The 72,089-nt window shown below is 36.5% G+C and overlaps 1 protein-coding gene across 2 annotated transcripts; it reads left to right on the top strand.

Annotated features, from left to right (window-relative positions):
- Positions 1–8,156: 8,156 nt before the first annotated feature.
- LOC140161246 (phosphatidylinositol 4,5-bisphosphate 3-kinase catalytic subunit beta isoform-like) lies at positions 8,157–33,835 on the top strand. 2 transcript variants are annotated; one of them, XM_072184704.1, is made up of 20 exons: positions 8,157–8,365; positions 11,206–11,357; positions 11,477–11,705; positions 11,972–12,201; positions 13,683–13,853; positions 14,787–15,032; positions 15,284–15,409; positions 16,525–16,593; positions 17,644–17,931; positions 18,300–18,479; positions 20,443–20,564; positions 21,177–21,320; positions 22,252–22,351; positions 23,238–23,419; positions 24,634–24,743; positions 25,269–25,347; positions 25,978–26,166; positions 27,728–27,845; positions 28,930–29,087; positions 30,427–33,835. In XM_072184704.1, the coding sequence occupies exons 2-20, from the start codon at positions 11,214–11,216 to the stop codon at positions 30,683–30,685; spliced, it is 3,144 nt and encodes a 1,047-aa protein (XP_072040805.1). In that variant the 5' UTR covers positions 8,157–8,365; positions 11,206–11,213; the 3' UTR covers positions 30,686–33,835. The 2 variants fall into 2 exon arrangements, with proteins under 2 accessions (XP_072040805.1, XP_072040804.1); XM_072184703.1 differs by having other exon boundaries at positions 8,158–8,365; positions 18,297–18,479.
- The last annotated feature ends 38,254 nt before the right edge of the window (positions 33,836–72,089 follow it).

The following is a 72,089-nucleotide window of genomic DNA, read 5'->3' on the forward strand; positions in this document are numbered from 1 at the left end:
ATACTAAATTAGTAGGTGTATGACTCACTCTGATGATGATTTATTGTAATATTGTTAAAGCTTTTATTAATATTGTCCTCCACAGCCTTATTAAGATTAGGTTAATTGAATATTGAGCCAATCAGATCAGAGTTAGATCATCTACTCCCACGCATACTATTAGTTATCCCCTGTTTGTTCATGCAATACGAAAAATATCACTGGTTTTGAGGTCGTATCACACGAGGCCGCGTATTAAATAATACAATCATAAAAATAATAATGATCAAGTTATAGGCCTACTCCAAACTCTTCCATTTTCTGTCATGCAACTACCGCCAGGCCATGTAATACAGCGCGCCATCACCAACGCGCGGCGCACATTTAGCACGCGACGCGAGATAGCGACTAATTGCCGTCTCTACCGCATACGCAATCAACACAGTGTGCAATACAACGCGAGTATGCAGGCCCGTTAATTGCCGGTACTGATTAAGAGCTGAATAATACGGCCATATATTGTACGGTAATTTATGAACGCTGAACAATACGAAATTATATTATTTGGCTATTAACCAATGAAATGTCGTTATTCATGTCTACTGAATGATAAGGTATTGTACAGAGTGTATCAAAATTATTGTACCCATCAGTTTCCCGTGATTATGGACAAGCTGTACAGTTGGCTAAAATTCACAAAAAACATGGGTCAGGCACTCTGTGCCATGGACACGCACCCACCACACCCATGATACGTTTGACTGCGCCAACTAGGTACTTGAAAAGGTCACGTGGGTGGTAAGGCTTTTAGTGTTGTTACGAGCCGTAATAATTTAAGGCCAAAGTCACCTTTTCCCAGTTCTCACACGAATGCACAACAATAACATACTGTTTGATTAAGTTAACAAAATATGAATGTTTAATAAAAAGTATAACATATTTTAACAATGATTTTGCATTATGAACATCCCAGCAAATACAAAAACGTTTTAAAAACGTTATAAATAAGTTATATTTTGGCTTTTGGTTTAGGTAAAACTAACATTAAAATGTCGGGTTATAGAAAGGTCATGAAAACGTTTTATATGAAAACACACTACAATTATATTTTTAAAATGTTATTAAAAATGTTATTGTAAACTATTTTCGCAAACGTTTTTTGCCAAATATTTTGTCAACACTTCAATAACATTATGTTAAAATATTTGCACTCAGCAAACACAGATATGTTCTTTAAATGTTTTATTCAAAACGTTTTAATAACATTTATATATCGGATTATATAAAGGTCATGATATTGCAAATATTTTGGGCAAACATTTTTTGCAAAATATTTTTTCAACCCCAAAATAACATTCTGTTTAGGATGTTTTGTATCAAGTTTTCAAAAATGTTTTTAGAATGTTATTAAATCGTTTTTATACCCTTTATATAACCCGAAATTTAAGCGTTTTCTGTAAAACATTTTGTGTTTGTTGGGCAGTAGATTATCAAAAAATGTTTTTAAATGTTATGAAAACCTTTTATACTCTTAATATACCCTTTATATAACCCGACATTTAAACATTTTCTAACAAACTTTTATAACCTTTTGCGAATGATGTCGAAAACGTTTTGTGTTTGCTGGGATAATACATCAAATCATTTAGAATTAATAAAATTCACTGTTTAGGTCTGTTCATTATCAAACAGCCCCCTTGTTGTTGATGTTTTTGAATACAACATAAAACACTCAATATTCTGGACGACTGATGTATACCCTGATTCACTTGTCCTGCAAAAAATCACTGTTCAGCGAAGTCCATCGTTTACTTAAATGTATGTATCCTTTGCGTATAAAATCCTTGCACACTGAGATTACCAAAATGGTGTTGCTTTCACCAATCACTCTTTCTCCATTAAACAGGCTTTTTCTTGCACTGATCCACTTTATTGACAGATGTTTTGTTTTATAAACTCCCGTATAAACTAGACCCCAAGTTGACAGAAAAATATTAATCCCTTGGGCATGTTTGTACTCAAACTCTCCTTCGTTATTGCTATATGAATAGCACATTATTGGCTATGCAAATAGACTGGCTCACATGTACCTTTTCCTTGAAGGCAAATAAACTCCCAACATATAAGATCTGTCGTTCGAAAACTATTGTTTTCACCTTTTATACCAAAGTAGTAAAACTGGAAATTCCCCAGCTATAATTAATTCATGCTGCAACCTTGTGCCATATGGGAATTTCCAAGATCCAGTAATAGATATGATTGCATTTGTTTTCTAACCAAAACGGAATTTCCCACGAACGCTTGCATTATTACTTGAAAGGGTGTTTCCATTTCTCATCTCTCTCATGAAATAACTTCAAATTGTAAACTAAGTTAAATCTACCAAAAATCGTTTCAAAACGTAAAAAGCGGCCAAAGTTTAAAAAATCTTTCCTGTGTGGCTTTTCACCCTTTTTTAAACTTGGTCCCATTTAGTAAAGTAGTATTAACATGAAGAATGAGTCCTAATTTTTACATGCAACAATGTACTCTTATAGGTTTAAGACTGTTCGAAAGCGGTGCAATATGACGTAGGCTACCGTATGTATTATCAAAAACATTTCAAGGTTTATGTTTTATTATATTGCGTGATCATAAAGAGTAGTAGAGTATTATATATACTTAGCAAATTGACTGTGTGTCAACCTGCTACATATAGGCCCTACATCTATACATAAGGCGCAGAATCGCACATGGCGATGAAGAATTGAACAAAGTGAGTATTTGCTACAAAATACATTATAACGTCTATACGGAAAAAAACTTCAATTACGCACGAACATTAATTCATTTGCTCTACAAAATAAACATTGACAACTAAGAAAACCAACAAGTAGCCTATAGATGACTTCGTATGGGTCTGTCAAAACTTTCATAAATGGGACCAAGTTTAAAAAAGGGTGAAAAGCCACAAAGGAAAGATTTTTTAAACTTTGGCCGCTTTTTACGTTTTGAAACGATTTTTGGTAGATATTAATTCTTTTTTTGAGGTAAAAAATATTGCGCGCTAAGTGGTTCTTTGTAGCCATGCGAGTTGAACTAGTTGGATATCCATATTTCGCGGTTAATGGTGCTTTGTAGCCCTGCGGGGCAAACTAGTTGGATATCCATATTTCGGGGTGAGTGGTTTCTTGAAGCTCCGAGGGGCAAACTAGTTGGATATCCATATTTTGCGGTTAGCGGTTCTTTGTAGCCCTGCGGGGCAAACTAGTTGGATATCCATATTTCGCGGTTAGCGGTTCTTTGTAGCCCTGCGGGGCAAACTAGTTGGATATCCATATTCCGCGGTTTGTGGTTCTAGTGGTTTTAACGACCCGTAACCACCTCAGTCAGCTGCATACCGCATCCAGCTATTTTAATTATCAAAATACTAGTTTTTTAATGCTATGGGGTAACAGAATTATTAAAAAATTAATAGCTGAACCCAATAGTTCAGCCAAGGACTGGAAACGACATATTGATGACTTTATATAGAGTGTATTCAATAAACCCAAGGCGGAACGAGAGTTGCTAAGTAACCGCTATCCGCCGAACCATAAACACACATGCATGATCAGACAACGAGTATTCAATTTCCTCATAGCGTCCCACGTTGTACACACGTCAGTCGAATTTGGCGGTGTTGGTTTGTTAGCCCTCCAAGTTATAACAGGGATATAAAGGGATAGGCATCGTAGCTATTACGTAACACACCGAATGATGTAGTTTAACTCTAGACAATAGGCGCCATATTGCAGGAGGGTTAGAGTTCATAGAGGAAACGTTAAAGGTTAGTAGATTAGGTCACCCAGGCACATCACTAATGTGTTTCACGAGTTGTAATACCGACAGGTAAAAACATTGATTTTGTAAAATTCTCCCGATTTTTTAAAATTACTAAATAAGGTTAGTACTTCAAACCATTCTTTAATGAATCTATGCAATATGACGGTAATTTTTGAAACATCTAAGAATCAATCTTAAACATCTTCATGATATTCATTTTTTTTGCGCATGGTCAAAGCATGCTCTTGCGCTATCCACAGACTATCCGGTGGAAACTTCAAAGCAACGATCATGCGTTAATATTTACAAAATGGCGAATGATGTAGTTTAACTCGAACAATAGCGTGACCGGCGTGACGTAGTTTTTGGCATTGTTCCTATATGCACTTTCACCCTCCTGGTTATAACATCGTTCACTTTGTGTTGAACATTGTAGAGGTCAATGGGATAGCTTCTTTATGGGGCACTTCTCCATCGGTTTCAGGGCGCAGTTCATTGAACTCAGCGGGATTCTATTGCAAGTGCTTTTATATTATTACAAAACGGATCGTGGTTATTGCCTTGACAAATCTAATACATAATTCATACCAGGGATTAATAAATCCAGGGGTGCGGACATTTCATTGGTCGCAAACCACCGGGATTCGATACAAGTTTGCGTTGTAAATGAATGCGTGAATAAGAGTGTCATCCCCTTGGCGCGATATTTGATTTCTGAAAATACTCAAGTTGCCGTTCAAAATGCCTAAAAATCATCAAGATATTGCAATACTGTCTAAAGTGATGTAAAATTGTGGCAAATTTGTATGATTTATCGCACATAATTTCTGCGTAGCGTGGAGAATCATTTACATAGGATTTTGGAGAAAAAATGTGATAATTTTAGGGAAATATAGAATGGCGGAAGAAACAAATAAAACATTTTCCTGGAATGTGTAGACCATACTCTTTCTGTTCCTATTGATTTGGATACTGAAATAATTCTTAAAATGAAGCTGTTGGGTGATTTATGTTGGCGTTTCTAGAGTGTGTCATTATTGGCAAACATCTAGGGATATTGTTGAGAGGGCACTCGATTCACGAGATTTCTTTTGCAAGAACGCCAAAATAGCACGAATGTTGTTGGTTTGCGACTGAAGAGTGTCCGCACTATAGATTTCTGCCATGCAAATTAGCTAGTGTCAGTGGGTAAGAAAGTGGCATCTTTTGAATCGTTAAGACAAGCCACATAATCTTATGTAAAACTCTGCTGGGTGTTTCGATCATGTATTATGCGTGTTTGGTCAAGTGAGGGTAATTTGTAAAGCATCAACTTGTGAACAAGTCATAGAGGGTTTGATCATGCTGATGATGTTGCCATTTTGGACGACTTCTGAGTGTTTAAAGCCCAAAATGAATGAATAAAATCGTGTATGAGATATTTGCGGGGATATTTGGGTGCATTGGGCACTTATGGGTTGGGTATAATAGATTTCTATGTATACAATTAAGTCTGATATATTTTCGATGGAATATATATTTTCACTTGAAAAGTTAGTAGTTTTCCGAATTGCAATTTCTGAATATTATATAAAAGGTGAGAATAAGACTATAAATGTAAGAGTATGGGATAATTTTGATTGTTAATAAATGCGAAACGCCGGCGGTAGACATCAGCAATATCAGGGATTGTCGCGATTCTTGCAGTAGCTTTTATGAATAGAATACAATAGTGGATACAATAGCGGATACAATAGCGGAACAATAGAGCTCTCTTACGGGCAAATAAACCTCGTCGCGTTTTGCTAAATTTCACTTCTTCTTTTCATGAACTAACCGTTATTTTTTAAACTTGTGGCAAAACTTCGACCGAAGTTTTTAATAATCAATTAATTTACATCACAGTGTACCAGTCAAAATATGGGCTATGGGTCCTTTGTAGTTTCATAGCAAGCCAACATTTGGGGTCATGGGCCCGTACTAGATGACCTACACAATATGGGTCTATATTAATTTTGTGAATGTATAATGCTCTAGGATCGGGGTTTTTTTTTCAATCACCTTTTTAGAAGAAACCTTTAATTTGGACAGTATCAAGGACATTTTATATATGTTATTCACTCATTAAATGCATATTTGATTAAAAACAAGAAGTATTTCCATTTAAATCCAGTCCAAAAACACACAAGTATTTTTTACCATAAAAATGATCAATCATTAATACTAGCCTGTTCAAAATTGAGGAAAAATCGAGGAAGAGCCATTGAAAAAAAAGGATCGACCTGCGGACCATCCAAATGTTTGTCTTTTTTGTTTGGCCTTAGAGAAAATATTTCCTTAGTATACACTCAGAACGCTACTCATCCTCTATTCTATTGTTATGCATAGTCGTGCTAAAAGTCGATCGATACATGTTGAAATCAGCACAATTCAGAGATACACCCTTTTGATTTGAAATTATTTTTCTCGGTCAAATAAAAAACAATAATTTTTTTCAGTATTGTTGGATAAAAGCATGGTGCTTGGATGTACCTTTAAAAAAATCCTGGTGTTAAAATTGAGTCATGAAATTATGTCTGCTAGTGTAAGATTTTTGATTTTTATAGGCCTCAACTTCGCCCGTGAGCTTTATTTAATTTACTTTTTAGCGTTTCAAACTAATATAGTTCGCTAAAGAAAGAATTTCCCCACCTCTGTAAGGCACATCGTGTGGGTCTGTATATTATAGTTTTGTCAGAATATCCGTTTTGATTTCACCTTTTTTCACTTGCGACTGCCAAAATGTACAACTCAGTAATTCATTTCAGCAGAAATACTCGATATTTTTTGTGGCTTGCAAAAACATCCATCCATGAGTACATTCGCGTGTTGATTTTTGACAAAATTGGTAGTCGGAATTGAAAAATGGTGCAATCAAAACCGACATTCTGACAAAACTGTAACATGTAGCCCATATGATGTGCTTTAGAAAGTTGTGAAATATCTTTCATTAGCGAATTATGTTACTTTGAAAAGCAAAAACGTTGACCCCAAAAAAAGCTCAGGGGCAGGTTGAAGCCTTTGAAAATCGAAAATTTTACACTAGAAGCCTAAATTTCACACCTACGTTTAACACCAGGGTTTGAAAAAAATGTACAGTACCAAGCATTATCGTGTTTTTTTCTGACATTTACTGAAGAATTTACTTTTCATTTGACCGAGAAAAATAATTATGAAGTGAAAAGATTTAACTAAAACTTTTGCTTGTTTCAACACCGAATCCGATAGTTTCCGGTGCCTAATTAAGTGACTGAGTGGGTATTGGATACTAATAGCCATCTGCTGACTACCGTTATGAGTGTATTGGTATTCAGTATTGAAACCTATTCTATTATTAGGCCTATTGAAAACTTATTCTATATCAGGGCATTGCCAAAATCATATCTACCAAACACAGCATAAATATAGCAACATTTTGACCTCTTATTAGCTCTGCTACGGCTGTTGATTTCGAAACCAAAAAACTACAAAAGACTTCACACTTCATTTGCTTTGGTTTCTGCCCTTGAATTTCACGATGAATATCAGTCAGTTACTGTCTGATGTCTACCAAAGATTAAGTCCCGACATGCTGTGCAAAAATATCACCAATTACTATATTCGTTTAATGGCTAATTCTAAATGGATAAATAAAAATCCCTTTAAAAGGGATGTGCAGTGACGGAGATTAACATTGATGACCCACCTGTTAGTGTTGTTGTTAATTTCTTCATTTGTTTTGTTTGCATGGTTTTTATTATTATTTAATTACAAATCCATGTGCAGGGGTCTTTAATCCAACAGCATGAACAGTGTCTACAAATAGCAACTTAAAGTTAGCAACTATTTTAAACTGTTGCTTTGGTAGTTTACAGCATCTTGCGAATTGTATTGCGCTTTGGAAAAATTGTATTTATCATTGAATAGCGAGTGTGTAGAATTCAAATGTCACCAGTAGGCCTATACTTTTGTAGGTCCTATGATTCTTAAGTTATGTTGTAAAGAGGGCTGAAACAACAACACTTTTGTAAAACGTACATAACTCATTAACAACAATAAATTAAACAAGTTTTCAAAGTATATGATTTGTAGACTGAACTGCAAAATATCAAAGTGTTATTTTTCAATAATAAATATATTGATTTAGATAATGAAAATCGACTTTGTTTTTGGCTGCTTTGACCAACAATACCTAGTCTACCCTTAACGGTCAAACAATTTATAAGCAACTTGAAAAGTTCGAGTACTCTAATGTGAAAGCGACCTGCTTGTAATATATTGTATGGGTGATATCGGAGTGGATACTGGGATATCTTTTATTTTTCCGCAAGGTGCATAATTTGCTCGCTGTAATTATATATACCTGTTGCCGTGGACCCGTTCAATTTGCTATGTATTTGTGTGTGTACAACAGGACGCAGTCAGGCAGCATATACCATCAAATATCTTTTGGCAGGCAACGTTGGTACCAGGAACAGAATCGAGTCAAATTTGTTTCCCGTTGGAATCATATTATTCCTTATGTATCTAAGGGACCAAAGCTGGTATTATTTGGTGTCAGAACGTTCTTCTTGAAGAGTAAAAGGTAGGTCCTGCTATTGTAGATATAATATGTAGTAAATATTGACAATGTACATTTCCGGATAGTATATACTTCTGTTATATTTTATAGTATTGACATAGGATCTAATCTAAAGTTAAATATAGAGGGCCAGCAAGACCTAAGCTAAAAGTTCAAGTTAATAATGTCACTATGTGATGTGTGCCAAATGCTAAACTATATATATTCCGATCCGGGATTTGAGGCTAAATATTGTTTCTATATGATTTCGTATTACTTCCTTCCTATAATATTAAAGCAAACCACGAGTCAACGTGCATGACATTTAACACATAGTTGAATCATTTACTAAATAATGGTGTAAAAGTCTGACGCATGTAAAATATAACATGGAATACATGTAGGCCTATGTAGGCCTATATTATAAAGTTATACTCTGTAAAATGTTGCGGTTCTCAATCTGTCTTTGAACTTGGTACTAGAAAAAACTTTTTTAAAGGGACTTCAAAGTCCTCTAGGACAAAATTATCTTGACAAATTGGCGAAACTCCCTTTTTTTTAACCATTTTCATTTCAGCTATAAAGCCAATGCAAAATAAACTTGGTTGGTCTTTGAGATTGTACATACTAGTATCAAATTTGTATGGAGATCATTAAAAAGGGGCATATATGTGATTCCTTTGATATCCTCATCCCCCACTTTTTTTTGGTTGAAATTTTTATACCACCGGAAACCTCTGGCTATATAAATTTTTGTGTGAAATATATTTCTTGCAGTTAATTTCATTCGCTTTAGTAGAAATATCGTCAATTATGTTTTTATGTTCTATTAACAAACGAAATTACATGTCACAGTGGCCTATGGAGGAATGTAATTATACTTAGTCATGCATAATTTTACACGCAAATGCAAAATCGGAATCAACTGAAATTTTGGAAATAAACTTTTTTGTGTATATCTACTCAAAAAACAATGCTAAAATCACAAATACCCCTTTAATAGCATAAAGATAAATACTCGGTGTCTAGCTTCTTGTAGTATAGCGGATATTTATTATAAAGTGCAAGACGTGTGTGAAATAGCATAGAGTTGGTCTCAATTGTAGGCCATTTCATTGTAGTAACGGGTCAAGACCTACATAGTGGGTTATAGGCTCAACTGGCTTTACCCGGAATTAAACAACCATGACAACGGGACCAAAATTAGGCCCAAAAATCAAGGGGGTTTCCCTATCAGTTTCTTTTTTCTTCATCACGTAAACCACGATAGACATAGGGCATTCGTGGGGAAATAATTCTAGGATATACATTCTATGTCATTTATAAAATTATAGTTCCTTGTTTGGCTTCTGTTTGTAAATGCCTTCTTGCATGTACAAAGGTTAATCGTGTATGTTTAGGCCTAATGTTAGTATTTGCTTTGGTAGATTACTCAATAGTGTTTTCATTATTAAAACATTAATTAAGGTTCTCTTTATTTCTTGTATAGTCTGTATTTTGCTCCAATGATATATACTCTGCATTATTTAACAAATGCTTTTAAAACGTTTTTGGTTTTGGTCTAAACATTTTTAAAGGTTGGGGTATGAAAGTTTGGACAGTATTTTTGTGGGACATGGATTGCATTCTGAATACGAAGAATGTCCATTTGGTATCAAATAATTTTGAATTTTTTTAAATTAGCGATATAATACACATTTTATGGCGAATGATTAGAAATTTATATTTCTGATATTTAACAGTCCTCGAAGTAAACTGTCTAAATGTAATGACATGTACTTAAAGTGTATGTAGCTGTATGAAAAGCCGACGATCAATTGAAAATTTTTACCTTTCGTATTGAAGTTATGGATTTTGCCCCCAAAGATCTAATTTGTGTGTGTGTGTGTATTTTGGGGAAAAATCCACATCTTCAATACGAAAGGTTAAAATTTTCAATTGATCGTCGGCTTTTCATCCCAACTGCATACACTTTAAGTACATTTCATTAGATTTAGAAAGTTTACTTCGAGGACTGTTATGAAATATCAAACATTTTAAAAATATCAAGCTTTAATAATTTGTCATAAAATTTGTATTATATCGCGAATTTAAAAAAAAAATCAAATTATTTGATATCAGAAGGACATTCCTCGTATGAAAAACTCAGTTCGATATGTCTGATGTGCTTTCACGTCCCACAAAAACTACTGTCGAAACGTTCATACCAGAGCCCTTAAACTCGGTCATAAAAACGTTTTAAAACCAATTTAAGGCAAAAATTGCTTCAACAACATTTAAAAATGGCTTTCAATGAGGTTCTTTGTAGAACCAAAAAAAGTTCTGTAGCCAAGAAAAAAGGTTGTTTGTAGAACCTTAAGCTTGAAAAACCTTTAAGGAACCATTAAGAAAAAGCCCTTAAAGGGTTCTAAGTAGAACATAAAAAGGTTCTTTATCCAAGAAAATGATTTTTTTAGTACCAAAAAGGGTTATCACTACTTTTTATTTTTCTTAATCTTTGTGATGAGACCCTGAATTAATTAGTTAGAACGTCACTAGGCCAATTTAAATCTTTAGGGTTCTTTATAGAACTTTTTAAGGTACTTTATAGACCCTTATCACTGCTAAGGGGTTCTGCATACAGGGCAAAAGACAAAAAAAAAGGTTCTAAGTTGCACCTTTTTTCTAAGAGAGTAAATAAATTCGCTTAGAAGCATGAAGTGGACTTCGTTCCCTAAAAACTTTACAATATGAACTTTCTTGTGTATATTTTTACATCTTATACCTGAAAAGAACCTTTTTGACTATTTGGGGATCGTCGTACCCCATACCCCGCACCCCCTGGCTACGGCTCTGACGACGATGATTTTGTTATTTCCACTCAGGCATCGTCATGCCACCTGGAGGACATTTGTATAACATCTGGGAGCAGGAAGGTGTCGTTGATGATAAGATAGATGTCAGTTGTCTCCTACCGACTGGTATTCTCATCCTGCTGCGGTGTTCCAGGCAACAGACAATTACCAGCATTAAAACGGTAACACTTGTATTTACATCTGCGTATCAGGTTTATATGTGTTATAAATTGTGTTGAAATCCTTAGACTTGTAACATAACTTCAGCGAACCCATGATGTTTGTTTAATTTTATATTTAGGAAGTCTGGAAACAAGCCAAAACTTTCCCATTCTTCAACCAACTTCTAGACATCAATTATTACGTGTTCCAATGTATAAATCAGAATGCTGAGCAAGAGGAACTCCTGGATGAGAAGCGTCGTCTTTGTGATGTCCAACCATTTTCTCCTGATCTGAAAGTGGTCCTCAAGGCAGACGATGTGGAAGACAAGGTCCTTAATGGCAACATCAGTCATCTTATAGATAAAGGTTCATTTGATTTTTTTTAAATTGTGCTTACTTGCAAGCTCACATACGTTACATATCACACAGTTACATATGAGTCATTTGGAGCATAGTCATTTGCTATAGTTAATTAATTTATCTAGTCAACAATTTGTAAAAGACCCACTCCAAACAATATCCTGGATTTTTTCTTTCACATCACAAAAAAAAAAAAAAAACATGTTTAAATACGTATGCAATTATGTAATGTTTAGAAAAGTGTATAAAGTCAGCTGTTTATATTGATACAGGTTTGCATGAATTTGATATGATGCATAATGAAGAAGTGAATGATTACCGTATGAAGATGCAGCACGAGAGCGATTCTATCCACAGAAAACGATCCAAATGGGATTGGGAGAAAAAGGCGTGTTTCTTGTTCCCGCCTCATATTGAATCAAGCCTCGCTACTGGAACTCTGAAGAGACAACTTCATGCCAAGAAATCCATTCCTGTCAGTGTGAAATTCATGGATAATCCGGTATTTATTTATTTATTTATTTATTTATTTATTTATTTATTTTTATTTTTATTTTTTTTTTATTTAGTGATTCCTAACTATTTATTGATGTCATATTATTTAGTTCTTTATTATTTGTATAATTTTACCAAAAAAACAACGAAAAATGTTGAGAACAAAATAGAGAAAATGCACGGGAAAAAGAAGAATGTGTATATTTTGCTAAGCTGCATAAATCAATCAAAATTGATGACATTATATTATCCAGATTTCCAAAGGTACACTTTAATTCGAGACCGAATTAAAAAAGACTAGTTAGTCTGTAGTTTGCGTATGACGTCCTGTCAACCAGACCGAAATTGCGTACTGCGCAGGTCAGCAACCAATCACGACGCGCCTTTAACCTGACGTTAGACGCAAACTAGTCTTTTTAATTGTGTCACTGCAATATTATTGTTTGAAATAAAAAAAAATCTGAAAGATCTTCCCTAGAGGGAGTTTGTTTACAAATGGTATTGTCTCGGGTTAGTCATTTTGAATATGGATTTAATTACCTATAAACATTGGGTTACTTAGATTTGCAATACTCACGCCAGTTGTGAAAGGTAGAAGTTACTCAATTGTCTATTCTATTTGAAACCCATACTCCATCTATGGAAGATTTTAGTTAACTCTTCCAGAAGGGGTGTGGATTTTAAATGAAATAGCCCAATCTATATAATAATAGGCATCGTCTGTCTGTGTATCTGTGTGTCTGTGTGTCTGTCCGCCTATTTTCTCAGAGACTTGTGGTCGCATGTTCCTTAAACTTGGTGAGTGGGTGCATCTTGACCCCATACAGATCAAGTTTGTATTGGTTAGTGGGTCAAGGTCACCCAGGGTCATCCAGGGGTCAAATTGGTAAAAACTGTTTTTCTCAGAGACTGGGGGTCGCACGTTCCTCAAACTTGACGGGTGGGTGCGTCTTGACCCGGGACAGAACAAGTTCGTATTGGTTAGTGGGTCAAGGTCACCAGAGGTCATCTAGGGGTCAACTTAGTAAAAACTGTCATATGGGCATGCAACTTGGTGGGTAGGTGCATTAGCTTGACCTAAAACGGAACAAGTTTGTATTGGTTAGTGGGTCAACGTCACCCAGGGGTCATCTGAGGTCAAATTAGTAAAAACTGTCGTATGGGCATGAAACTTGGTGGGTACAGTCAACTTTTAGAGTCAAATTTTTGGACGATCATTTTGGGGTCATCCGGGGTCACCCAGTGGTCATCTGAGGTCAAAATAGTAAAAAATGTCGTATGGGCATCAAACTTGGTGGGTACAGACAACTTTTAGAGTCAAATTTTTGGACGGTCATTTTGGGGTCATCCAAGGTCAAATTACTAAAAACTGTTGTATGGGCATGAAACGTGGTGGGTACAGTTACCATCAACCAGGTAATCGCGACAGCCGAGAACCGCCAAATACGGGTAACCGCCTTGTATCCTATTTATTGTTGTCAATTTTAGCTGAGGAAAACTGTTGTTATAGCCAATCTGCAAGAACTTCCATCAGAACTCATCAAAAAAGCCTTCACAGCCGTTCGCCTGTTAAAAGAAAAGAATGAAAAGGATTATGTGCTTAAACTTCGTGGAAGGCAAGATTTTCTAATTGGCAACCGGCCACTACACGAATACAAGGTATGATAATATCGCACATCCATGTTGACAAAATTAAAATACACTTAGTATTCCCAATCCACCGTAAAGGACCCAAAAATATATTTTGGTGGATACACATTCATGTCTAGCTATCTTCCAGCACCTTCCATCTAAAGATTATCCATTGTATTTCTTTTGTTTAAAGTTCGATGTCCCAAATTTTATTTTGGTTATTAAATTTGATCACTGACCACATCTAAAGGTCTGGGCAACGCCGTAAGTAACACGCATGCATCTACAAAAACTTAGTGGAAACGGCAGGAGAAGGGTTTTACATCAAGAACTTACCATTATTATCCCGTATTATCAAGCGACGACAAGCAACTTGTATGTGTGTGCCTGTCGCAAAAAGTTAGCGCCTCGTCATCGGCGTATGAGATTAAGTGCCGGTATTATTTTGTGCGGTTGCATTAAAGCCATATTATAACATTTGCTAGGAGAACGCCCTCATTTTTTTTTAAATTCTGGTTTTACACGATTGTAATGTTCTTTAGTCAATAAAGATACTTTGCAAAAATCAAGATTTTAGGTGATTTTGAATAAAACGACGGAACCGGCGTTTTATTATTACGATGGAAATATAAGTCGAACACGTATGCACAGTACGTACACGGCGTGCGGGATACACATACACACATACCCCGAGGATCGTACCGTATTACAACCGCGGGAGTAACATACATGGGCGCTAGTAGTAAATTCCAAGTTTCTATGCTTTACCTCACTTGTTCGGCTCAAAATTAAAGGGGGACATATATGACAGTAAAAGCTAACATTTTATGGAAAATAAATACTAATCTATTTTGACAGAAATGTTACAATATGGCTTTAATAGTACATCTTCTTGCACTCTGTTTGGGTGAAGCGTTTCTTTATTTTTTTAATGTTGTCAACTTCTGCTCGTTGTTATAGTACATCAGAGACATGATTACACAGGGAGGCAACGAAAAGATTGCAGAGGTGGTGATTGTTCACAAGGAAACCCTTCAAGTAAATGAGCTCATCATGGACCCTTTGTTAAAGAGAAGAAAAGACATCAGACCTCCGCCTACACCAGTAAAGAGGGCCGCCGATGCATTTCTCAGCTGTGATGTTCACGACCAAGTCCGGATTACTATACACAAAGCATGGAATGTCAACGTCGATAGTAGTGCCAATGTAAGTAATTTTGGGAATCTCTTAACATAATTCGAAACCAAAATCAAGACATACGAACACGTATTCCTATTCCATCACGTGCTTATGAAAATCGACACGAAATTGGTTTGCTCCGTATCATAAAGCAGATAACCAGAGACTGTGCCATTTCAGCCAGAAACAAAAACCTCAGAATGCTAGTAGCCCTAAAATTTGAATTGTCCACTCAAAAACGGTAATTACTTTTACTCTTTGCCATGTAATAATTGTAGACAGTAGTAAGAGTCCGCGCTGCTATCTTTCATGGTGGGGAGCAGCTAGGTGACAGCTTTATTACTACAACCGAAACGTCAGGGACTAACCCATCATGGAATGAATGGTTTGATGCAAAGCTTACCGTGAGTATAACCAACTAAATAATGAGATAGACACTAGTACTAAACCCTAAACCAAATGCTTGGACATTTCAAGAACACTGCATGATGCTCTTGTCACGGTGGGATTTACGACTATATTTATTATTTACTACTAAATGGCCGCACAGTGACGACTTTTGATTTTCTAGCTTTTGCTAGAATTAAAATCAGAACGGCGTCACAAATTTGGACTCTCGTGCTGTCACATATTTGTACCTCAGGACCCCAGCTTGAATGTGGCTCAATCGCGAACATAGAGAAAGTAGAAGACTGGGTAGGAGATTAGGTCGACGGTACAAGAGCACAATGGTCTAAATTTGTGGCGCTGTCTTAATGTTGTTTCTTCAAATGGCGATCGGAGTATCTCGAGCCTGGTATAACATTTATACAACACTCTCACACATTTTTGGAAAGTTAGGGCAAAATAGTGGTAATCTACTGGTGACATAACGAGCCTATAACCTTGTCATTAAGTCGGCTTGTAAAGAAAGAATGCCTCACCGGCACCACCCCACACCGTACTCGTATCACCCACACATATATGTATAAAAGCAATATCAAGTAAAACGAGACATCAATTGTGTGCGAGCAGGGTCAGTCTCGACGGGATGATACGTTGAAATCACATCAAAATTGAATCTCTGAACCTCTCAACATTAGTTTGGGAAGCAGTGTGAGGTGACAGAAAAGGACAGAAGCTATGCATGACGAACTCGCAATAAAGTACTTCATCAAAAATAAAGTAAAAATTACATATAGGCTTATAGGCCTGTTGCATTAGTTTCAGATTGACAAGCGAATGATCTCAAATTTATTTACACATGTAGTTAATTAAGGGGGAGTTAGTGAAGCGATTCTGTTCTTCCAGTTCACACTCGCATGTTTACTTAGGGTTCTCCGGTTTCCTCCTGCATTTAAACATGGACTTTTCCGGAGTATTGATGTGCCTTGTGTCCCATGTTGAATATGATAAATATAATTATGTGTTGAGAAAACTGTCTGAGGAACCTATAAGCGGCAATAAATCCAAGCACCAACCTGTCCCAACTCAACCCGTAGTTAATTTCTTCTGTTCAAATTGATTGACTTCTTTCTAGGTGAGTAATCTGCCACGTATGGCACGACTATGTATGCTGATTGGAACAACACGGAAGAATACTACCAAAGTAGGTTGACTTATTTCATTTCAGCATTCCATAAATATTGCTTGATCTGTGTTGAGATATACTGCTCCAAGAGAGTATCCTTACACTTGGAAAAATAATCACAATTTCAAAACTGAACTATATTGGGGTAACTTTGTTTTTTAATAGATGTACTATCTAATCCGGCACATTTTGACACCCCATTGAATCCAATGTGACTTCAAGAAGCAAAGTTACAAGCATTTGATTAGACGAAGGTCTGGTTTTAAAAGTGACACACTGGCCTATTCAAAACTCCACGGACTAGACATCTGGTTTGAGAGTGGTACATGGCTAATTTGTGTGTGCATTCAATTTAAAACAAAAGGAACAAAAGAAAACTGAAACAAAAGAGCTGACAAATAACATGCAAGTTATGAAAAGTACAGAGAAGTAAAAACTGAAATAAATACTGCTTTAAATAAGGATTCATTGAAGAAACTGTGCAGTCTCTTTGTTGCGCTTGTTGGAATCTTTTTGAGCCTTGTATAGGCCAATTTGTCACTTTTAAAACTGGACCTTCGCCGATTCAATTGTTTGTAACTTTACTTCTTGAGGTCATGTTGGATTCAATGTGGTGTCATAATGTGCAGGATTAGATAGTGCATCTATTAAAAACAAATTTACCCTAATATGGTTTAGTTTTGAAATTGTGATTATTTTTCCAAGTGTAAGGATACTTTCTTGGCGCAGTATATATTGCTTCTGTAACCAGTTTTAATTTAACACATAATTATTAATCTGCCATATCAAGAAAAAAAAGTAAAATTAAGATATTTATTTCCTTAACTTACGCCACACAATACCCATTATCACTGTTCATGATATGAACTTTAGATTGCAAGAATAAGGCATTGAATATTATACTAATACTGGAAAGTCCTCTGGTTCTGGGCCGTAATAATCACTTTGAAACATCCTGTAGAACCCTTTATTGAAGTACCAGAATAACTTGATATCACTTGTGGCCTAAGTAAAGTGACAGAACGATAACTTTTCATGTATCTGTATATCTCTCTTCGAATCCTGCAGAACTTCTTACCTCTTGCATGGGTAAACACAACTTTCTTCAACTTCAAAAACCAGCTCCAAACTGGCAGCAGGATTCTTCACATGTGGCCTGATCTTGAGGGTGACGACTTCAAAGCTTTGGGCACAGTGGAATCGAACCCGGGGCATCGTGCAGAGTACAACTCCACAGCTATTGAAATATCATTTGACAACAACTCTCAGAATCATACTGTTGTATATCCACCTTTGGATACAATTCTGAAGAGAGCAAAGGAAATTGAAGAATCTGAACACGCAGTCTACTTAGATGTATGTAAACGTAGTTAGAAAACTAGAGTAATATTGCTGTATCTCTTTATAGTTTATGAGCCCGACCCCCTCAAATGGGACGTTTGGTACCAGTTGTGGGAGGAGGGAGCTGCACTAGAGATAGACATCATTGGACATACAAATATGCATGATAGCAATTGAACTAGAGTAGCTTTTGACCGATATTCGTAATTATGCCTAAAACAGTTCTGTTTCTTTTTCAAATATTAAAAGGTCATCTTCAAAATTGTTTTCGTGCGTTTAATACTTGAGTCGCTATCGATGAGGCATTAGCCAATGGTGTTAATCATTCCTCAATGACCAGGTAATACAATCATCCTTATTTGCTAATATTATCCCCACAGCAGCAAGGAGACCTGACAGATAATTTAAGGAAGATTGTGGAGAAAGACCCGCTTGAAAGACTGAATATGCAAGAAATGGAGAAACTGTGGAAGGCTAGAGAAGAATGCCTGGAGCATATACCTCATTCATTGCCAAGACTGCTACAATGTGTGCAATGGGACAATAGCTCATCCGTAGCACAGGTATGACATGCTACTATTGCTGTGTTTAAAGCTTTTTCTGACTACCAGTGTATCTGCGTGTCTGTCTGTTTGGCTGGCTGGTGGCTAAGACTCGCAAATGGGCTATTCCAGTCGAAACCCATACACCGTATGAAACTTAATCTAAACACAATTTGTTTTTTGTTTTTTCATTTTGTTTACATTTGTTTAGATTTCAAATAGAGTCACCCATTTAGCTAGGTAACCCCATTTAAAATACACGCTCCTTGTGTGGAAGATTAAGGTCGTGTCTTCCATAAGGGGTGATTGGAATAGCCCAATGTCCAACGTATATACATGATATAGAGGCTATACATCCGGTCGTTTCAAATATTGAGTTTCAGTTTTGGTCAAGTGGTTTTCTATTATCCTGCCTAAGCTCTTGACTGACGTCATAATCAATATCTTTGTTTGTACCCTTTGTTAGAAACTTAAAATTTGTAGCAAGTAGTTTTGGTTTTCATTTTAGCTTGTTACATAAGCGTGTGGTTTGAAGCTACCCAGCTAACAATTTTACGTTGTTAAAACGTCGTCTAAAAGTTATATAAAGTGGAATAAACGTAACATATGGACGTTGTAAGTACGTAAATCTGTGAACTCGTATTCGTGTAATAACAACGTTATTCACGGACGTTAATGTAACGTCATTTTGACGTTGTTTCGACGTCAATTTGTGAACGTCGAAACAACGTCACTACGACGTTACAACTACGTCCGATAATAACGTTATCACAACGCGAATACGAGTTCACAAATTAACGTAATGTTGACGTCCGTAGATTACGTTGTATCGGGGTCAGACCGTGACATTTATACGGCATTGTAATTACGTGCTTTATACGTCGAAACAACGTCATAAATTTGCGTACTAACGACGTCCGTAGATGACGTTGTATCTGGGTCAGTTCATGACTTTTTAACCACGTTTTAACCACGTGCTTTATACGTCGAGACAACTTGATTATGATATTATATTAACATCCGGCAACAATGATGCTCAATCCCAAAAAGGGAGAGCTTATGAAAATTCAAGTTAAGAACTTCAGGAATAGAAGTCTTTACTCTGAGTTTCACGCCTAAAGGCAAATCGTCAGACGACACGATAGAAAAAATTTTGGCTGGACAACCATCCCCTTGTAATGGAAGAATTTACATTCCATGGTGTCAACATCCAAACTATTCCATGTCGTTTCAGATACGTATTTTGTAACGTTTTCTGAACGTATTATTCAAACGTTGTCACCAGGTCTGGTCAAACACATTGCATCAACGTCGAAACAACGTCATTACAACGTAATAATGACGTTATATTAACGTTCAAAAGTCAACGTCGAAAATAACGTAGTCACAACACGAATACGAGTTCACAGATTTACGTCTTTACAACGTTGATGAAAACCTAAGTGTTACGTCCGCGAATGTCGTGAATACGTAGTGTGTTAGCTGGGTACCTGATCTAAGCATACAAAAGAAATGTTTAAATTTCGCAGTGCAGTATTCACGAGGAAAGAAATCGAACATGTCAATCTACATTTAAAAGCGTGGTTTAGAAAATCCAATAAGTCTAGACTAATTTATCTGTGAAAATGTATTGACCATCGAAATATTTACTCTCGAGATTACAAAAGAATAGACACTCAAGTGATATAAACAACATCTATTCATGTGCTTATCGAATGTAGGCGGATCGATAGAAAGCTATATTACTTACAATATAGGCTATTTGACTTTTATTCAAGTTATGTTATTACTCGAAAGAAATAAGAAGAGAGAGGGGGGAGTAGAGCAGCCTGTCATTACATTAGAGGTCAACTTCGCTAATCAGGTGCCACACGCCTGTGATATCATATTGGTATTAACGAAACTTTATCTGAAACATTTACATGTTGTTGTTTTTTTTCTTTCTTTCGCGATTGTTTAATAAATATTTTTACGGATTTTGCAGATGCAAGGCTTACTTCAAAATTGGCCAGAGTTAAAGCCAGAAGAGGCCATGGAACTCTTGGACTACAGATATGCTGATAAAAACGTCAGAAAATTTGCTGTTATGTGTCTGGAAAAACTCACGTAAGGATATTATCTCTTAAATGACCGCTGAAATGAGATATGTTTGGGCGAGTCTACGGTTTTAGCCCGGGGGTTTTAGTAACACAATAAAAAGCAAGTGTTACCAGCCTTATTATTACAAGGTGTGACGTGGATGCGCTATATGCCTATGTCATGCGCAGAGAGCTGTTGTCATACTGCAGTTGTCGCTCTACGCATGACTACTGCATAAGACATAATACATAGTGCATCCAACGAGCAACTTACGAGTTAAACTGGTCTAATGATGTGAAGCATCTAGTGAAGAGGGTGAAGCGATGGATGAGAACGATGGAACGAACGATGATGAGATAATGACGATGCTATAATGACGATATATGACAAAAAAAGTTGATGACAACAACGTTGATGACGAAGACGACATCGATCATGATGAAGCTGATTGTACAGATACTGATATGAATGGAGGAAGGGGTGGATGTGAGAATAACGATGAATATTAAAATGGCAATATTAAACGATACCAATTATGTTGGTGACAACACCGATATCAATGTTGATGTTAACATTGACGAAAACTACAGTTCTAATTTTCCCTACACTAAAATGATAACGATTTATTACATTTTACAGAGACGAGGAATTGTCACAATATCTGCTGCAGCTGGTGCAAGCTTTAAAGTACGAGACGCATCTTGATTGTGATTTGGGGAATTTTCTTCTTACACGCGCAGTTCAGAATCAAAGAATAGGCCATTTTTTCTTCTGGCACTTGAGGTAACATTTATTATGAAAATTATGGTTAACAACAGAATATTGACCAATGAGTGACTTAGGATTTACTGTAAAGTTTCAGTCCATTGGTCAATATAGTCGAGAGGCCACATAACACAGAAGTTACATCTTGTTACATCAAGGATCAATAAATGACACAAGAGGATGCCTTGAATATGAAAAATTGGAAAGAAAAAGAGCAAAATACACTAACTTGATGTTGGGAATGAAGTAAAATACAGACTAGACGGTACGCAGAGGGGAACAAAAACAATTGTAGGCATTCGAAGTAGGCAAAGTTCGATAGCCCAAAATGACCAGTTCCAAGGCCCACAGAAGTGCTAAACATGTAGACACAACCTGAATCATTGGTAATACAAAAAGGTGCAATAGAACTTTACCTGTTTTTGTGCCTACATTGGTTGTTTGATTTATCGTATCTGTTTATGTACGCAGTGATTTTCATCACTTGTTCTAGTACACTTTTGTATTCCCGTTGATTCATGTTGTTTCTACAGGTTTAGCACTTCTGTGGGCCTTGGAACTGGTTGTTTGATTTATGGTATCTGTTTATGTGCACAGTGACTTTCATCACTTAACTTTTGTATTCCCATACATTTGCCGTTTTTGTCCCCCTCTGCGTACCGTCTAGTCTATATTTTAATTGTTTCCCCACGTCAAGTTGGTGTACCTTGCTCTTTTTCTTTCTAATGGAAAAGTGGAAAAGATTATAGGTTTTACAAATTACTGAGTGTATGTCAAAGTACAATTAATCAAAAACATTCACTACTCTACTTGAAAATTCAAATTGCATTCAAATCAATATTTATTTTAATTTAAATAGTATATTTAATTTCAAAGAGTTTCATCAAAACTATGAATATAACGAATTTGGTATTTGTTTGTTATTTATATTTGCACAATTTTAACTTAGGGCTGAGATGCACGTTCTGTCAGCATCCACTCGATTTGGTCTGTTGTTGGAAGCGTACTGCAGATGCAACATCGCACATATGAGGACGCTTAAGAAACAGGTACAAATAGTCCATTCGTTTGATGCATCATATATCAATTTAATATTTTGGGCATGATATTAGTTCATCATATTTTCACCGATTGATACAGGTTTGATAAATTTTAAATAAGTTTAGAATCAGTTAAGATATATTATGGTAAGTATTGGATTCTAAAATGTAAAATTTGTAAGCTAGTGAAGGGGTGGGGTATGAACGTTTGGACAGTATTTATTGTGGGACATTAGAGCACATCAGACGAATTGCATTCTGAATACGAAGAATGTCCTTCTGATATCAAATAATTTCGATTGTTTGAAATTCACGATATAATACAAATTTTATGGCAAATGATTGAAAATTGATATTTTTGAAATTTAACAGTCGCCAAATAAATTGTATAAATCTAATGATATGTACTTAAAGTGTATATAGCTGGGATTAAAAGCCGTCCATCATATTGCAAACTTTGACCTTTCGTATTGAAGATATAGATTTTTTACCCAAAAACACCAAAAAAGGAGGTCTTTTTGTGAAAAAATGTATATCTTCAATATGAAAGGTCACATTTTGATGGCTGGCTTTTCATCCCAGCTACACACACTTTAAGTATATATCATTAGATTTATAAAGTTTACTTCGGGGACTATTAAATTAATATTAAAAATTAGCAAATTAATAATTTGCCATAAAATATGTATTATATCGCGAATTAAAAAAAAAGATATTTGAAGGACATTCCTCGCATTCACAAATACATTTGCATTAACTAAGAATAAAAACTTTTTAATAATGTTTAAAGTTATATTTTAAAGGTACTGAATTGCTACTATTTAAATCCATACTTCATCTATACACCCCTTCACGAGCAAGTTTTCATGTCACTCTCGTCCTTTATCTGATTCAGGTGGAAAATCTCAACAAAATGGCGTCTGTGAATGAGGTGGTAAAGCGATTGATAGGTCAAGATAAGTCAATCCAGGATCAGATTGCCACACTGAGGGAGATGTTACATCAGTATATGTTTGCGGGATCATTCAAGCAGTTCCTCTCTCCTCTTTCACCATCATATTATCTCCGCGAGCCAAGGTATGCAATAATCAATCGTGGCGGTGTTTGTTTTTTTGTTTGTTGTTGCTTTTTTTTTTTGGTTGCTGTTAGCGGTGGTGATGTTGATGCTATAGATATTGTTGTTGTTACTAGTGCTTCTTCTTCTTCTTCTCTTCTTCTTCTTAACGAGGCACTCATATTGGCCTGTAATGCGTAACAACCGAGCTCATGTAGCCTCACTTATTTTTAATTTTCTAAGAGAATTTGAAGATAATTCCTAACAAATAGGGTATCATATAAAAGCTAAGATTCTCAGCAATATCCCTGAGGCAAAGATTAAGTTGTGTAAGGATCTATTGTTTGTGAATGAAGTTTTTGATATTGAGTAATGTTATGTAATGGTTTCCTTAGAAAGTGGATGAAAGTTTGTTAAACTCACCCCTGGATGTGAAAAGTGTACAAAATTCGGCCAAAACTCTATCGTATGAAATGAACAAATGATATAGTTCAAAATAATCATCTTTAGGATGACAAAAAAATGCACAAGGAACTCAGAGGAGATGATTTCCATGATCATTCCACTTTTTAAGATTGACTTTAACAGTGATTACAAGCTTGGGTTCTGCTTAAATTAACCCCTGTAGTAGCAGTATTTTTCTAATGTTGTTCTTTAAACTTTTACATACTAATGAACATGTGATTGGCAGTAAGTACTGAAAAAACAAAGTAGATAGCTCTTTCCAATAATTTTTGACACCATTTTTACAAAGATCAGTCCATTTTTAAAGATGCTTGTTCAGAGATATTTAACAATGGACCAATTGACAAAGCAAGTAATGCCCTTTGATTTCTATAGTCAACCTGTAGTATTGTAGGCCTACATTATATTTCTTAGGTTAAATGCTGTCATTATGATTTTTGTAAATGACATTTAAGCTTCAATATCAATTCTAGGGTTTCATGTTAGCAAAAGCATAGATTTCTTCATATAGATATAGGTGGAAAAGCTAAAATTGCAGTGTGCATCTTAGTGTATCTGCATACAAGGTCACGCTTGCACAATCACAATAGGCATATACAAAAGAATTTGACCATTTCTTTTGTGCTTACCTACACACAAGCAGTGTGTGCTATTTCTTCTTACTTCTGGTTGTTACACATTTGGTAGGTCTGATCTTGCTTATGACCAGTAGTAACATTATTATTAACTATTATTAAAGTATTTTATCTATTTATCTTGCATGTTGTAACAGAGTTGAATCATGCAGAGTCATGGGATCCAAGATGGCTCCATTGTTTCTTGTATTCAAGAATGAAGATGCACTTGGGCAGGATGTTATGATATTATACAAAAACGGTGATGGTAAGTATGCGCAGGATTAATCATGATGAAAGTCACTGTGCACATAAAACAGATACGATTAATCCTACTACGCTGTGATCAAACATCCGAGTGATAATCTTTAATCTTAATCACGGTGGCCCAAATCATTTTATAAACCATTCTAGAGATAAGCAGTTCGAGATCAGCAATCCCTCATCAACCTACATAAACCATCGCAGCCAGGAACAACTTCACGTGTTTCATACGGGAAAGCCCGTTACTGTAAGCGCAAGTATCTTATCCAGGAGAATTTCAAGCTTGCTGAATAATTTTCCACGAGAACAGAAATTGACATCGCAGGGGTTAGAACTCGAACCGTCAAGCACCAGAGTCGAGCACCTTAGAATAACTATAATAAAACAACCCACACCCATCCACAACCCAAGAACTTCCCCCCCCCCCCCAACACACACCCACACACATCATACTAAGACATCCTAAAACAAAAAGACAATAAGCATTTATATGTTAATTTATGTGAATTATTACTTCTCAAACTTACAGATTTACGACAAGATATGCTTACATTACAAGTTCTACAAATCATGGACAACATCTGGAAGAAAGAAGGTCTTGATTTGAGGTAAGACATACGTGACTTGACACAAAGAATCGTCGAGTTGGCGTCCGCTAGTGGATAAGGATATCTAATGAAACACATAATTGTTTACCACTTTCATTTATTTTTCGGAATCTTTTGCTAATTTACAATCTATATCATTTGCGCATCTAAAATTTTATTTACACAAGTCTCAATGATGCAATTAATACATATTGGTCCTGTATAGTCAGTGGTGTATACTTCTAATCATAAGAAACGTGAACCTAACCACGGTTCATTTTGGGTGAGTTGATTTTGGAAATAGTGAACGTTTTGGTGCGAGTATAATAACAGCCCGGAATAACAGTGGATTTGTTTCGCGTCACACACCACGAAAAAGTTCATTTTAATGTCCAAATTGAGATATTTTTAAACCGATGGCGGCCTGTCTGTTTAACAAAAATAATGTACCTTTGCCTTTGATAACGATCGTAAGCTCAGGCCCCTAAAACTTTGAAATTTTACTTAACAGGTTATTTTTTGTGGATAAGCAGTTTACAGCAGCTCACTTTTTAACTTTAAAAATAATGTGAGTGAGACATTAAAGTCTATAGCTAATGTATGACCTTGCGTATGTGTGTGCCCTGAAATAATTGAAGAAATTGTCTATAGGTTGATTCCATACAGAGCCCTCGCTACTGGCGACTGTTCCGGCTTCATTCAAATAGTAACTCAAGCAGAAACCATTTCTAAGATTCAGGTCAACCGAGCAAAAGCAAGGGGCCGCGGAAAACTCGGAGCGGCCTTCCATTCTTCATCATTATTTGAATGGCTCAAAGAGAAGAATGTGACGGGAACAGAGTAAGTTTAAAACATTCGAAGCCATTTCCTTATTAAGGAAGGACATTTTCGATTGTCGTACTGAGGAGGGATTTTGCCTGTTGTATTAAAACGTTCGAATAAGACTAGGGATATAAGACTTGAATGATCACTTTACCTCGAGGGTGTTGGTGGTTGGTGATGCTGATGCCGAAGGACTATTTTTGCTCTAAAAAATATCCTAGGTGATTTCGAGTTGAAATTTAGAATTTTATGAGGGTGCACTTATGTTGTTATTTTGGTATCCCTGGCAGAGGAGACCATAGCTATATTAGGTTCCAAATAGAACAGGATAGGGGGTTGGTAAGAAATTGTAACCCCCCCCCCCCCCATGTTCATATTGTGTTGCATGTCAATGGATAGCTACTTTATTCCCTTTACAATGACACCACATTTGAAACAATCACCTTTTTCACGGCTGAGTACACGTCTTGTGAATGCAGTGGGTTCTCAAACATAGTGTGCCAAATTGGTCATTATTCTGTGCTCAAACAACACATTAACCTCAATAGCGGGTGGGAAAACCAATCGCAACCACATCAGCCAGGCACCACCTCCTCATGACATTTCATTCTGTCCATTCGTCAACCAGGATTCGTCGTATGTCATTTCTATGTGGTTGCAATGGCTACTCTTGCACGTACAACACAACCAAGGTGGTCCCACAAGTGTTCAATCGGTTTGAGGTCTGGGCTGAATGCAGGCCATCAATGCACTACGCGTACTTTTCTAACCGCATTTTTGATTGGCTGCTTTGATATAGGATTATTGAATGTATCTCAACCTTACCATATAAAGGTTAATCTCTTTTGCAACAAAATCTTGATAAAGATTGAGTATTTAAATTCAGTATAAATGCATGCTTGTTGCAAGGGTGACGGGCTGGAATACAAAATCCCAAACCATACTTATACTTGTCATGCTTGGTTCTCTTTATTGACGTTGATTGATGGTAAAATATTGTTGGGGAGGGCTAAATGGGATAAATGAAAGCTGTGATTGCCAGGAATATTAATTTTCAATTGTTCAAAAAAAACCATAATTTTCTTTATTTTTATATCATTGAAAAATAAAGTGTTTGATGTTTTTTTTATTTTTTGGGTCGGTCGTGTCTGGGCAAACAAACACTTTTTTTTTTTGGCCTAAAGAGCTAACTATTGATATGCAACACGATATGAACATGTCACAAATAATCTTAGATATAGATGCTTGAAACACTATAACACGATTAACACTATAACACGTTTATTGAAGGATTTATTGATGGATTAGTAACACTTTAATATTTTATATCGGTGATATAAACGTGTTGGAGTGTTTATATTTTTATCACAAATACCTCTATAAACATGATAAACGTGTTATGGTGTAAAATCGTATGCAACGCCTCCTATAATTTTACATGTAAAAGTCTTACAGTCTTTACATGTACAAGTCTTCTTGGAATGAAATTTGTACTCTTTGAGTGCACTAGAAAACAATTCTACTCTTTTCAGAGCAGAGTTTGTTTATTTTTTTATTTATTATTATTTTGTTATTATAGGTTAGACCACGCCATTGAAGACTTCACATATTCCTGTGCTGGATACTGTGTTGCTACCTATGTCCTGGGTATAGGAGATAGACACAATGACAACATCATGGTCAAAGAAACTGGACAGGTACGTGCTCTGCTGTTTAAAGAGCTATATTGTTTTAAAAAAATGTATTGTTTGTGTCACGTGTAGGGTTGCGTGTGTGCATAAAGGATGGGAGTTGATGCGTGTTTCAACAACTCTTCATACAGGAGCCAAGCGTTGTTAATCGGTGATGAATCCACAGTCCAGTAGTCCGAACGCAAGGTTACGCGTTACGCGTGAGCGCGTTACATTTGTCATGCCTGGAACTTACGCGTAAACACTCTCTTATGCGTTGGAGGTAGCAGCTAAACATTACCGCTTTATTCTTTAGTTTTATTGCTGATATCAACAGAGAAATCACCGGCCTTCTTGTAAGGTTGAGTAGCAATGCCAAACGGATATTTCGAATGAAAGAATCATGTGAATTAGACGTTTTCGTTGTTGAAAGGGATTCAATCATGTTTGACCATTGTTCATCACCGATTAACAGCTCGCGTCCGGCGCGTCTGCGTGGTTTACTTCGCTCGAATTGATATTAAGATTGATTTTGTATGATTTTGTATTGTTATTTGATTGACAGCCATACTGCACTAATTAATAAATAATAATTGATTTTGGCCTTGGTCATTTTAGTGACCATAACAATTGAGTACATAAAAAGATTCCTTACAAAATGTGGGGGTGCGTGGGGTGGAGTATGTAGGTTGAGGGATGTCTGTGGGGGATATTGTGATTTGCATGCGTACATTCAACCAGTAGCATTGCAACTAGTAACATTGCGATGAAAACTAACCTTTAGCCTTTTGATTTAAAGGTGATCTTCCCATAAGCAGCAACACTATACTAAAATGCAGTAAACCTTTGACGAGCGCGTATTGTAAAGATACATCGCGTATTTACTGCGTTGCACGCACTTGTCTCTGATTGGCTGCTAAGGCGATATGTTGTTGCTGAGTGGAAATGTATGAATGAACTGTGCGCCGTACGCGTTGTTAGCGCCGAATTTGCAACATCACGGTAGTCGCGCTCGTCAAAGGTTTGCTGCATTTGACTATATACTTCTCTAATTTAATTGATGATGAGCTATTTTAATTCAATAATAATAGTTTTTGTTTTCGTAAAACAGCTGTTTCACATCGACTTTGGACATTTCCTTGGCAAGTTTAAGAGCAAGTTTGGTGTAAAGAGAGAAAGAGTCCCCTTCGTCTTGACCCATGACTTCGTACACGTCATCACAAGAGGCGACAAGAAGGGTACCAAGAGCTCTAAACAGGCATTTCAAAAGTAAGTCATTTCTTCAACCAGTTAAGTAAATAGACAAATGGAAATTGTGAAATATCAACAATATTAAATTTGCGCTATTTGAAAAAAGTTTGTTGTAGATCATCAACCGGAGATCCTCATCATCAACAGCATCTGTCAATCCACTGCTGGACGAAAGCCTCAGCATGCCTCCGCTAGTTAGCTCTGTCTCTATCCTTGCTGAACCAATTTACTGTTCCCCAGTAGTGGTATATCTCATCTCTCCATCTATTTCATGTCTTCCCTGCATTGCCTGGTTCCTAATACCCACCATAGGTCTGTTCTGTTGTCTATTCTTCTACTGTGTCCTACCCAGTTCTACTGTGTCCTATGTACTTACCTGTTTTCAAGATGTCTTTGCTTGTTCTCTAACCCTTTTGTTTGTTTTCCGGGCTCTCTGTTTGTTATGATGATTTATAGCATCCGCATATCTGAGATGGTTGAACTTCTCGTCATTGATATTGACAGCCTTTTCGTCCCACCGAAATGATTGGAATATGTTTTCCAGGCATGCTGTAAATAACTTTGACGAGATTGTATCTGTTTCAGACTCCTTTTCTTGATGCTGATCTTTGAACTTTCTTTGTAAAGAGTTACTGCAGTTATGCAGTTTGTATATATATATATCTAAATAGATTTGTGTATTTGTTTTCTTGATGCTGATCTTTGCATGTTCTTTGTAAAGAGTTACTGCAGTTGTGTATTTGTTTTCTACTCCTTGTTGATGTAATGCATCCAACACAGACTGTGTTTCAACGGAATCAAACGCTTTTTTTTTTTCACGGTCTAAAAGGCCATGCAGAGAGGTTGATTATACTCATGACATTTTTCCTTCAATTGGTTGATGGTATGTATATGGTCCATGGTGGAAATACCACTTCAGAGGCCTGTTTGCTCTTTGGGTTGGTTACTATCCAGAGTGATTTCAGTTCTGTTCAGTCAGTACAGGGTTTGTTTTCATTCTTTATTCTGTTGGTTAAGGTTCTTGTAAAAAGTTTGTACACATTTGAGATGATGTAGCATCGTGTCTTGCCTCTGAATATTATTTCTAAGACTGACATTTTACCTTTACATGGCAGTTTGTGCACAATCACAACAAAGTATTGAAATGTTGATTACTTTGTAGCTGCACACATTTGCTTGTGTATGATAAAGTGACATCGAAGCAATTGGAGGAATTCTCTGGTGATGTACGTGAGAAGAAAGTAAAACTTAATGTAAATCACAAACTGGGTGAAAGTCATGTTGTTGTCAACAGCTGAAATATTACTTATTACATTTAATTATTATCATGCATCTTATCTGATATTTTTTCTCGTAGCTTTCAGAATCTCTGCGAACAGGCTTTTCTAATCCTGCGCCGTTATGGCAACTTGCTTATCACACTCTTTGCCATGATGTTGTCAAGCGGTATTCCAGAATTGTCCGACTCTACGATCGGTTACCTGCGAGGGTCACTCGTACTGGATATGAGTGAGGATGACGCTGTTAAACACTTCCGGGCCAAGTTCAAAGCAGCATTGCAGGACAGTTGGAAGACGAGTGTCAACTGGAGTTTTCACAACATAGCCAGGGGATAGACTGTCGCCCTCAATCGTCAACAATCTGGGTCATGCAAGTATTCCATACAACAAGCGCAGTTGTAGACGACGAAGGATTTAGTCTAGCCATGAGCTAATTATCAGCACGGAAAAAAAGAACAAATAATACACAGATGTTGTCGAGATTGTTGGATGGAATTTTCATAATTCCTATGAGGAGTGATATAAGTGCACTTTCAAGGATATATCTCTCTATCAAAGCCGATAAGCTTGGTAACAATAATCTACATGGCATCACCCTATTTCGTGCACCAGGAATATGTTTTTGGACTTAATGGGCTTTGTTTTATATGAACAGGCCTTTACAAAAAGCACGGACACAAAGCCTATTGAATTTAAAAGAAAGGCTTTTAAAATAATGTAAAGTTGTGTCACTTGCGTTCTGAAATCAAGATCAATTGGAAATTTGGTAAGGGCAGGGCTATTTGGTGACCTTACTTTACATCACCCACGGATTACTTTTCACCAACCGATAAAGTCCCTGAAACATATAGGTCGGCAACTTTTGTTTTTGTGCTATATATTTGGCGTCCAATTGGGCGTTTTTAATTTTATTATGAGTCATGTGGATGAGATATACATCAAATTGAATCTTACAATAAAAGGCTACCTTCCATTTGGTGGCTATCATGTTTGTAATATGTAAAGGGGTCGTGGACAAATGTATTTGCTCAAAGGCATAATCCTTCCAATTTGACAGATTAATTGTACAATTCAGCTGGTCCCCGCTTACAGATCAATCAGTACCTGTTACTGAAGAAGCCACCCTAAAGAAATATTAAATAAATTGGGCTTCAAATCCAAAACCTGATGGAGGCCTTTGTTATAAGCATTCAGTTTAAAAACATTTCATCCTCATCATTGCTCATAGCACCTAAAATATAGATTTTAAAGTAGGATAATCTAAAGTTGGGTCATCACCTAGAGTAGGGCTACCAATAGCCATACCCAAAAAATAAGATTTCTATCACTGGGATATTACATTGCTTAGAAACTTGTTTTTAGTTTATACTTTTCCTTCAATTAGTAACCTTTATTATATTACTTTCCAAATAACCCTCACAGTTGTGTATTCAAAACTAATACTAACTGAGCTTCCAATCTTTAATAGAAATTGGTCATTTGTTGATTTAGAACTGTGAATGATGTAATACAGGTATATAGAATGCTGTTTCGCCAACCTTGTGTGTGGAAAATTGGTGTCAATTGAATACTGTATTATAATGTGTTTTGCAATAGTTTCAGTTCGCGCCAGGAGTGCATGTGCGACTCACTGTTTATTATTGAGACTCATCCACAACACAAAACTCACTCCCTGCACTATTATATTGGACTATTTCAGTTGAAACCCATACACCCCCTATGGAAAACATGACCTTATCGCCCACACAGGTAGTGTGAATTTCAAATGGGGTTACCTGAATGGGTGACTCCATTGAAAGTAAGGTCAGGTCTTCTATATGGGGTGTATGGATTTAAACCAACCTGGTCTCCCAACTAAACGGCCGTATATAGTCAGTTTACAAATGATCTTATGATCTTTGTTGTAAATTGAGGGCATTTATGTTACGTTTTGAAGATATTTTGACACTATAGAATACAAAAACTAGTAATTTACTAAGTAAAATGCCTCAATGAGGTATGGGGCAGGTTGTGGAAGTGTCGGCAGTAAAAACAATAGGGCTGAAAGACAATATTGTTTATTAGCGCTCAAAAACAATATCAACAAGCTTAAACTATAAATTAGCCCCCAATAGAGGGCAGGGCCTGAAAAATGAGGGATATTAAGGGGTACAAAAATGACGGGCTTAAAGGCCGCTATAAATATCTGGAAAACACATTAAGTTGGGAGCTGTACATTTGTTTGGTTTTGTTTTGGTTTGGTGGTATAGAGGTGAACATTGACTTGATTATATTTTAAGCCTACTTAATTGGATTGTCCTTGAAAGTTTGCCTGGTCAACTGGGTCCCCCTTTAAGGTTACGCATTGCTTTCATGCCCTGCGGCCAATTATATATTGGAACTCCATTAGTAAAGAACTCAACTACGGGAGTCTCCGGCCTCGGGCCTGCCTACCACGAGGCCTTGATGTGCTTGTTGATGCAGGACCGGCAGGTCAGAAACTCCCATCATTTGGGATCTTTACTAATAGAATTCCAATATATATATCTATGCACAGTTTCAACCTCGGTACTCCTGAGCACACGATTTCGTCCAAGAGCTTCCAAGCAAGCAGTGAACTGTCTTTACACAGTCTTTGTTTACACTACACCGTTGAGTGCATAGCATCATAAGAGCTGTGTTCCTTTCATCCAATTTTTTATATCGACCGAGAGCTAACAATTCCCTAAAAGCATTTTTTTTCATTACGTCCCAGATAACGCAAGTCAATGTTTATAGCAAGGCGAATGTGATAAATCTCTTGAAAACGACCTATTCAAGCACAAATGTTAACCAAAATGTACGTTTTAAAAGTCAAAACCTCAAGTGATCCTTACAATATTTTTCAGATTTTTTATGTCATTAAATGAAAGAGCACACTTATATTATCCATATACTAGCTTCATTTCAATGAGGAATGACCAATTCTCTTTAAATTGCAAATCTTGTGCGAAAATGTACTAGTTTCGCCTGTTTTGTCATACGGTTGTAAATTCAATGAGCAATGACTTTGCTTAAAGAGCGCTTACAAAATGATATGCTTAAACTGTCCTGTCAGTTTAAGATCATTTGTACACTGACTATATACGGCAGTTAAGTTTGGAAATCGGGTTGCTTTAAACTAGTATAGCCTAATATATATTATTTCAGAAGCACCTACTCCAAATGGCATGCTACACTCGGCCTCTGCCATGCCATTCAATAGAGTTTGGAGTATGCGCATCATTGATGCATATAGGTTTGAGCCCCAAGAGTTCCCGTGTATTTTGTAATTAAAATATATATTTCGAAATTTACTGTTAACTAATTTAAAAGTACAATAAAAAACAATTTGCACTTGTTCTATGCTTGTCTAAAATGTTGAATTATGTGACTTACTTGGTTTCCGTTTTGCCCGTATTAGAGTCACGTGGTAGTCGTGACCAGCAAGATATTTTTGTAAATAAACGACTGATAAAGACCACTAAACAGATGCTCCCTCGAGACTTTATTTACACTTAAGAAATAAAGGGTAATGCATGATCCTTTGCACGAAAATAATGTGTCCGAGGCAGTAAAACGTAAATAATGGGTGAGGCGCAGCCGAACCCATTATTTAAACGTTTTACTGCTGAGGACACATTATTTGCGTGTAAAGGATAATGCTGCACCCTTTATTTCTATTCTATTACCACAAAATAGTGTGATTTAAAGAGAAAATATCAAATTTTTTGCCCAAATATTTCAAGTTGTTTACCTCAAGGTGGAGCGCATACGCGTAGCCAAAGCATATGCACATTCCAATAACACAACCTAACATTCCATTCTCCCCTATAAGCAGGTATGCACATACAATAACACACCCCTGACATTCCATTCTCCCCTACATAAGCAGGTGTGCTGTGCGCTCTGCTGTGCGCTGTGATGATAGAAGAACATAAAGTTCGTTGCCCTTGACACTTTATCGCTAATTAATGGTCTGTCACGTGACGCGTTTCAACAAATCACAGTGCGCAATTTTGAATAATGGGTCGTGGGGGTAATAGAATTAACATTAAGGGCTGTGCAATAATTATGAGCCCCCGGGGTAAAATTTCAAACGGCTCGCCAAAATCGCTCCCCCGGCTTGCTCGAACTCACAACCTATGTATTATGAGTCGGGCGCCTTATCCACTCGGCCACACGTGCTCCCAATAGAATCTATTCAAATTTGAATAGGTAAACATGTACGCCGGGCACTTAAGAGAATCTATTCAAAATGAATAGAAAATTCTATTCAAATAAATGATCCCAAATTCTATTCAAAAATGAAGAGGTCACTTGTCAGAAAATGAATAGTTTACTAGTTACAGTTGATTAGAATCTATTTAATTTATTTATCTATTTAACTCTACTCAAAAGGGAACGAATTTGGGGAAATATGCCTGGAGATGCATCATCTCTTGTCCGCTTCGCGCTAAGAGAGAAACACTACGACTCATCACCGTAGTGTTGAATAGCCATCAAGTGTGTTTGATAACATAAAATTACTGTCTTGAAAGGGGATAGCAGAAAAGGTATTTGCTTGAAAATATAAAATCTATGGTGTTAAATAGCGTTTGCCCTGTTTTCTTCATCCGTGGTTTTGTTCCCTATTATTTCAACTGAGTATAATATATAGGATTTAGAGAAAATCCTCCGAACACTTTCTTACCAGTGCCTATGTCCCCACCGTACTGTACAAATGTGTAATGGCGGCCGACCAAGAAGCAAAAGACCCCGGATACAGCAGCGTGCGTACTTTTGACCAATGAAATCCCTCATTATCGTTGACGTCATTTTGACGAGTGTGTCGATTCAAAGTTTTCTGCGATGTTGATACTAAATCGCATCAAACGGTATGATTCGATTTAAAAATGATAAGGGATCTATTCAAATTGACGAGTTTCTATTTTTTTTTAAATTAATAGACTTTCTATTCAAAAAAATGAATAGGCCGTCATTAGAGTGTGAAACCACGCGACTATGTTGTTCACACGATTGTGTAAGAAACTGAAATCAGTGAAGAGCTTACCCAGCAAACACAAAAACATTTTAAAACGTTTTAAATAAGTTATATTTTGGCTTTTGGTTTTGGTAAAACGTTTTAATAACATTAAAATGTCGGGTTATATAAAGGTCATGATAACGTTTTAAAACGTTTTGTATGAAAACACACTACAACAATAGTTTTAAATGTTTTCAAAAAATGTTATTGTAAACTATTTTTGCTAACATTTTTGCCAAATATTGTGTCAATACTTAAATAACATTATGTTAAAATATTTAAACCCAGCAAACACAGAAATGTTCTTAAAATATTTTTTTCAAAACCATTTAATAACATTTAAATGTCGGGTTATATAAAGGTCATGAAAATGTTTTTAAAACGTTATTGAAAATATTTTGGGCAAACATTTTTCGCAAAATATTTTTTCAACCCCGAAATAACATTTTGTTTAGAATGTTTTGTATCAAGTTTTCAAGAATGTTTTTGGAATGTTATTAAAACGCTTTTATACCCTTTATATAACCCGACATTTAAACGTTTTCTGTAAAACATTTTTGTTTGCTGAGCAGTAGATTATCAAAAATGTTTTTAAAGGTTATGAAAACGTTTTATACTCTTAATATACCCTTTATATAACCCGACATTTAAACGTTTTCTGACAACCTTTTATAACCTTTTGCGAATGATGTCGAAAACGTTTTGTGTTTGCTTGGTTAGGCAGGATACTAGGAAACCACGTGACCAAAACTAAAACTCAAAATTTTAAACGACGGACTCTATAGACGAATCCAATTTCACGCATTCCTACACCTCAATGCCAGCCATAGCTGGGTCCCCGCTGGGTCTATCCCACCTAAAATGTGAAATGATGCGGCCTTGGCGGGAATTATAAACTACATTCCATCACCGTGTTACAAAAGAATGATGAAAGTTTGCAACACACTATAATATATCATCGATTTTTAAGCGGCTTTAATCCACCCAATTGGGCAGTCACAACACCAGTTTGGTGCGCCGGGGACCTAGTCATGGCCGAATAAATTCTGACCGTATCTTGGCTCGGTGGATTTGTCTATAGGTGTGAAAAAATGTTCTACTAGTATGGAAAGCCAACAGGGAAAAAATTTATACAAAAAGAGACAAACAATGGAAGGCCATACATAAAGACAAATTAGCAAAGCGGCGAGAGGAAGGAAATTAAAAATAACCAAAGGCCTGTTGAAAGGAGGGACTGTCACCACCACAAACACTACACACGGAACAACCATATGTCGAGGATGTGTTCCACATTTGCAAGAAACAATTCACATAAAGGTTCGTTTATTTTGTTTTGGGGATCTCAATTATCATGTGCAGGTTATATTAACTTACGCCCAATAAGCTCCAACATCAATAAACATTTTGTCTTATATTACTGAACATAAAGGGTTCAAAAAGTACCCCGCCTAAAATTACAAAACATTCTTTCGCATAACTTGACACACTTCTTGGTTTCCCCAAAATACTACGAATACTGTATACCACATACTCTGCAAGAAATGAGATACAATATAATTAGATGTGGTGCAGGTGATGTTGCTCCTGATCCTGTTGAAGGAATTGTTGCAATTACTCATGCCAGAATTCCCTGCTTGGATATGGTTCTTGCCAACAACACACCTGTTGGAATCACAAGTGAAAGTCCCCTGCTAAATGGAAGGAATAGTATCAGAAAGAGGGTGAATTCTGCTCTCACAAGAGGATCTCAAAATTTGCGGGGACGTCTGTAGGATAGGATGAAGCTATCGGGAACTACTCGTTGTAGCCGATCTGAGGTTTGGAGTATATGGTGATTTTTGTTAGTGATGCTGCGGAGAGTAGGAAGGTTAGGATGAAAAGTGACCACAAGAGGGACTATGGACCTAGAAAGAGATTTGACCTTGTTGATGGCCTGCTGCACTTTGTTTGCGATGTGTTCCTCTTGGGGTCCCTAGCACGCTGTGAAAAGTCAGAATCATTAGTACAAATGCGACGGAGGCGGAGAACTTGACTCTATGCTATGCCACCTTTACAATGTTGGGGATGGCAACTGGAAGCGTGTAGATACTGATGACTGTCTGTGGTTTTGGTGTAGATATGTGTGACAAGAGAGTCATTCATTGCACCTTTCTGTGAATATGATAGTTCTGTGGAAAGAATTGGCGTGGTCCAGGAAGGTGTGAAGGCTGTCTTCTTCTCTGGTCCAGATAAAATCACATCGTCTATGTACCTCCACCAAATCCATGGACGACATGGGCAGCATCCAACATCTGTTTTTCAAGCCTAGACATGAACAAGCAGGCGAACGACGGAGCCATGCGGGTTCCCATAGATGTCCCAAATACCTGTAAGAAGTGGTCTACCATAAAGGTGAAATTGTTCTTAGTTAGTACATGATTCATGAGAGTCTTCAAATCATCAATGCGACTGACTGGTGTGGCCACTTTCTTGACACGGTTGTTTGATGTGATCATTTATTAATTTTTCTAACAAACCATTTCATAATGTTCAATTATAGACTTGATAATACCAACAGCTATCGCACTAATAAACTGTATACACATATATTTTGTAGCAATTTTTAACATATATTTTCCTTTCTATATCAAATTATTCATCTTTTTCTGCTTTTTTGTGATAATTTTTATTCTATAAACTGTAAATTTGTGTGCAAATTGAGGGCGCTCTTTACATATATTTTAAATTGAAATAAGCCAAATAATATGAGTTATACCTTACATTTCATGATAAAAACTTTTTTTGAAAATTCCTTTGTCATATTTTGTTAGTCTTTTTACTGCTGTTCTAATGCCATTATACAAGTGTCTACCCCTTGTAAAGATGCAAACATGATTTAAGATAAATAGCGCCATCATCGTTCAACTTTTCTTAAAAATGACTCCGTTTTACATGCCATCAAACAACCGTGTTGACAGCGCTTCACATGTAGCTGAAATTCCTTCATTGAATGGGATGTTAGTATAAAGGGATGATACATCACAAGTGCCAATGATGGCAACGCTGGAGATCTGATCCTTGATGGCTTCAAGCTTCCTGAGAAAGTCTGGGGTGTAGTGTATGTATGACGGAGTCTGAGGAACAAGGGGTTTAATGAAGAGATCAACATAAGGAGATATATTCTAAGTGGGGGACCATTACCGGATACAATGGGTCGACCAGGCTTATGGATCTTGGGGAGGAGATAAAATCCAGCAGTTTTAGAATCTGTGAGAGAAAGAAATGCATGGGCTTTATCTGTCAGTTCATCACGAGCATGCATGTCATCTAGGGTGGTCTGTATCTATTGAGAGAAAGAGTCAGTGGGATCAGAACCAACAGCTCACTTTTTAGCTTTAAGTTGATAATATGATATGATCAGCACCTTTTACAAAATAATAGGATCAAGTTTGAAAAGGTGGGCCGAGGTGGGGGCTTTTAAACTTGCTGCTTTCTTTACCTTGTCAACGGGTTGTTTGTTTTTTTGTTTTTGTTTTTGCAGATTGTTACATATTGCTGGCATTAAAAGTCAATGGCCATGGACAATAGCTGGGATATAAATAGACGTTATGGCTGCTGTATGTATGCTTGCTAACAATTTCTAACTGAATATTTTACCGTGCACATGGTATATGGCACGTATTCCAGTCTATCAGTGTATCAGTGAATGAACTTACGCTTTCTTTCATTTATACCTTAGGCAATCGTTTATGCATGTCGCAGCTAATGGCAAACTTCCAAGTTTATTTTCAACTATAATATTATGTGGGTGTCATAGCCATGGCATGGGATTTCCCAATTCTTTTAATATAGATATTGATAATGGGTTACCTCATTTAGGTAATTCCAATTTTATAGGCTAGAGATCTATCTTTAGGGAGTGTCAATCATTTTCGAATAACCTATGATTGTAGCTTTTGACGGTCGACGGTCGGATCGAGCTAATCACACAGGTGCGAATTGTATTACATCGTTGGTATTTTATTAATACATTATGCAACTGATGACTTCATTTTGAAAGGTTAGTTGTGATTTTTAGCATTGAATTTCTTAGTACGCTTAGATTATTAATTATTGTGGGGTACGGTGGCCTAGCGTTTCGTTCGGGCTCTGACCCATAATCGGAGGGTTGCGAGTTCGGAACCAGACGACGGTGCTATTGTTTTGTACCCTTAGACAAGGCTCGTGAACTCTCTCCGCCTCTCTCCACTCATGCATATATATATATATATATATATATGGGGCTACGGGCCTATGGTGGAAAAGTCAACAGACCGCGAGAGGAATGGCTCCCCTCCCACAGAACACAAAACAAAACATTATTCACTGAGGAGTCTGTCACCCCACCCCACCGGTCGCTTCAAAAGGGCACTCCGGTCTGTAATATACAGGTATGAACCGTTACCTCATTAGGCCCGGTTTATATTTGGCTACTTCAAGTTCAACACTAATAGGAAACATGTTCGCATCAGTCTGTGCTTTACTTTGCTATGAATTTAATTTATTGTATATTTCCGCCATAGTAATTTCTATTCTAATTTTGACCTTGACTTTAACGTATTACCACTAAATTTCTATAATTATGTGTAGCAGATCTTTTTAGAATTTATTGAATTACTTCCTCACTTAATGCGCCCCGTATTGCTTTTCATTTAAAAATGAAAAAATGCTGTCACGAATTTCACAATAAATAAACTCTCAACTCATCCCCCTTTATTAACTCATCAATTTGCCTAGTACAACATTGCTGGAATTTTTACAACCATAGCATACTTTTAGTACTTTAGTACCATTAGACTTCAAGGGGGTTAGGAAGTTGGGGTCGGGGCAATTTTGTTTTTCGCCGCCGAAGGCAATTTATTTATTTATTTAATTTTCATGCATTTATACACTGTGAGTTAGGTGGAAAAATGTGTGTTTTTTTAGTGTTGGTGGGGAAAGGTTTTATTTTTTACATGTAGTGGGTGAAGTTTTATTTACCCCACCCTTGAAGTCTGATGGTGCGTCGCTATGAAAGAAGCCGGACATTTGCCCAGGCATTGCTCCCCCAATCCCAAACTTCTGTTCTCATTCATGCCATTGAATGATCTTCCAAATGAGCTTTGAGTACTTGTATAATTATATAGATGCCTAATTTTTACACCACTCGCTTAGCTAAATTTAGAAAACTTATATTATTATATTTTATTCTAAATACTTCTGCATTTGATTTCAGACAATTAAAATTGTTCATTGTCCGCAAAACTGCTCAGCTCTCAAAACAGTGGGGATTATTAGTCAAGAAGTAAGGGAAATCCCATGAGGTTTTTGTGATTAAGGCCCAGAATCAATATCATAAACTAAAATGGAGTATTCAGATCTCCCAGGAAGCATATAAAAATAGTACCACAAAAGAATTTTGAGGGCAACTTTGATTTTTAGGAACTTCTTTCAATACTGATTTGGCACAAATGATTGAACAGAACTATGAAAAATCACTCGTACTGGTGAAAAAAGCTGAAAAAGACGATTTCCAATTGGAAAAAATGGAATCTTACTGTTTTGGGTCGAGTTGTAGTGGTAAAATCGTTGGTTTTTCTTAACATAAGTTGTACAGTATTGTGCAGATGCATTCAAACCCGAGCATAAAACAGTTAGATGACATATAATGATGTATATTAAAGGCCCATTCAGTGATTTGCTCATCCGGACGATCGTAAAAATCATCAAAATTCAGATTTTGGTACCTTTGTAATTGGCATAGATGTGCTAACATAGCCTGCTAGTGGTTCGGTCGAAAGCCGTGTATTTTAGACAAAATAAAGCATTTGCATGATTCTGGACTTTTGATACTGACAGTACAAAAGTCCGACTCGAGATCGAAAGAAGCTCACTCTCCACGTACCAACACGCGTTGCGTATTGTTTCTACTACTTATTACATCAGTAGCTACTATTTTAAACAAAATACACAATTTTAACTGTATTTCATATTAGAATTGACCGTTAGTTTGCCTCGGTGACCTAACTGACCTTTAATTGCTTATTTTGTTTTCTACTACAAAAATTAAACGTCTGTTTTAAATCAATTTAGACTCTACTTCCCCGTGTTAGAAACACTGGACTAGGAAGTTTTTCCAGTCGATTGGTGGCGCACTGTACGAAAATCTCGATTTTCTCGAGTCGATCTGAGTTGAAGTAGAAAACCTTTCTAAAACTTCTGTTTTTGACTAATTTGTCGATGTATTCAGGGGAAAAGTGGTTTAATGAAATTCTGTAGACTTATTCTTTATTTCTAAGCAACTCTGACAAATTTCCATTTTTTTTAATGTTCCTGTGAAATCACTGAAAGGGCCTTTAATACGGAGCGGTAAACGTAAATAAAAAGCAAATTTAGACTTCTAGGCTACTCAAATTTCACTCACCGTAGCGCTTTCACCGGGTCAACCGGCGTCTTCAGCGGATGTTATTGCTCAGAAGATTTGTTGTTGCTAGTGATGTTATTGAGACACCTCCGATAATGTCACAGATGTACATGACGTCAAACTGGAAGATGTTGTGGCGCCCCTTTGGTTTTGGGGGGTCAGAAGGTTGTCCCAGACAGGGTCGATGTCTAACCCTTTGTCACTGTTCTGGGTTCTTTAATTCTGATATGGATGGCTTCCAAGACCCTACGAGGGAAATCCTTAGACTCCCGCTCTAACACGTTTACCTTCTCCCAGTCAATCTGGTGCCCTTTGATCGTGTCAATATGTTCCTTGATCGCTGACTTGGAACTGGCCGCTTTGGATTTATGTTCTGTTAGCCTCTTTTCGAGCTTACGTCCAGATTCACCAACGACTCATATTGGTCGCACAAAAAATACTGTGCAAAGGTGGGTAACCGGACCTTTAAAAAGAAAATTGTCATAATTTTTTTGCTTAAAAATGCGCTTTTTACTGGATATCTCAAATAAAATAAAAATGGAATGCGGTAAAAATTCTCCAACAACGGAATAGGTGCGGCTAACAGTAACAGGAAACAACTGGGTCTTTTTAAACCCTAAAATGGTTTTATTGTTTCTTTCTTGAATTTAAGATTACATCAAGCCTGGAATATCACATTTTCTTGCAAACTGCAATTGGTGACAATTTGATGGAACATGTCTCCAATGAAGGGGATGCTGATATTGCAGTGTTTGATATTAACAGTGATCTGTTGTCAAGCAGTTGCATTGAATATGACGATATGCGAGATGTGTCATTGTCATGATAACGTTGTTGATTGTTCATATCATCAACTGAAAGACTTACATAAGTTGCCTGAGAACATCCCGAAAGATACTGATACATTGTAAGTATCCTGGTATCAACAAGCCTAGATGTACACTAATTATGAGCCCTGGGGAGAGACTTAAATTAGGGGAGGGTAAGAAATGTTTGGCCAGCCAGGGGGGAAGCAAATTTTGGCAAGCCGAAAGGGGAGAGCAAGCGATTTTTGGCACACATTCATGGAGTGCCTTTTAAATAAAACGCCCTAAAAGCTTAGGAAATTAGTACAGAAACCCTAATATCATGAATATACACATTGTCCTGCTCGCTGTACTGGCAATTATATCTCTGGACCATTTACGGTTTGCAAAAAAAAAAAAAAAAGGGGGGTCAAGCGATTTTGACGGGCCGAGAGGGGTCAAGCGAAAATTTTCCCCACGGGCTCATAATTATTGCACATCCCCTTATGCATTACAAAAACGTTGTCATCGATATGCCTAATGTTGATGGCGTGACGAAGAAAATGGAATCATGATAATAACTATGCAATAACGAATAACGACGTCGATGATGCATGAATAATGATGATGATGATGATGATGTTGGATGATGATGATGATGATGATGATGATGATGATGATGATGATGATGATGATGATGATGATGATGATGATGATGATGATGATGATATTGTCATGTGACGAGCATCTCGCGATCTGTACATCAATATTGTATCAATGTTATTATTATTATGATTATTATCATTCAAATACAGGGATATTTCGTTCAACCAGATTGAGTTTGTTAACGACGTTTTCTACAATTTGCCCGTGCTCCAAAAGTTGTAAGATTGTTTTTATTAGTCAGATTTCAAAGTATCGGGATTATCACTGATTATGGAAATCTTTAAATAATAGCGTTCACCATTATTGGGTTTATTATGTAAAAGCCACGACCACTCTTGACTTTGAAAAACAAGAGGGGGGTATATACATGTAGTACTAACTTGAATTTGCGTATTTTACGTCATTCGTCTCACCCTCCTCTCTCATACATTTTGTAAAAATATTTGGATGGGTTTTAGGACATGATATTCCAGGGACATGCGCATGATTAAATATAGGTTTACACCACCAGCTAGGTATTCTAATGCTATCCGATTCTTCTTTCTTCTTCTGGCAACAAAAACTAGGTAATTTCAAAATGCTTCTCCTCCTACATGTTACACCCTACAATTACGTAACTTGCACATATGTATCGGCTATATCCAGTGCCCATAGGGTGCAAACAGAATTGGGGTCAAAGGTCATTAAGGGGGCATTTCCGGTATATAACCAAATACCTTCAAAATGCTTCTTCTGCCACATTTTATATAGTACAATGACGCCACTTACACATGTGCATCGGCTTTACCCAGTGCCCATAATTTGCACACGGAATTGGGGTCAAATGTCATTAATGGGGTAAAATCTTACAATTGCATTATCTCGACAACTGTAAGGGGTATGGGGCTCAAACTCGGTGATAACAAATCTCATGACCAGGGGAACATTTTACAAGGGTCAGGTCAAAGGTCATGCAGAGGTCAAATTTTAGAAATGCATTTCCTGGACAACTGTAAGGGGGTACGGGGCTCAAACTTGGTGACAACAAACTTAATGATCAGAGGAACGTTTTGAAACGCATGGGTCAGGTCAAAGGTTAACTGGGGTCAAATCTTATAATTTCATTTTCTGGATATCTGTAAGGGGTATGTGCATCGGCTTTACCCAGTGCCCATAATTTGCACACGGAATTGGGGTCAAATGTCATTAATGGGGTAAAATCTTACAATTGCATTATCTCGACAACTGTAAGGGGTATGGGGCTCAAACTCAGTGACAACAAATCTCATGACCAGGGGAACATTTTGCAATGGTCAGGTCAAAGGTCATGTAGAGGTCATTTTTTTTAAATGCATTTTCTGGACATCTATATATAAGGGGTACGGGGCTCAAACTACGTGACAACAAACTTACTGACCAGAGGAACACTCTGGAACACTGTGCAGGGGCCAGGTCAAAGGTTATTTGGGCTCAAATCTTAGAATTATATTTTCTGGACATTTGTACGAGTATGAGTACGGGACTCAAACTCGGTGACAACGCACCTCATGACCAGTGGAACATTTTTGGAACATCTTTCAGGGGTCAGATACCCCCAAAACACCAACATGCCCCAGCTAGGTTTGTGTTCTATGACCACAATTTACCACTAGTTTTATTTGTTTCTTTTAATTTATAGGACCTTGACAAATAACACCATAGCTACGAAGTACAGGCTACCAACGTCATTAAACAGATTGTATGTATTTTATTATCGCTATATCATTATCATGATCATGATCCTCCTCCTCCTCCTCCTCTTCCTCTTCCTCCTCCTCCTCCTCATCATCATCATCATCAGCAGCAGCATCATCATCATCATTATCATCATCATCGCCACCAATATCATCATCATGATTATTATTATTATTATTATTATTATTATTATTATTATTATTATTATTATTATTATTATTATTATTATTATTATTATTATTATTATTATTATTATCCGCAGGTATGGTAGAAACAACCAATTGACAGATATATTTGGAATGTTTTAATAGTACCACAAATGTTGAAATAGTGTAAGTTTACTTGCTATCAAAATATAGTTATTGTACTCATGATGTCCTGAAAAAGCAGGCCCAAAAAACCTTAATTTAATGAAATTTTATGTTGATTTGCTGTGGTACTCTGCTGATGATCTGGATTTCCGTTTTTGTGATGTTGATTTTAATCCAAATGCTGAACTGCTATGGTAAACAAGATTGCCAAGTGCTTGGAGATATGTGACATGTCATGTCAAAAGCAGACACTTTTGAGTAGGATCGTAAATGGAGAAATAGCCAAACATCTGCCCGGGATGATTTTTTTCACAATTTGGGTTTGTTGTAAATTTGTGATGGTATTAATGTTTGAAATATTGTCGGATAGTTTCAGACCGGAATATAACTGGCATCCTGTATTTTTTGGGACATTTTTCAAGGTAATTCCTACTCTCAACATTGTCAATAATATTTGTGAAGGCCGATAACTCAATTTCCAATTTTAGAATACTATAACTTACAAACTCAATATCTTCGCTTAGGAATTTCTGATTTCATTGGGGAAAACAGCGTTGTGGAGCAAACTATCTCGATATATAAGATTATGTAAAAACTTCAAAATTGATAACCTGCCCAAAAGTGTCTCCTTTTGACATGACACGTCACATATTCTCCCTTCTCTGCAATAAGTGCAATATCATCAGCGTAGGTTGGTGGTGATCTGACCTTGGACAGTAAGATACATGTCTCACTTTTTACAAGGTGTCCTTTTTTGAGAAAAGCAACGTATAATGCTTCAAAAACTTATTTTACTGTCATCATTGTAATTACATAAATAATGTAAAAAAATATCTATTTGGACGCTCGTAACTTGATGTTATTTTGATTTTTACAATAGTGACCTGGCAGATAACAACATATCTACGATAACAAATGGAACTTTCTCCAACTGTGGGCGTCTTGTTCGTTTGTATGTTATTTATAGCTCAAAAAAGTCATCCATTCTCAACAACATATCAATATGTAATGCCATACAGTATTTTAATACTTATGTTAAATCAAACAAGTAGTGTAAAAAGTATTAAGAAAGTGTTGTTTAATAATATCGTTGGATAAGCATGTTAAGCGCGTTAACATGAACAAATGGTTCACCGTTTAAAATAATTTTATTCAAATTACAGAACTCTTTCTGGTAATCCGTTATTTCAATTTCAAGATGGAGCTTTTACAGGACTTTCTCGCCTGCGAAATTTGTAAGTATCATTATCCAATTTGTAAATCAAGCAGCTTATTAAAATGATAACAATTATATCAGTGTTCGTCGCTCATCATTATCATGATTGGTACCCTTTCAAATATATTGGTATACTCATAACACTCATTATGCCGTATTTGTATATCTACATATCAGCTGCAATCATGAATAATATCAACATGTGGAGACTTCCTGCATTGAAACTGTCTTTTCATTAGTCTAAGACATTAATGAGGTGACATGGAAACTAAAACAGATAAACGAAAAGACATTTTAGTTTGTCAAAACAAAGTGAATTTTTACTCACTACAATATTTCGTCCTTCGTATCGGAGGACTTCATCAGGTATGACTGATATGGTCATCTGATCCACTTTCCCGGGAGATGGGTTTCCGGTGATGTTTAGACTCATTTCCAGTCTTTAAAAGTGGATGCATATACGTGGCTAAAGAAGTCGAGAGAAGTTCGAGAAGCCATGGAGATAAGAAGAAGGGGAGCAAGATCTTAAACAAAGGGCACATATTTCCTCTTTCACGTATATGATCCGCTTTTAAAGACTGGAAATGTTTAGACATCACCGGAAACCCATCTCCCGGAAAAGTGGATCAGATGACCATATCAGTCATACCTGATGAAGTCTCCCGATGTGAAGGACGAAATATTGTAGTAAGTAAAAATTCACTTGGTTTTGACAAACTAAAAATTCTTTTCGTTTATTTAATCAACAAACCTGATTAACTTATTCAATGTAAAACAGATAATATTAGTAATAATCAATACACTGTTCATGGGATTTAATCATACTCGATAACATAAAAAATAATATTTCCCCATAAATTCTCAGTCATAATGACATTGTTGATAATAAATATATTGTTTTTTTTTTTTTATTTGTTGATAGATTTCTAGACACTATTCATTCACTGTCCCTTCATAGGGAATCTCTTAGTGGTCTGCCTAGAACTTTAACGACAGTGTAAGTGTACCATTCTTTAATAAATTCTCGCGTTTCACAATACGACGCGCCTCCAGCGGTCACTGGGTCGAGGTCAAAATACGCAATGCATCATGGGAAATTGAGTCGACATCCAAAGCCCGCGCAATATACAGGAACATTGAATGACAGGTGAGTCAGGGGTCAAAAACAAAATTGATACCTTTTTGACCTCAGCACATGTGTATGTATGATGTGCCATACAAAAATTAACAAAACAATACCTTAAAGTATCATTTTTTAATGTTTTTTGCGATAAACAGTATCTTTTACCATGTTTACAAGCTACAAGTATTTGTACCGTGGGCGTGTTTGTTGCCAGGTCATTAACAGACGGTCAGACCTTGAATAATAAATTTTGTGGCTTTACATAATGCATTGCTTAAAGCAATTATAGTAGCCTTGGCCCAAGGCTTTGGTTCTATAAGTCACATGTGGGAAAGCATACAATATAGGCCTATTCAATAATTGCTTTATATGCCCCCCCCCCCCTTGTGTTGTCTCATATCCCTGGTCAAATCCAGCTTCCAAAAAATATAAATGTGCTGATATTAACTCATGGTGGTTTCTTTAATGTTTACATGTAAATGGCTAGCATTGCACCTGGCACCATTTTCCATACTGTTAGATTACATACATGTAGGACCAAAAATTGTGTACTCACAAGAAACTGAACAAATCATAGATCCAAACTCAATATCCTACAATTGGTCTTAGATTACATGCATGTAGAGTGTGGCACCAAAATAGTATCCTCGTAAATTATACCTTTTATGTCCTGTTTGGAAGATTTTGAAGTTAATAATTTTGGTATATAGGCCTACATGAATTTAATTTTGAATTTTTGATGATTCATTAATACTACTTCATAAAGTACCATGTTAACTGTAAAGTAGGGCCTATGTTAAATACAAAATAATAGGCCTATGATATCTTGATAATGATAATGATAATATGTCGCACACCTCTTATAACTTAGTAATTTAGGCTTAGGCATATACAGCCTACATCATGAATTTTCTCTGCAAATTAATTTTACTGTTCTAACCATGTCAAAAGACTTGGTCAAGTCTAAAGCAACAGAGGGTATACAATATAATGTCACTCATGTCAACCTCATCATCAATATAAAATATTGACATCGTATAAGGTACCACGGGCAATTCGAATGATAATACAGATAAAAACAGGTGATGGGTATGAATGGTAGTTAGTGGTTTTGGAATCGAACTACACACCTGTGCCTCTATCACCTTAAAGCTGTCCCATGTCTCATCCCTGAATAAACCAACCGAGCTTAACCGTAAAGGTATAACAATTGATATTGTTAAGCTTTATAGAAATCAGTTCAATGTCTAAATTGGACATACCTCAGTGATCCGAATACATTAATGTCCATATTTGTGGAATATAGTATTGGCGAGTTGTGATTTACTTTGCAGAGTTTATAAACTACGTTTTAAAATACTGCAGCATTCTCTGTGTGGTAGCATGTAGGCCTATAGTGTGGCGTAACATGTGATGGTGTGTAGGGCGGGTTGCTTGTTTTAGGGTGCGCTTATCTTTTAATGTGGCCATTTGTGGCATATTAAAACTTGATCAAAATTTGGTTTTGAAATATTGTACACATTTCACGTTAAAATGTCATCAATTATGCCTGCCGAAAAATGTACATTTTCCTAATTTTTGCCCTTGCCTTGTGGTATTATTTTCTTAGGGTGATTGAGGTATAATGTTTGACTGAATGAAACATTTATGTAATATGAAGGTATATGCTGAAATGTATCTTTTTATTGTTTTTCTTTCTTTCTTTTTGTTCACAATTAATGATAAGACACAAATATATCCTAAACCTAACCCCAACCATAACCCTAAACGTCGCCTTAACCTGTAACCTAAGTTTTAATCCTAAACCTAAACCTAGCCCCAAACCTTATCTAACCCCTGACTCTCTGAATCCCAATTCTGACTTCCAACTCCTCACCTATGCACACATTCCACCTTGCAACCCTTAATACTCACACACGCCCATCCCCACCCCCTACAGCACCCACATCAATAAATCCACACTCCGTCGACTTAAAACACACACCTACCCCAGGCTACCCCCAAATAGGCCTACCCCATTCTGATCTAACTCTAATTCTACTAATAACTCGACACTAAATTCTACTAATAACTCTCACTAAATTACTCTAAAAATAATTATACATGTTGGAATATAAAAAATTGGTTGTCGTTTTTTCCGATGTATGCCCAGCCTACTTTATCGAATGGTTTATAGTCCAATAGAGGCTGAAAGCGATATTTATGAAAAATGCTAGCTCCAGATCACAATAAGGCTATTGAACAGTGTATAGAATAAGCCGGTCCCTGTAAATTTTAGTCGTTAGCCGAAGCGATCAATGTTTAGAAGGCTTTTAGAACATATTTTGGCAGTAGAAAAATGATCTGGGCAGTATCGCGGCCAGAGACTAAGTTCGGTTTTATACATTAAGCGTATATTGACAACCTACATTGAGACCCCTTGAAATGATGATAAATATATCGACACTGAATCCAGAGCTGCTCAGAGTGACACATGTTTTTAGTTATGAAGTATTGCAATGGACTGTTACCAGGAAAATGTGGATTTATACTAATTCAAGACACCAATCGGAAGAAACATAGTAACCACTGTGCAACGCTTGTGTTTGGCCTTCTTATGTGTGAAATTTCGAGGCAAGGCGGTGAGTAAAAAAAAATAAAATCAATGAATTTATGCTAAAAAATTCCATAACATCAATTCTATAGATATGACATATAAAGGCAAAACTCAGCACTAAAGTGGACGTTTTGAATAGGATGCATTTACTAAATACACACAAATTTGGGTTTCTTCGCTAACGGAATGGGTGTAGAAGTCTTTTTGTTATTTAAGTGGGACATTTTTTAAATTTTGATGGACAAATAGGCGTTTCCAAGGTTGCAAAATTACGATGAATTGTGTGCACAAACGATACCAAACATGCCTTACCCTCAAGTTGAAAGTAAGTACCGTAATTATTTATATAGAGTGTGCAACATATTAAGGCGAACTTCTGGCGAAATCGATTCAAAGTCAATTCATGAAATCTTCGTTGCCACTAGAAAGTGCGTGAGCAATAATGTAACATCAAATATACACGCCTATTTACATAATTTCCTAAGACCTTACACAAGTGATCAGGCTCAAATATAAAACTAGAGAGTTTGGTCATTGATATGCACCATCAATTTTGAACCTATGATCAATATTGCTAGGCAAAAATTCACATCAAACATGGCAAATTTCTCTCAGTTCGGAGATATTTGAAACAATACAGCTCGACCCCTTAAATGTCATTATAATGATGTTACATGCGAATGCACACTAAAACAACAATTTACAACTATTATAGTAGATCCATTTTCTATCTATTGATCGCAGGGAGTCCTTCGTGGAGCTGTTTTCAACATATTTATTATCACACTCGCGTGAAAATTCAATAGCAGCTAGAACGTCGATGTCGACTCTGGAGTCGAAAATTTGACTGCCAAAAGCAACCGCTGGCGGCGCATCGTATTGTGAAACGCGAGAATAGTATGTTGATTAAAATATTAACTTAAAATAAAAGATGTATACCTCGGTCGCTAACTTTGTTCCAACATGAAGATACAAATAATACGAGTACATAAGCAAACAATGAGCTTATATAGAAGACCAAAATTAAAAAGACTAGTTTACGTATGACGTCAGGGAAATGCGCGACGTGATTGGTTGCTGACCTGCGCAGTACAGCTTTTTGGTCCGGTTGACAGGGCGTAATACGCAAACTAGTCTTTTTAATTCGGTCTTCAATATATTACGGTATGGCAGAGGTGAGTTTCCTGTCTACCGTAATTAAAGGTTGATCCGAAAAACCCGCCATAGAAATAGGGCAATTTGACACTCTTTTTGCAGATTGAAAGGCGTTGCCCCCGCCGATTCCTTGATAATCGTCTGATACAACATAAATCCGGTCATAAATCATGACAAATGCGGACATTGTTTTGTATTCATTTTCATTTCAGGAGTATACATGCACCCGACCTTTCTGTTATTGAGCCTGGAGTATTTGATTTTACGGTTCTTGGAGAATTGTAAGTTCATTATCATGATTACGTGGTGAATATAAGGATATATTAAGAATGTGGTCCACGTGAGATGAGAGGTCTAAAAAAATGAAAGCTGAAAAATTGGTTGTTTACCACAAAAATCATCGGAAATTTTATTTTTAAGTATATAGGAGGAATTGTTTTAAAAATAGTTGGTATTTATATTAAATTGGAATCATAAAACCTGTGACAAGGTAGTGCTGCCAGCGGTCGTTGATCTTCTTAGGAATGTTCTTGATAACAGGATAATAGTTATTGTAGGCCCCAGTTCAATGACTTTTTGCCGCCAGATCATCAGATGGCCTGAAGATGCACTTGAGATAAGGTGCGATATTGCAGCCTCAAAATAAAAGTGAGTCCAGCTGATTCGTTTTATGATTCCAATTTAATATTTATTTAAGCCATAATGTACGGTCTTATAATATGAAATTGTGGGGTTTTTTTCAAACCTGATTTTTTTGGCATTATTTGTAATGTTTACAAATGTCCCAACTTCCACCTAAATGGAATCAGCCAAATTTGTTGTGTTATTAAGTCAACAGATCAAAGTTCGACATAAAGTCATAATTCATAAAATTATGACTTTATGTCCTCCATAGAACTGCATGTTAAACGGCCAAAATAACCAGTAGGGTTGTTTTACACTTTATTATTTCTTTTTATTTCAGCTCAAAATGGACAGAAACCCTTCATATTATTATTACTAGTTATAGAGAGATTGCGAAGACGCGTTCACTGCTAACGCATACGGTTTACGTGTTACGACATTGTGTGGTGGAACGTCATAGTGACGTTCGCATCCAAACTAGTCTCTTGCACATCCAGTTTGTGTCGGTTTTAATGCTTGTCGTTCCTAGTATTTTCATGATAGCTACATACAGTCTGACCTCAGACTACATCCAAACATAATGCAATAAAGCTCAAGGCGGCACTATGCTGAGACAAATAATCTGAAGAGATAGGAAGCACCTATTCATTCGCATTGACTGCATCGAACCAGAGAATGGTTTGAATAGATCACAGAATATATTCTCATCTTCTCCATTTTCCTCGGTATTGATATACAAATACGACTGCATTCAGTCCAGTTTAGCGATATTTGAGTTTTGCGGACTATTTGAAAATGAGTATTGTTCCCATCTGCAGGCCTATGCCATGTCTAAATAACCTAAAGTTTGGTGTTGTATGGCCCATCAAAGTTTTGAAAGTAATCGGCATGAAGTATATTATTCGAACAATATGAAAGAAACCCCATTATCATGTACATAGCACCCTGTTTGAAAAATAAAAAATAGATAATATAATATGCCTATTCCGATTACTACCCAGCAAACACGCATATTTGACAGTAAACGTCAAATGTCGGATTAAATGGTATATAGAGGGTATAAAATGTTTTTTAAATGTTATTAAAATAACATTTAAAAAACTTTTTTTTTCCAAAACTTAATTGGTCCTAACATAATAGACTTTTAAAAGTTCAAAAAGTGTTGACAAAATATTTCCCAAAAATGTTTGCCAAATAATATTTTACAGTCTCTAATTTTTGTTTAAAATGTTGTTATATTATTTTGTCAGTGTAACATGTTTTAAAACACATGATCATGTTTTTAAAATATTTCGGTGTTTGCTGGATAGTATCCATCAGCAAAACACTTTGACAGCTGTTTAATGCAACGAAATAACAATGGTGATTAACAATTCGTACCGCATTATGCCATAGTAAAGACGACTCGATCTTGCCTAAAATGCCTTTCGCAAGGTGTTTTTGGACGGCATCATCCACACACAAATGAATAGGCAATCTGCCCGTTCGAATTCGCGTTGAAAAATTTCGAAATCTATTCACCTCATTTCATCTATACTACCAACTGCAACGTGACCGCGTTACGATTGACCAATTCACAATGGATTTGACACTCTAGGGGCATACTAACTCATTTTCGATTAGTGTAACATGCGGTTGCCGTTCCGGTTTCACGTTTCACCTAAAAATCGCAATCTCTCTAATATTTCAGCGTTTTGCGTATAGAATAACAAATTTAGAATTTGATGGAAATCGTACATTAAAGGCTTTAAACCTGGATGAATGACAACCTTAACAAATGTATTTGGTATTTTTGTTTAAAAAATATTTTAATTAGGTTTCAAGAAATGGGGGATTTAGTAGGCATATTGATGAATTAATGAATATATTCAGTGGTTGCAATGGTTTTGCTACGTAACGTTAAAATTTGCATGATTTTTCAAACAACAAAACGCTAAAAACCAATGCAAACATAATGGAGCACGTATGCTTTGATGACACTATCCGTACAACTGATCCAATTTATTTATGGAACGTTCAGAACTCCACAAATGGCTATTTCTGTGTAACATTTCGTAAACTTATTAACTTTCTTCTCCATTATAAAACGAAGGTATATACATTTTAAATGGAACGTTATATGTCATGATGCAGTCATGTCTACAGTAGAATTCATCTCGACCTTTGCAGGACTTAACCCCATTAAAAGCTATTAAACCAAGATAACACTCATTGAAACAGCTCAACTGATTAAATCGGATCTTCTCTGGCTGTGCACATGTGACTGTTTTCATGTGCGATATCGCAATAAAGTTTGCGTATTATAGCTTCAGTTGGGTAACCGATTATAAAGGAAACGAAAGGAAACAATGGTATGTGTACTTTTGTTCACGAAATGAGACAAAGACCTGCTTTTTGTTACACCAGCATTCTTCAAAATGAGCAACATAATGATTGTTGACTTAACACGGTTTGGTAATAATTTCTTCATATTTTTGGTGTTATCTGTCGTTTACATATCCTTCCTAAAACACAAAAGTGCGACCCTCTCCAAACATCTAAATTATCTAAAAATTTAGGACATGTTACAAAACTTTATTTTCTAGAACCTATTTAGAATCATTTAAATGTAGCTTTTACCGTTTTTTGTGGCATCCTTCAGAAGTGAGCGGTCCGATACCAATATTTTCGGTCAAATCTCCATTCAATTAACACGGGGAGTTGGCTAGCTATGCCTTGCCCTCACTCATATTTTACAAAAGTGCGACCATTTCTGAACATCTAACCTAGCTGTAATTTTAGGTCATGTTAGAGAAATATATTTGCTAGAAGTTTTGGAGAATAAATAAAATATTGGCTGGTTATTTTTCACACAGTGATGTTAACTAGGCAAGTGTCCATTCTCCCAACATACATCATTTGTAGAGGTCACGCGACAATGGTGAGAGCACTGTGTATTGTGTATAGGAAAACGGACAGTAACTGCAGTATGTTTTAGTCAGCGCGAATGATCACCTTACGATTATGTGGGAAGTCTTTTGTGTAGCATCCATATTGTTGTCTAGGACATCATTTGTTTAAACCACAATTTCAGTTGTTCTCTCCCTATTATATTTCCCGCAAAAACCAAACTGTTCCAATACGAGAAAAGCGAGCACTGCTATTTTTTAAAACTTTTTTGCAGTTTATTAAGCCACTGCAGTAGTCTGCGATACTTGCCTGGAGGAATCTTTGGTCCAACAACAAATAAATGGTTCGGTACAATGTAAGTTGTCATACGTTATGATTTTACACAACATTTTCTCAGGTAATCCAATTCATAAAGGATTACGGTACTCTGGTGCATGACATCCGAGTTCATGGTAGTGGCGACATGCTCGTGGTGTGGAATTGCGGGGGAAATGACTAAATATTCACGGTGATATCCGTAACTTTGTGTTACTTTTCGTTCTTCTTTCTTTCTTTCTTTCTTTCTTTCTGCCGACTATTACATTTGCTCTAGCACTCACATGCTTACACCGATTTTGATATAAAATTGGATTCATTAAGCCTATAGGCCTATTTATTGGTCGAGCTATGAGTTTTAAAATATTGGACGAGGCGTAGTCGAGTCAATTATTTTAAAACTCATAGCGAGACTCAATAAATATTGAGCGTAAAAGCATCAAATTTTATCATTATTATGTTTAAGATCCGATATTTTCAAAATTTGGATTCATCAGAACATAAAAATGATCTAACTTGGTCACAAGCATTATTGACCATGCCCCTACATGTCACATGAAACTCGTGGGGTCAAAGGTCACGCAGGGGTCATAGGGGTCAAAAACATGATTTCAACTCAAAATGCTTCTTCTCCCACAGATAACGTAGGATAGTGACGCCACTTGCACACATGCATTGTCTTTACCCAGATTTGGGGTCAAAGGTCATTAAGGGGTCATTTCCGGTATTAAACGAAAAACCTTCATTTTTTTTTATTTGCTAAGAAAAGCATAGGACAGTAACAGTATGGTCACACATAAATTGTGGTTACCCAATGTATATGTGGTTTTATATCTGTCGTTTACATATCCTTCCTAAAACACAAAAGTGCGACCCTCTCCAAACATCTAAATTAGCTAAAAATTTAGGACATGTTGCAAAACTATATTTTCTAGAACCTATTTAGAATAGTTTAAATGTAGCTTGTACCGTTTTATTGTGGCATCCTTCAGAACGGAGCGGTCCGTTACCAATATAGCTCAATATTTTCGGTCAAATCTCCATTCAATTAACACGGGGAGTTGGCTAGCTATGAGCTAGCTATGCTTTGCCCTCACTCATATTTTTTTACAAAAGTGCGACCATTTCTGAACATCTAACCTAGCTGTAATTTTAGGTCATGTTAGAGAAACATATTTGGAAACAAGTTTGGAGAATAAATTAAATATTGGCTGGTTATTTTTCACACAGTGATGTTAACTAGGCAAGTGTCCATTCTTCCAACATATACATCATTTGTAGAGGTCACGCGTCAATGGTGAGAGCACTGTGTATTGTGTATAGGAAAACGGACAGTAACTGCAGTATGAATTGTGTTTTTCCAATGTATATGTGGTAGGTTTTTTTTATTTCGGGTCAAAGCTCATTAAGAGGTCACTTCCGGACTGAGACGAAAAACCTTCAAAATGTCACGTGCACATATGCATTGACATTAGCTAATGACTATGGGGTTTTATATATTTTGGGGTCAAAGGTCATTAAGGGGTCACAACACGACTGTGTTTGTGGTCTTATACCACAGATATGTCTAGTTTTTCTTTCTTTCTGCCGACTATTAGATTTGCTCTAGCACTCAAATGCTTACACCGATTTTGACCTAACTTGGTCACAACTATCATTGACGTATTTTTATTTGGGGTCAACGGTCATTAAGGGGGCACTTCTGGTATAAAACGAAATACCTTCAAAAATTTGTTATCAGCCAAGAAAAACATAGGAGAGTGATTGGTATGTTCACACATGAATTGTGTTTACGTAATGTATTTGTGTTATTTTTTTTATATTTGGGGTCAAAGGTCTTTAAGGGGTCACTTCCGGTATAAAACAAACTATCTTTAAAATGCTTCTTCCACAAATTACGCCACTTGCACAAATGCATTAATATTACCCAATGTCTATGTGGTCTACACATATTTGGGTTCAAAGGTCATTAACGGGTCACTTCCGGTATATAAATTTTTATTAGCTAAGGAAAGCATAAGACTGTAACGGTGCACAGTGACATCGCCCCGATATCTTCATAGTAGAAATCGCCATGGTAGGTTGAATCCACAGCCACCTATGACCATTTTATTCGGACCTTATGAGATGCATATTATTAGCGAAGTGACTTGACTAAGGCTACTATATAGACGGGGTAATTGATTTCTCGCTCTGTGAGCAAGCTTGTATACGACATTGCGGTCAATGGTTATACTCTCTCCACTTGAGTGAGTGCCGCTATAGCCTGCTGCGCGCTGTAGTCCATATAGGACCAACGCAATATAAAATTGAGAGTTTTGGTCAAATTTTGACTTCAAAGCGCACGGCCAATTTTCAAAGCGCACGCTAACGACTATAATATCTGTTCAACACGTATTTTCAAGTGTATGAGACCACATCTGGTTTCTTGAGAAAAATTCATTTACAGGAGATATTCATCATTTTGTAACCCAGTATCCGAAGATTTTCGTCTGATATCAAAATCGTGCATAGCAATTCACGTGTATGGATCCCGTGTATTCATTTTAATGTCTCTGCTGCACCAAATAATTATTAGCCAGGCGATGTCGGTGTGCGGTGTGTTCACACATGAATTGTGGTTACCCAATTTATATGTGGTATTTTTATTTGGAGTCAAAGGTCATTAAGGAGTCACTTCCGGTATAAAACGAAAGAACTTCAACACTTTTATCAGCCAAGAAAAAAATATAGCATAGGTCAAAGGTCACGCAGGGGTAATAGGGGTCAAAACATGATTTCAACTCAAAATGCTTCTTCTCTCACAGATTACGTTGGACAGTGACGCCACTTGCACACATGCATTGTTATTTCCCAATGTCTATGGGGTCCTCGCAGTTTTAGGGTCAAAGGTCATTAAGGGGTCACTCCCGGTATAAAACGAAAACCTTCAAAATGTTTTACTTGCTAAGAAAAGCATAGGAGAGTAACGGTATGTTCACACATAAAACATGGTTACCCTGTGTATATGTGGTATTTTTTAATTTAGGGTCAAAGGTCATTAAGGGGTCGCTTCCGGTATATAACGAAATACTTTTAAATGCTTCTTTTCCCATAAATTACCTAGGACAGTGACACCACTTGCACACATGCATTGTTATTACCCAGTGTCTATGGGGTCCTCACAGATTTGGGGTCAAAGGTCATTAAAGGGTCACTTCCGGTATAAAGCGAAAAATCTTCAAAATGCCACAAATAACATGGCAAAATGATGCCACATGCACACATGCATTGACATTAGCCAATGTCTATGAGGTTTCATATATTTTGGGGTCAAAGGTCATTAAGGGGTCACAACACGGCTGTGCTCGTGGTCCACAATTAGACCACAATTAATGTCTAGTTACTGTTTTGTTTTGTTTTTAGACACATCCAAGATACGCCTCTACAGGAAATATCCCCAAAGACATTCGACGGAATCTCACGCTTACTTGTGCTGTAAGTTATGATTTTCAAGAACAAGAGAGGTTTTTATACTGGTGGTCCGAGCTATGTTTAGGAGTACTAGACCCATGGTTTTCAGTTAAAAATCTCAACCTTTTTTGAAAAAAGTGGGGGATGAGGCTGTGGATCACGAAATGCCCTTTTAATATTAATCTTCAAACTATAAAACAACTGGCGCTTTTATTTGTAGTATTAGTATTCATATTCATATTACCATGCTTACCCCAATATGCTAGTACTGATCTGTGGCTAAGAAAGACTGGGGTCAACAAGTTCAAGTCTGGCCAGGGTAGTCACAATGAAGAGTCCCGATGGCCTCACTACTCCTTACAAAGCATAAGGACTTAAATTCCCCCAGAAACGAGTCACTTACATCGTTTGCCGTGGGAGGGGGTAGTAAAATGGACGCAACTTTAAAAGTTTTAGGAGTATAACCCCCGGAGTTTTTTTATTGTATTCCTTATTTTTCCCCTTCATTTCACACCACTCAGGGGTTATACCTTTGTGGCGTTTCGAAATATACCCATTTAAGACAAAAAGGTTTCTCAGTAAGTAAGTTAGTAAGTAAGTTAGTAAGCAATTAAGTAACACATACTTCTGTAGGGTGTTCCCGCTAATGCGGTCCACCAAAATTATTCCGTTCATTTATTATTTTCTTGTTAAAGAGAGGTACAAAAAGTATCTTTACAATCAAGCAATCAATCAATCAATTTTATTTCTATAATCAAAATATAAAATTACAAAATATAAAAAACAACAACGATTATGGAGGAGTAATCTAAAAGCTAATGAGGTAAGCAGTGACCAGTGCGTAGCCAGGATTTTCCCTAATTTTCCCTATTTGTCAATTTTTGGTCCCAGTTTTAGTAATGTTAATGACTTTTTTGGGCGGGTGCGGCGTGCCGCACCCACCCTATATTAGTCTGACTATTGACCTACTTTTTCACATGCAGTGTTCCAGAAAATATTCGTGCCGGTTATATACCCAAACACCTGCAGAGGTATTAGTTTACGGCGAGTTTTGTAATTATTACTTGATTTTGATATTTAAGTAATACGATAAAATCATCATAGGCAGTATAATTATGTGTTTGTATTAAAAGAAATAACAAAAATAATTATTTAAGTCATAGAAATACTATTTAGAAATTGCAGCAAGATTTGCAGATGTTTTTATTTGAACAGTACCAGTTCACCAGTTTTGCTAGTTTTCCTAATCTTTGGGCTAAATTAATAGCATCGTGAAGGTCATATACTCGTATAGGCCTATCATTTTATACTAATAGCTTCGGTATGTACTTTACAGCTTGTATGTGTATTGTGTTCAGTGTGTACATATGCTATTTACTTTTCAAATCTTGTGACAAATTGTGCTTGGTGATGCTTGTATAATGTATTATAGACAAATTATTAGAATGCATGTACACCAGTAGAAATGGCCCAGGTTGAATAAAATAAATAAACATATGAATGAATATTTTATTCCCTGGATTATTTTGTTGGGACAAAATAATGATATAGTTTGACGCTTTGAAATACAGTTATGTTAATCATAATAAAGTTACAAAGTTAAAAAATAATATCGAAATATTGTAAAATCAAACTTTTCCCCACATAAGTTGTATCAAAACAACATATTGAGGACATTGATATGACAGATTTTGAAACTTTGATATGGAAAGATACCCCAGCCCTGTTGTCTCACCAGAGAAGATGAGAAGAAGTCTTTTATCTCAAAAGAAAACTTTTATAACAATGTTTTATATAAAATGTTAACATAAAATGTCTTCTGTTATGATGTGAAGGGTTAATATAAAAACAGGGAAAATCTGTTCCTTAACTGACCAGCAGGGAACCAAAGGATAAACAATGGATAAGATTAAAATCAGGGAAAATATAACACAACCTCCAATGGGGGAATAACATACACGTATAAAGTTAAAAACTCTTAACTTTGTTTATACGTTTTGTGTTATTCCTCCATTGGAAATCGATGTTGTGTCATATTTTCCCTGTTTTTAATTGTGAAGGGTTACTTATTCTTTCATTTCTCTTGACAATTTTACATTTGCCCGCCCTATTCCTTTTAAAGGAATTTTTATTACTCTTTGCCGTCCCCATTTAATCCCTGAAAATTGTATGTGGGGCTCCCCTGGCTACGCCACTTGTAATGACTGCCCTTAAAAATTGAATATAAACTTAATCATTATTTTAGAAACTAATAGGGACCGTTCAATATTTACGCCAAGGTTTTAACCAAAATAATTGACAAACAATTTCGCATTTCCCCCTCACGTCCGCTCGGATTTTCGGATTCCCCTTGTCCCCCCCTTTTTCTTCATTTGAAAATTAACATTCCCTTCATGGTTCGAGTATTCAGATTATCCTCCAAGACCCCCCCCCGCACCGCATTCCCCCTTAAATTACTCACCATTACACACTCTTTTTCGCCCCGAATGTCACGTATCAACTCATCTTATCTGCGTAATAATTTGGCATTTGGAGAGGAATAATGTTTCAATTTGTTTATTCAATTTAATATCCATCCACAGGAAGCTACGCCACACCGAGTTGACGCATCTACCGGAAGGATTATTTGACAATACATCGATCATATCTCACCTGTAAATATTAATATAATGTTTCTCTTAAATACTTAGATTTTGACAATGTAAAGCAATTTACTAAGTTTTATATTATAATTTTACCTTTCTGGTGCTTCTTTCTGTATCAGCTTGATAACGAATATTTTAAGAAATACCGTATAACATTAGTGGACTATTTCAGACATAGTAATCGGTCAACATTATTGTTTTCTTATATTCATCAAGGGACCTAACTAGAAACCGCCTCGAAGATTTGCCAAACAACTTCTTGCGATCTTCACCATCGATGATTGAACTTTACCTGTTCAGAAACCACCTAAAACATTTATCAGTCGATGTCTTCGCAGGGTTACGATCCCTTAGGTCGTTGTAAGTAACCGTTTTTATCATAAAGCTGAATTTATACTCGATCGATTTTGCAGAAAAGCGATTCTCACGCATGCTCAGTGCAGTGACCCAAGCTACGCCACTGGCTCAGTGTTTACTTCTATTTTAGCGTCATGCCGATCAATCCATACCAATCGTTGAGGCAAAAACGACGTCGCTTTTAAATCTCCACTTTCGACATGATGCAGTCATGTCTACAGTAGAATTCATCTCGACCTTTGCAGGACTTAACCCCATTAAAAGCTATTAAACCAAGATAACACTCATTGAAACAGCTCAACTGATTAAATCGGATCTTCTCTGGTTGTGCACAAGTGACTGTTTTCATGTGCGATATCGCAATAAAGCTGGTATTCATAGCTTCAGTTGGGTAACCGATTATAAAGGAAACGTAACGGAAACAATGTTATGTGTGGCTTTGTTCACGAAATCAGACAATGTCGTGCTTTTTGTAAACCAGCATTCTTGAAAATGAGCAACATAATGATTTTTGACTTAACACGGTTTAGAAATAATTTCTTCATATTTTTGGTGTTATCTGTCGTTTACATGTCCTTCCTAAAACACAAAAGTACGACCCTCTCCAAACACCTAAATTAGCTAAAAATTTAGGACATGTTACAAAACTTTATTTTCTAGAACCTATTTAGAATAATTTAAATGTAGCTTTTACCGGTTTTTTGTGGCATCCTTCAGAAGTGAGCGGTCCGATACCAATATTTTCGGTCAAATCTCCATTCAAATAACACGGGGAGTTGGCTAGCTATGCCTTGCCCTCACTCATATTTTACAAAAGTGCGACCATTTCTGAACATCTAACCTAGCTGTAATTTTAGGTCATGTTAGAGAAATATATTTGCTAGAAGTTTTGGAGAATAAGTAAAATATTGGCTGGTTATTTTCACACAGTGATGTTAACTAGGCAAGTGTCCATTCTCCCAACATACATCATTTGTAGGGGTCACGCGTCAATGGTGAGAGCACTGTGTATTGTGTATAGGAAAACGGACAGTAACTGCAGTATGAGTGATATCGCCGCGTGAATGCATCAACCAATCATTTACATCCAACTATAATTTTGCTAATTAATTTACATTAATTGCCAATCGCTTTCCAAAAACCGTGCATCGCAATCGCTCGAGTGTAAATTCAGCTTGAATATACTCGTAGCCCGGGGGGTACCCAAGTTTGGTTTTGGTAGGGACGTGCCTCTGAGATTTTGGAAGTAGACCCATAAATATACCAATTTTTCAAGAAATTTGGACCCATTGATATACCAAAAGTCAAAATTTTCGGCCGAATTTACCCAAAATTGTCTTAGTGCTGACTTAAGCTGAGATTGATTTTGCAACTATGGATATTGAATCTTGTGTTGAAAATTATAGTCTTGCTCTTAGTGGCCTCCTGGACAAACATGCCCCATCGCGAACGCGAACTGTTAGGTTGAGACCAAATAGTCTCAAATGCATCTCAGATAATGGAATGAGCAAATTTGGCATTAACACATTCGTAATGTAACTGTTTCGATTAATTTATTATCTTTTTGTAACAGACTATTGTTTCATAATAGACTTACAGAAATACCGACTATAACACACTTGCGAAAATTGGAAAACCTGTAAGTAATTCTTATGTGTAAAATAGAGCTATGGCTTAGGGAGTGTTCATAAATACTTTGGTGGGGGTCCTTGAAAGGGGGATCAAAAAAAATTCAGTCCTTAATAGGGGGATCAAAAAAATTTGAGGGTAAAATTCCGGGGTAAAATGTACGAGCGAGAAGAAATGTACATTCCAGTTTTGTACTATATTTCACCAGTTTACCTTCAATATGGCAATTTTTTTGCGCGCTTCGTGCGCATTTGTACCATAAACTTATTTTGTCGGCAAAAGGTGCTGGTTTCACTGGACTTCAAGAAATTTTCTCCAACCCCAATGTCAAAAAGAAATCTATGCCACTGATAATGATGTATATTTTTGGTTTCTTTTTAGGACATTAAGGGGGATCAAAAAAATTTAGACCATAAAATGGGGGATCAAAAAAAATCCACCCTTTTTTAGGGGGGATCACAACATTTTTGACGTCCGAGGTCCCAACTTTTCCACCCCCCCGCCACCAAAGTATTTATGAACACTCCCTTATAATTTTATAATTATTACATGTAGTGTGTGGGTCCACTTGAGTGTTGTTTATTGTGGGGTATGAATGTGGGGTCGTTTGCGTTGGTGTTTGATGCCAAATGAGGGTGCACATATTTTTCTCGACAAAACGAGGACCTACCTGCAATCATGGTAATGGGGAACAGTTCGAAATGACTGTAGTGTGAACGTTAAAATAAATTTGTGGCCCATCACATCACAACAGACCACTTCGCGGCAGAAATGCAAATGGATTTAGCTTTAAAATGACACCTTACTTGTTGAAATCAGATAGAGTAAAAAATGTTTTATGAGGCAAAATAAGCTTAAATGTCTTTTTTTAAATTTCTTCTCCCACAAGCAACATCGCACATTGCCGCCACTTGCACATATGCATTGTTAGTATGCTGTGTTCACAGATTTGGGATCAAAGGTCATTAAGGGGTCACTACTTTCGGTTTACGGCCAAAAATGTGATTTTTGACACTAAAAATGCTTCTTCTTCTACAAATAACATAGCACAGTGATGCCACTTGCACACATGCATTGACATTAGCCAGTATCTATGGGGTGCTCACAGATTTCGGGTCAAAGGTCATTAAAAGGGTCATTTCCGGTTTGAAATTTAAAAAAAATTCAAGAATTAAATTCTGTCTAAAGCTACAGAGTACATCGACGACATTTGCACATAAGCATTGCTATTAGTCAATGTCTATTAGGTGTCAACAAATTTGGGGTCAAAGGTCATTAAGGGGTCACTTCCGGTCCAAAACAAAAAATCATCAAAATAGCAGAGTGACGCCACTTGCACATATGCATTGACATTAGCCAATGTTTATAGGGTGTTCACAGATTAGGGGTCAAAGGTCATTAAGGGGTCACTTCCGATCTAAAACCAAATACCTTCAAATTGCATCTTCTGCCACAAACAACATAGCTGAGTATCGCTAATTACACTGAATTGACATAAGCCATTGTCTATATGATGTTCATAGATTTCAAAGGTCATTAAGCCGGCCGGCTTGTTCGTGTTGTATGCAACACTAGTTTTCTTTATATTTTATCATCTTCATTCATTGTTGTCTGCTAATGAAGCCAGCCGCGAGGTGGTCGGTTTTGATGTGATGGGTCACATTTGACCTCTTTAATGCTATATTAATGTAAGATCTTCTAAAATTTCGTTTCCAAAACCTGATTTTATTGAATAATTACACTAATTGTTTACGTTATACCTAATTCAGGAGATACGCCTCCAGCGTTTGCTGGGGGAGAGGTCAACGTGCGCGGTTAAAAATGGGAAATTGTCGACATCCGAATGAACGAGTAATACGAATACTACACCATGACACAGGAACATAATGTCATTTGGGTGTTTAAATGTCAATATAATGATGTTACACGCGAATGCGCAGTAAAACAGTAATTTACAATTATAGTAGATCTATTTTCTATCTATTGATCACACGGAATCCTTCGTGGAGCTGTTTTCAACATTATTATCACAATCGCCTGAAAATCAAATGGTGGCTAGAACGGCGATGTCAACCCTGAAGGTCAAATATTGCACTGACAAGAGCAACCACTGGCGGCGCATCGTATAATGAATCGCCATAATTGGATTCATCCAAGTCATAATGTGTATGTAGGCATGCATGGTAGAGAATAGAGCAACGTTTTTATTTAACATTTTCTCCGACTCAATTTGGCAACGTTGGAATCGGCATATGCGATTTCCAAACGTAGACATCGGACGTACGTTGATCTATTCAAAACCACTCTCCTGCGCGGTCACGTATTTAGCTATTTTTGAAGATATTCCACGTGCGAAATCGACGTAGATACATCGTTGAAAATGCACAAAATTTGTCCATTTCACAATATGTTAAAGACAGTCAAAGATATGAACATACGAAGGAAAGTCTAATTATTATTATGATCCTTTTTGTTTGTAACAAATCATTATAATAAAGGTACAGCGATGTGTTAAAAATGGACTAAATTTAAACGCAATATTCATACGCAGAGATTGCCCATTGAAATGTGTGTGATACATTGCGTACAAAACGGATTCCGACGTAGAATAAAACGCAGATGCTACGTTGAAATATGCTGATTTTACCTCATGTCTAAGTCCATGCAACGCGCCCAATTTTCAGGACGAAAAAGTCTCATTTTGAAAGTAAAGTCATGATGTATGGATGTAGTGATCTTTAATCTATCAAAATATATGTTTTTGGGCAACTATAATATTTGGGGAGCCCAAAAAACAATTAAGTTTAATCAGCATGGAGGTCAACATTTTAGTCAAAATCAAAAGCGGCCTGTTTGAACTCAGCTGTACTGTTATTTTTTCAATCACTATGCCCTCTATCGACCTGGATTAGATTAGATCAAATATAATAGTCTTTATTTGAGCTTACTTGTTCTCCTTCGTGACGAATGAGCACAATCCAGTTTGGAACCGAGACTAGCAATATTTAACACCGTATTAACGTACCTAAAAACGTACGTGAAAACGTACGTTCCACGTGCTGCGTTTGGAACATCGCATGTCTCTAACATGTTCGTTCTCCCTCTATAATGTCTCCAGTCCCAAAGGGGATTTGAGTAAAGGTCATCGAACTTTACACGTGTCAACTTTCAAACTTTCTCAAATTGTGTTAACAAGCATAACAATGTTTTCAAATGGGTGTCAACTAACAGGTCAATGTATTGATTGAGTCTATTATTTATTCCATAAGGTATTTATTTGACAACAACATCTCATATGTTAGCAACACGTCGCTGGAGAAACCAGAGCAATCTATCACGAAACTGTAAGTAAACATTTCAAGAAAAATAAAGATATGGAAGGAGAGTAAAAAAAAGGAACGGAATGAAAGGGGGAGGGTGAAAAAATAAAGGAAGGGGAAGGGAAGGACAAGTAAGAAAAGGGAAGAGAAGAAAAAATAGAAGAGAAACGAATACAATGCATAATAATTAATACACAAAATGTTTCTTTGCCCTTCTTGGTTTCGCTTTATTTTATAATGATATCGATGTTCACCCCACCCACGACAGGAAATTGGCAATTATAGGGATTGTCTATATAGACCATTGTATACAGGGTGTCCCATAAAAAATTACCGGGCCAATAAATTTGGACGTAAGTCGAGAAATAGATATCAGAATCCAAAAATCGAAATATCAGCGTGTAGCTAATTTTATAGTGCATCTTATACGCTAATTTTACTGGAATCGGTCGACTGATTGCGAAGAAATCACATAACGCATGCGTCAATTTACTTCATTCCAAGTTTGAAAGAAAGGTCATTCAACACAATGCGCACTAGTGGTTAACACTGTCAACGGGCTTCATATTTTGTTCGGTGAAATCCTTTTTGTTCTTTCTAAACAATCAGTTTCTTGCTAAACATTTAATTAGGTTTTGTTCAAATTTGAAAACGTGCACGATATCGAAAAAATAAAAGCTTGATGCTCGGTACTTGTAAATATCTTGTTTCGTTAATGTTGATATAAATATTGCATAAGAATTATTGCATAAAGAATTCCAGCTGGCTTTAAAAATTTCCCACACACATTAATGTTTTTGAAATATTTCCAATAAATTGTAACGCAAAGTTTAAATCTTTTAAAACTCCAACATTAATGTTGCATGGTATCAAAAAATCACACGTTAAGCTGTAAGCACTTGTTCATTGTCATCCTTGGTTCAAATGTTCTTTGGAAAAATATAACATAATTTGCACAACCTAAGAATTAAAGTTGGCAACCTTCCAATTGCAGAAATCAAAGTTTTCTAGGACAAACTGTTATTCATCTCCAGTGAAAGCATGAATAACATAACACCGTCGGAATATAAAATAAATAATATGGACTAAATTTAATGAGATGCACACACTTTAGGAAGCGCTAAGTGAGTATGAAAAAAGCGCCTGTTGCTCAAACTTGGAATGAACTGCATTGATGTGCACATTATGTAATTGTTAATTTCTTCGCAACCAGTCAACCGAATGAAATAAAATGTACGTACGTGATGCACAATAAAATAGGCTATGCTCTACATTTTAAATTTTTTGATTTTGATGTCTATTTCTCCACTTACGTTCAATTTTATTCACTCGGTAATTTTTTCTGGGACACCCTGTATGTTTTACCGTGAGAACCAAGTTGAACTTTCCCATTGCGAAACCCAATTTAACTTGTCAACGAGGCACAAAGTATTTTGAATGAGAACACAAAATGCGCAATAAAGACACTTGATCTGAAACTGAATTTAACTAAATCAAAGTTGATGCGTTCTTTCAATTCCTTTTTTCATTTCAAACTTTCAACCATTGCGTTCCCCGACTCCAACTCAAATTTTTTATTCCCAATATGTCCAACTTACTGGATATTTTGTAATTCAATCCACTTCAATTTGCATGCATTTCCTTTCGACATTTGAATAACCCGCCCACAAATTGGTATGCTTCTTTTATAGATAATGAACATTTTTAAAGTAAAGGTATGTAAATAACAAAACACAATGTTTCTTCTGCTTAAACAAGAAAATACCGTTGTGACATGATGCTTACATCAACGTCAAGGGCGCAGTCTTAGCTCTCAAATGCCGTTTGTTCTGTTCAATTTGCTTGTTTTATATAGTTAACATAACAACGAAAGGGTAAAATCACAATTGTGCCACTTTTACTAGTATAGGGAAGAGGGCTGCACAAGTAAATAAATGATAGCTGATGCTGATGCGTCTAATGCACTCCCCCTCCGGGGCTCGTGCATAAGACGCATCAACATCAGCGTGCATGCATTATTTTATCTACTTTCTCTCCCAACCAATAATACGCGTTCATTAACCCATGGAAGAAAGAGATGAGAAGGAACCACAACGACTTCGATCGGCCAAGTTTTAATCCGCTTATCTATTGACGCATGAAAAGAAAAGCTATCAATGGTACTTACTTTCATGTATGATCCATTTACCGCGATCGATGCTTGGCGAAATCATTACTGGAAAAAAACTATAACAAACCCATCCAAGAACAAACAAACGCTACCCAGAAGTAAGATTATGGAATTTCACTGATGCTCTGAACATGTATAGTACCTTTGTTTTGGGATCTACACTCAAACTGTTTTCTTGATCGTGTTGTAGCAAATAAGGTAAGATTTTGGTGACTTTTTCGATGAAAAATAGATGCAAAATGTTCTTAAATAATGTACAATGTTCCGGTTGAGTCCGGTACATGAAACCTGTTTAATTTAATAGTTTATATGTGTATCATCGTAACTAGCTAACTCGTTTCAGTGCCAAAGACTGCCAACTCTGAGAAAAAAGTCATCAAAGTTCGGGAAAATTGGGCAAAATGGAAGAAAAAGATGTAGGCCATCAATGACCGATGATCATGTGCTTGCACGGAAGGTCATTAGTTCAAATCATCCTTCAGACACGCTCCAGAAGACATGCAAATACATGGAGTACAATACCAATCACCTATTTAACGCGGGGTATTGATCAAAGTAAATCCTCATGAATAACAATGTCAATTAAATGTCGGTAAAGGGAGTGGACAAAGTGAATGCGTTCGTTGTGGTTCCTTCTTATCTCTTTCTTCCATGATTAACCTTTAAGTTTGCATTATTTGTTTGTATTTTAACATGTCTTGGGTGACAAATTTACCATGATAAAATCATTGACATGCACATGTATTTAATTTTACAGCTGTGAAATATCTATTTCTCTTTTAACCTGTTTTAAGTGGAAAAAGAGAATCATAATACATGTATCATGATAAAACAGTAAAAACTATTTTTATTGTTGTATACACTTCTATTCATCGTTATGTATTCTTCTCCCGTGCATTATTTTCGCGAACTACCCTTCACAGCCCAAATTATATAAACCTGCACGCTAAACAATGCATTATCTAAAACTTGCACGCTAAACAATAGATTCTAGATAATACGTGCACGCTCAACTACTAGAAATACTACTTTCACATAACCATATAGTAGAGTTAGGTGACGCTTTCGACACAGAGGTCACATAACTATATAATTGTCTGTTCGATATATATACCATCAAAAAAGTACGAATATACATTCTGTGGTGTTAAAATGGTATAGTTACAAACGGTGTTCTATAATAGGGTACAATTACCGAATAGGGTGCAACTCGCTAGACTTGAGTCCAGTCCTCGTTTACGGAGTTTAGGGTTAGGGTTTAGGGTTGGGGTAGGGCAGTCTTGTAATAAGACTAGTAGAGTTGCACCCTATTCGGCAATCGCTCGTGCAAATATCATTGTCATAAATTATGATTAATGACCTCAAATAAATCAAACATCAAATGAGAATAATCGAGCTTCTATTATTAATTAAAAAGGGCAAAAACAGGTGGATCATAATTATACAAGATGACACCATTGCAAAATATTCAGCATTTTACAAATGAATACATGTAGGCCTATATCTAAAATAACATAGCCGGGCCAGGAAACACACACTAGCGCATAATATCATGATCATGCTTTATAATACCATAGGCCTTCAAACACATGTGTTTGAAGGCCTATGATAATACTGAACAAATTGTTAAATCCCAATGTCGTGTGTTTTAATATAAGTAGATTTTAAAGTTCAAATTATAGAGCTATAAAGTCCAGTTGATATTGATATGTTTTTCCTCTCATCTCAATTTACCGTAGTACAAGTCGGACATCTAAATCGATCGTTTCCAGTTGAACTGGTTCAGTGCTCTCTGTGTTCCAAACCACGATATTAAATGATCACAACATAAAGTCAATTGGTTACAAACCATGCGTGAATAAGTTACTAAAGTATGACGTATGGCGCAATCGATACCATTGATAGCTAACTTATACCACTTATACAGGGATTGATTTTCTTTACCAGTTAAATGCTACGTAGCTGGTCAATGTCCTGACGGTGTTTTTAAAATGTAAGATATTTTCCCTAATATTAAAACTAATATAATGAATGCAGCAATTAATATTGCCTATTGTTTTAATAGGCCTACACTCAAAGTGTATGACGGATAATGTACTCGTGCAAATGCATTCGTCAAGATAATTGCACTTGCCATGGAGTTATTGCATTTAGCTCTTGAGCCTATCGGCTCTCGAGCTAAATGCAATAACTCCACGGCGCGTGCGATTATCTTGACGAATGCATTGCACTCAGTTCATTATCCTTATCATAATTGACGCGTTCTTTTGGTTTCACGAAGGAACTCTTGATAAACTTGATACTATCATTGATTTACATGTACAGTCCTCTTGATCTTCCCTAGTAAAAGTGGCATAATTGTGATTTTACCCTTTCGTTGTTAACTAAACATATCTCGAGATTAAAACAAGTAAATTGAACAGAACAAACGGTATTTGAGAGCTAAGACTACGCCCTTGACGTTGATGTAAGCATCATGTCACAACGGTATTTTCTAATTGCTATAGAGGGCGCTTTTTACTTGCTTTAGACAGGCTGTAGATGTCTCGTGGACAAAGATTGAAATTGGGTATCGCCATAAAATGTGCCCTAACAACAGAACGGTAAATGCAATAACTTCATTTTTCACACCTAAAAGGTTTAAGCTGGCTCTAAAATAAAAATGGATTCTTTGCACTATCGTCCTTATTTGATTCACTCTGTATTAACCACAAATATCATTGCAGGCATCTGTACTATAACCCAATAACAAATATTGACGATTATGCATTTGACTGGCTAGCATACGGAGGAAATGTGTAAGTAATAGTGAAATCGATTTTGCATGTTTTTGTTAGACTGCGTGGTTCATTGGCAAGTTTAAGGACCAGTATAATAAGGCCTAAAAAAGTTGTTTGATTGACGTAATATACAAAAAATAGTAAGTCGGTCGATCGGCAATGTCTTCTTTTTTTACACACATTTTTTACAGCGGAAAATTGTTTATAATAAAGGCCTTGGAACTTTTTTTTTAATCATTTTTTTGGGGGGTCTAGGGTCGGGCCTATTTTTAGGGTCGGTCGGGTTACGCCAATCAATCATTTTTTTAGGCCTAATAGTCCAAAAGCTTTACGTGCGATTTCCCGGTCTCCGGTGATATTCAGTTCAATTTCACAATATTGTTACCATTTACATCACAAAGCCCCGGGGGGTCACTCCCATTGTGGCCTGTACACCATCCGCGATAATGAAAACGCGTAAAAAGGGTCGTTTTTCGTGGGTAGGCACGATACGCGCGTATCACGTTTAGGGTGTCAAAAACATGAAAAATTGGAAAAAAGGGTAGCAAA

Source organism: Amphiura filiformis, chromosome 9 (assembly GCF_039555335.1).
Source record: "Amphiura filiformis chromosome 9, Afil_fr2py, whole genome shotgun sequence".
NCBI classification, from domain to species: Eukaryota; Metazoa; Echinodermata; class Ophiuroidea; order Amphilepidida; family Amphiuridae; genus Amphiura; species Amphiura filiformis.

Coding starts and splice junctions, on each gene's coding strand:
- LOC140161246 (XM_072184703.1), top strand. CDS start 11,214: ATGCCACCTGGAGGACATTTGTATAACATCTGGGAGCAGGAAGGTGTC. Junction 15,033..15,283: donor ACGTCGATAGTAGTGCCAAT/GTAAGTAATTTT, acceptor TAATAATTGTAG/ACAGTAGTAAGAGTCCGCGC. Junction 16,594..17,643: donor CACGGAAGAATACTACCAAA/GTAGGTTGACTT, acceptor CGAATCCTGCAG/AACTTCTTACCTCTTGCATG.